The sequence below is a fragment of the Phyllostomus hastatus genome, unplaced genomic scaffold (assembly GCF_019186645.2).
Source record: "Phyllostomus hastatus isolate PE091 unplaced genomic scaffold, TTU_PhHast_1.1 phas_scaffold_216, whole genome shotgun sequence".
Lineage (NCBI taxonomy): Eukaryota > Metazoa > Chordata > Mammalia > Chiroptera > Phyllostomidae > Phyllostomus > Phyllostomus hastatus.
Genome location: NW_025334018.1, coordinates 14340473 through 14411140, shown reverse-complemented (window position 1 = coordinate 14411140; position 70668 = coordinate 14340473). Strand labels below are relative to the sequence as shown.

At 54.0% G+C, this 70668-nt stretch overlaps 2 long non-coding RNA genes across 3 annotated transcripts; one reads left to right on the top strand and one right to left on the bottom strand.

Annotated features, from left to right (window-relative positions):
* Positions 1-18316: 18316 nt before the first annotated feature.
* LOC123804369 lies at positions 18317-69845 on the bottom strand. Of its 2 annotated transcripts, XR_006783150.1 has the most exons (4): positions 69792-69845; positions 60266-60413; positions 34492-35537; positions 18317-18417 (listed from the first exon to the last, which is right to left on the bottom strand). It is a non-coding gene; the product is annotated as an uncharacterized LOC123804369 (long non-coding RNA). The 2 variants fall into 2 exon arrangements; XR_006783151.1 differs by lacking the exons at positions 60266-60413; positions 69792-69845 and adding an exon at positions 55315-55418.
* Positions 43852-50425, top strand: LOC123804370. The gene is made up of 3 exons (XR_006783152.1): positions 43852-44112; positions 45426-45469; positions 49700-50425. It is a non-coding gene; the product is annotated as an uncharacterized LOC123804370 (long non-coding RNA).
* Positions 69846-70668: the final 823 nt, after the last annotated feature.

Below are 70668 nucleotides of genomic sequence, written 5' to 3'. Positions count from 1 at the left end.
AGCGCCCAAAAGCTGCTAGGCACCTAGGAAGCTCTCCTCAGCTTAGAAACTGGGTGCAGCAGCAGACAGGCACAAAACACTTTCGGGGTCAGGCAGAGTCCCACGACCACCTTATCCAGGCCTGGTGCATAGCATATCCCAGAAGGGGATGCGTGTGGCTGTGTCTTACGTGCCTCCCACCGGTCATGTTGGAACACGGCCCGCACTCGGCACACTTTCTCTCCGCCCCTTCCCCCCCCACCCCTCCACTCACACTCAAGCCCCTTCTCCTTGGTGCTTGGCCAAGGCTGTCGGATCTGGCCTGGCAGACGAGAAGAGGCTAAAACCCTTCTGCCCCCCGCCTCCCTCTACCCCTCCCCCCACAGGCCACCGAGACCCTCCTGCAAAAGTGAAGGCAGCTAACAAAGTGAGAGAGCACGAATGAATAAACGCTCTCTTCCCCAGTCTCCGTTTCCTCATCTGTAAAGTGACAAGCTTGGACCCGGTCATGGTCACAATCTCTGACAGCTCGGACGTTGGACAGACTCTCAAAGGGACACAGTGCTGTTAGAAGGTGCAGGCTGGCCCCGGACTCCTGGCTGCGGCCGCGCTGAGGGGAGACCAGCGCGGCTGGCCCTCGGGCTAAGAACAACAAGGAAGGCAAGGAGAGAGAGAGAAGGCTGCAGGGAACGGTGTTCAAGGGTCTTTACGGTGTGCGAGCTGATTTCCCCCAGGGCTGCATCAGAAAGCAACTTAAAACAGAAAGTTTGAGCATCTGGGGTGGGGAAACCCATGGGATGGGACCCACCCCGCTGGGGGCCAGGGTGGCCGGGGAGACAGTGGCACGCCATGAGGTCCCAGCAGAGCCCCGCCCTGGGGGGTGCAGAGCCCCCGCCCCACCGAGGCAGCAAAGGGCCACTCAGGGAGCCTGGCGGGCCGGGTCTCTCAAGCCCTGGGTCCAGGTCAAACCGCCGCCATCCAGGCCACTCCGGAGCCCGCAGAGCGGCACGGGGACTGCGGAGGCCCTTGCTCTGCGGTGCCAGGAGACGGAGGTAATGTGCCAGGCTCTAAAAGCACTGAATCCGGGCGACGGCCTCAGGAGGGAGACGGCAGACGTGAGAGGTTTTGCGGAGGGACGGCAATAACCCTCCACCTCCACGGAGCTTTCTAGTTCATAAAGCCCTCTCGGTCCCATTCCCTCCTGCGAGCCCCCTTGCAGCTCTGAGGGGCAGGCAGGCCAGCCGTTGCCTCCTTCCATTGCACGGATAAAGAAGGCACAGTGTCAATAAGTTAAGTGACCTGTTCCAGGTCACACAGGCGGGTCACGACAGAGCAGGACAAGCCCAGCGCCTCTGGAGGGGCACCAGCCAGCCTGGCAGGCAGGCAGGCCCAGGCCAAGCCCCTCCTCTGAGTTCTACTGCTTCTGTGTGCAGAGCTGGGTAGTAACAACTCGGGCGGTTACGGGAGACGATGGGTGTACGGGGCCCAGGCCCAAGCAGACAAATCAACTTATCTCCTCCTTCCTCCTGCTAGTGTTCCAGAATCTCCTTCCATTGGAGCGGACGGTGAGTGAGGCGGGGTCAGCAGACGCAGTTTCAAACCCTGCTCACCACTTCCGGCCATGGGCTCCTGGTGCCAGTTACTGGAGTTTCTGGCACTTTCCTTCTCTAGAAAGGGGGGACCCTAACACCTGACTCATGGGGGCGGTTGAAAGTTAAGTGAGAAAGACTGGAACGCCCCCAGCACCGCGTCTGTCTTGGCAAGCGCGGCTTTTCCTTTTTCCTTTCCGTCCATCACAGCACCAGGCGGCCACCTCCACGGCACCTGCCTCCTCCACCTCCTCCACCTTGAACGTGGCTGGCGTTGTTGTCGTTTTCATTACCAAGGGCTCTCTCTGGCTCAGACCCCGTGTTCAGTGCCTCACCTGCAGCATCGCATTCCATTTTTACAACAGTCCAGAAGTATTAGCCCCATTCTGTGGACAAGATAACTGAGTCACAACGAACTCAAAAACCTGCCCAAGGATTCACAGTTAGTGGCAAAGCTGGACCAGGCTCTAAAGCCAGGGAGCCTCACCGAACTAACCTCGGACTCCCCCACACCTGTGGCCCACAGGCTTAGGGGCAAAAGCCCCCCACTCCTCCTCGGGCCGCAATGCCCACCCCCGTGACCACGGGCTCACTGAGCAAGCGGGGAGGCACCCTGGCCCGATTTAAAAGCCCAGACTCCATCATTTATGCAAATGCCAGGATTCTGTTTGTCAAAGAGCGCGCAGGCTGAGTTTCGTTTCGGAAGCCGGAGAGTGTGCATGATCCTGGAGCACACAAAGAGATTTCATCCCCTGCCCCAAAGCCAGGCAGGCACTGCCGGCATCAAGGAAATTCGCTCTGTGTGCGAACCACCCAATTAGAGCGTCAGCCAGCGGGCTGAGGAGCAGGATGTGTGGGAGGGGTGGCGCCCTCCCTTCAGCAAGACGTCCTCCCCTGGCGACTCGTCGGGCCAGCACAGACTAAGGGTCCCCCGAAGGCCCAGGCGTCCAGGGCCCGGCGCTGAGCACCGTCCCTGGTTAACGCACAAGGAGAGCCGAATGAATGAATAGATGAACGAATGACTCAGTCAACTCTCTTCCCAAGAGACAGCAAAGAATCTGCAATGTTTCCCAACACCTGTAATCCCAAGGAACGGGGAGAACCCCATGCCTTAGGGGAGACCTGAAAGAACTTCCTGATGGTGTAAGATAAGAAGCAAACAATGAAGAACGAGGAAAGGCATGCAACTCCAAGGACCGCAGGGAGGTGGATAGAATCACACCCACCGTCTGCATTCTAAAACGATCAGAGAAATCAAACAAGGGTCGATCCCAGTGGAATAAAGAATGCTGGCACTGGTTTCCAGCATATTTTTCTAGATGGTGAAGTGCTGGGAAAATCAGGATGGCAACCCCCCCTCCTGCTACTGCCCCTGCCCCGGACGCCACCCCAGGTCTCGGGGGCTCCCCCCAGGTGACAGGCATACCCGACCCAGCCTGGGACACAGTGCACACCGGCCTCGCCCGCCCGCAGGACGGTTCTCATGAGGCTCTGCCAGCTCCAGGCCCGTGTTTCTGAAGCCCTTCACTTCTCAGAGCTGATGGTCCTTCTAAGGAAACTAGTAGCCACAATTTAAACAGTGTTTCCCGTGTGCCCGGAGCTGGGAGGCGGGCTCCCAGGAATTACTCCCTGTTACCTTCAGAATAACCCAAGGGACCGGTCTATATGTTTCCCATTGACCCAGGCCACATGTTGAGTAAGTAAAGGATCCAAAATGTAAAGGCCCAAGGCGCTGGAAAGATTATGACGTTCTCCTGAAACATAATGCAAAAGAAAAGCCAAACCAGCCCAAAAAATGGATGTAGAAAAATCCATGTTGTTTTCCTGTGGTTTTTTTAAATACGAATTAAAAAATGATAATACTTGATGAACTATTGAGTAGTCTACCAGAATAGCAAGCCATTCTGTCTACTGCAGGCCTGAATTCTTACCCATAATCCTCCATTAGGAGGTGGACTTGGTTCCTTCCCATCGTCCCGAGCTCTCAGAAACCCCGGAGGCTCCGAGAGGCCCAAACATTTGTTTCTTCTCAGGAGAGATCACCAAGTAGATACTGCCAGGGCTGGGGGTAGTTGAGGTTGTTTGAGCTCAAATCTCAGGAAAGAGATTACAGGCAATCTGCTGGTTCGCTAGCCCTTGGGCTCCTTATCTGAGCCAAAGTAATCACTCCCAGAAGGGCAAACCCGTCCACTGCTGCAGCCAGTGCGGGAAGATGCTTCTCTTTATCTTCCGCCCGGAGCCCAGGAGCGGAAGACCTCTCTGCCTTCGCAATCAGCTTCTGGGAAGGAGCTGCCACTCAGGCTTAGCCAGGCTTCCGAATCTCCTTCCTGCGGGTGGACAGGAAGTGAGGTGAGGTCAGACAGACAGGGCCTGGACCTGAAGGATGCCGCAGGGCGGAGAAGCTAGGTGCGGCTGCGGCTGCCGCCTTCCCCTCACCGCAGGGGCTGAGCTCCGTGCCAGTCCGGGGGGCCAGACTTCATGGGGTGACCTCGCCTGCAGCCGTGTCTGACCTGTGCCTCCCAGGGCACGCATGCACTAATCACAAAAATTCTGTGGCTCACCCAAAACACGTTACATTTTTTTGCCAGTATGACAAAAAAATGGGTATAATTCTGATTCATTCATACCAGACGGCTGCTGTTGTCTTGGCTGTTACCGTTCTTTTCAGGTGACAATCGAAGGGAAAAGAGGCCAGTGCCCCGTGCTGAATGGGCAGGCACGGTGTGTTTTGAATATTCCCGTGGCTCGCCGGTGGAACACCGCCGCCGCCCGGGGTGCACGAGCCCAAGGTGGCTGTACAAGAGAGTCGTTTTGCCCGGCACTGGGGCAGCAGGCCTGGCGGGCGGGCCCCATCCTTTCTGCTGGGCTCCCTGTCGGAGGCACATTTGCTCGTTCAGGTGTGCCTGCCCTGTGGCCACGCCGCCCTTTTCAGAACGGCTGCTGTCACGCTGCAGGGGGCCCTCCCCGCCCTGCCCGCCCGCGCCTGTGTTTGTGGAACCCCTTCCCCAGGACACCCAGCCTCAGCAGGACCGGTAACATTTCTTTTCCATAAACACCACCTGAAGAACCGGAACCCCAGCGGGGGGCACTGGGCCTGTGAGAGGGGACCGAGGCAGGGGCAGGGCGGCCCCATGCGGCAGTGCGCCCAGCGGAGTGGAGGAACCGTGTGTGCCGAGAAAGAGGGAAGCTGGGCGGCCGCACTGGGAACGAGAGGAGACCCCGAGGCCGGGCGGCAGCTGTCCCCAGCCCCAACAACTTCCCGGCCCCGGCCCCACGGTTCTCACAAAGCCCAGATTTGTGTCCTGCCCTTGAGTCCAGGCTCCTCGATGCCCCCTCTTCCGTCAGCTCCTCTGAGTCAGTTTCCATTACTTGCAATCAAAGGAGTCTTGAAAGGGAATTAACATTATCATTCAGATTAAAAGTCTGCTAATGATTATTGAAAACCTATTATGTGCCAGGCGTAGCTCCAGACACGCCGCTGTGATCCATCTCACTCAGCGCCCGCTTCGGCGGCGGCACCGGGAACATCGGCAGCAGACAATGTTTACGAAGGGCCCGCGCGGCTAGACTGGATGACGGTGACACCAGCCGGGTCCACGTCCCCTGACGGTTTTCTAGACGGGCCTCCTGACAGGAAGACAAATGTGCAGGCCACCAAATGAAGACACGGAGAGACAGTGAGATACTGGCCTCGTTATCGGTTTAGGGGGAAGGAGAGGGGGGCGAGAGGCAGCCAGGGCAGATGGGGACGCGGCCGAGGACATCCTGGGTCAGGGGTGGGAGGCGAGGCCCCGGGGTGGGAAAGCCGCGGGCCTGCTCAGTTGGACAAGGAAAGGCACGGGAAGGAGCAGAAAAGAGGCTGAAGGATCATCAGGTCCAGGGCCTGCCTCGCTGATCTGAAGGCGCCGGTTCGGTCTCTGGATTCCAGGGGAAAGGAGGACCGGGGGAGGCTGAGACCCGTAGACGGGTGGAAGGGCCTGGAGAAGAACCAAAAGAAATCTTCCGTGTTCATCCTGATCCACCTGGCTGGTCTTGATAAGCATCCGGGACGCAAGCCACCTGGCAGGGAGGAAGCCAGAAGGGGTCAGCAGTCACAGGGGGGAAGCACTAAGCCGACAGTAGACTCAGCACGGGAGGGAGGGGGACAACAGGCTGCAAAGGGAGAGAAAGCGGCGGAGGGAGAGAAGCTGGACCAGAAGAGAAGGGTTGAGTGGGACCTCGGGCGGGAGGGCCAACAACTGAAAAATGTGAAGAGAAACAAAGGAAGGCCAAAACAGAGGAGGAGGACAGCGAGGCAGAGAGAGCCCGGCAGGGGAAGACAGACAGGAAAAAAGCTTCACAGCTTCAGAGAGGGGGAGGGCGAGGGGAGGGCGAGGGGAGGGGAGGGGGAGGCCGACAGAGCCCCGGAGAGCACGCACTCACCCAGCCGCCTGCCACGGCCCCTGCTCCTCGTCCTTCTGGCTGGAAACCTGAACGGTTTCTCCCTCCCCTTCGTTCTGTGTGCGGACAGCCGGGCACTGCGCTTCGTGGTTCTTTCCTCCAAGCACCTGACATTCCCGACCCTCCCGTCACCTGGACGATGGATGCTGGAGCTGGTCCCTGCTGCCAGACTCTGGCGCAGTCTTCACCCAGGTCCCAGTAACCGCACTCTCTCCCATTTACCCTGTGGCTGCTTCCCGGAGAGCGTGCGGCCTGGCCTCTGACCCTCCCGGGGGCTCTGAGCGAGCGAACACGGTTATACCTACTCAGCACGTCCACTCTTTGTGAAACCGGTATTTCTCGAGAGCTGCTTTCAGTTCCGTGCTCAGTGACAGATTCGGTGCCTGTCCTCCTGCACCCACAGATATCAGACAACTAACTCACCTGTGACGACCGCCCCAAGGGAGCCGTAGTGGGGGGCCCAGAAGATGGGTGACGGACAACCTGCCCTCACCGGAGTATCACAGAAGCAACGTTCCCCGAGCACGGACGCAGTGGACGCAGCAGGGAAGCTGCGTGTGTGAGAGGTTATGAGGCTCATCACAGATCTGCCATCTCCCGACTCTCAGTGCGGGGTGCTGTCCTCCATGCCGCGGTGCCCCTGGGTAGGTCAGACCTGCCCAAGGTATGCAGGTGTGTGCAGCTGGGTAGGTCGCCAACTCTCTCGCCTTCGGGGGAGATGCGCCCGCCCTAGAACTTCAGTGCCTCTGCCCAGGCCTCTGAGGGAGACCCAGCCTCCTCTGCCTGGTGCCCGGCCTCCAAGACCCAGCCGCGCCCCCTGCCCCCTCACTGTCATGCAGAGCACACCCTGTGTTAGCGAAGCCTTCCTCTAGCCCGGGGATTGTGGTAATGCATTTCCATTTAGCCATGGCCAACGCCTCACCGCTCCTCTCTCTGTCCCGGGACACGGAGCACTCTTGAATTCATTTGTATGTTTATTCATTCATCCAAACTCTTCATCCTCCGCTCTGTGCCAAGCATACAACCTGCTCATGGATTTCTCCTCCTGGAATTTTCGTTCCCTTTCCTTTGCACTAATGTAAATCCTGCTTGCCTGGAAGCGTGTCTCCCACCCACCCGCCCCGCCCCTTTAAATCCCAGGTACAGTGCAACGAGAGGCGCAGAGAACCCAAAGTAAGAACACTGGTGTTCAAGTCAACTGACCGCAACTGTTTCCCAGCCTCGGCTGTCCCATCTTTAAAATGGTGATAATGGTATCCCACAACAGAGATGTTGGTGTAACCTGAGTATCAGAACACCAGAATAGGGTGAGTTTTCCTACGAAGGCACTTTGTAGGTTGACAGATTGCCTCGCAGCTCACCTGGTGCTCTCTCCCCTCCATCTCCCGCTGTGCACACTCAACATCCAGCCCTGGCTTCCCTCCACTCCAGCAGTGTTGGCCTTCTCCCCTCACCTGGAGTGCAGCCGTCTGAGGGGCGGAGACACATCGTACTTCCGCCCACCCCCCACGGTGCCCAGGGAATTGCCGGGCACTGGGTCCCACTATCCTTGTTTGCTGACAAAGCACTCCTGCAGTGTGAGCACAGGGCCAGGGAGTGCTGGCCCAGCCTCCCAGGGAGCATCTACCTACTATCTCTCAGATAAATGGAAGTGCAGAGAGGGTAAGTCCAAGGTCACCTAGCTGCTAAGTGGTAACTGGACTGTGCATGACCACTGGATTACAGAAGACAGGGGCCACCCATAGTCCGTGCCCACCTGTGGCACTTCTAAGCTGCAGGACTTGAGGTCACTCAGCAAGTTAGTTAACCTCTCTGAGCGCATTTGCAAAGTGGGTAGAATACTGACCACATCACGCGACTGCTGTGAAGGTCAGTTCGATCTCGCCCAGCAGAGCCCAGCCACTCACCATCCGCACTGGGTGACACACCCACACCGGCTTCCCGTGAGAGCCCCGTGGGGGGACCCACACTCACGTGAAACCAGAGAGGAACACTGCCTCCTCCCCCTCACTGTGAGACCCGCCTCGTGGAGCTGCTGTGGGAACAGCCGGGCTTTGGGCTCAAACGCACCTAGAAGGGAGCTTGGCACAAAGCGTGTGCTTAGCAAACGTCAGCTATTATCGCGGTCATTGTCACCGTAGCATCGCCCTTACAACTGGGTGTAGAAATTCAGTAAGTACACCTGGACTTCAGAATACTGGGCTGGCGTGCTGAAGAGACCTGCACGGGGAGGGGGCCGAGGGGGAGTGCAGGCTGGGCCGCGAAGGGGCGCTGAGAAGAGACCGGACTGCCAGCTCCCAGGAGCCAGCCTCCCAAGGGGTAGCAGCCTTGATGAGTACACAGTGCTTCCCCTCGAACTGTGGGCGGTGGAACAGGGAGCGTCCTCCTCGGTGGCCCGGGCTCGGGACCAGCAGCCCCGGGAGATGTCTGGCTCTCCCGAGAAGTGATTATATCAGCTGAGAATTAAGAAAGCTGCTTTCCCTCCCTCTCCCCTGAGCCCCAGCCAAGCCGGCCACGGCTGCTGGTTGGATGTGGGATTTGTGTGCTGTTTACAGAGCTGCCTTATTATTCCTGAACCTGAAAGCTTCACCGGGTATTAAATTCCAGCATCGGGCCGCTGTCTGTGCTCCCAAGTGGAGGAAGGAGAGAGAGAGCTTGATAATGTTCCGCAGAACGTGGGGCCTGAATCATTTATGAGCGGGCATCACAGGAAGCCCAGAGCCAGTGCCTGGACCAGGGCTGCTTCCAGAGGGAAAATGCCTTTTGTGGAAGGTCTGGCTGTGCCCTCACCCCAGCAATCACAGGATCCCATGAACTGTGCCCTTTACCGACAAAGGGCATGGTGGAGGTGGCCGCTCACTGCATTAGAACAGAGCCAGGACAGGTGATTATCGCTCTGTGCACACAGCGAAGTGCTGTCCTGCCTGCCAAGGCTTATTTAGCCTCAGCTTTGCTCTCACTGGAATGTTTTCACAACTACCTGTGGCTGTCCCGGGGCTGGCTGACCGGGCCTTGGGGGAGGCCTGCTGGCAGGTGGGCTGCTCCAGCAGAACAAACCCAAGTGCATTCAGGATTCCAGCCACTTTCTCCAGCCCCGCCTTCAGCTGGGGAATGTGTGGATGGAGAGCTAAACAGCTCCGCTGATTTTTTTATTTCTTGGAGGCACCAGCTCAACCCCTTCACCAGCAGGGCTAGAATCAGACGGCAGACGTGTCGTCTTAGAGTCATGGGATCGCAGTGCTCGGAGGAGAAGAGAACAAGGCTGAGCATCGTGTGCACCTGGGGGCTGGTCGTCCCCCCGTCCAACCCACCCCCTTCCGGTCTTTGTCCCCACGCAGCTTCAGAGGTGTGCAAAATACAATGCCACTTCCGGTCCTGTTGGGGACCAAGAGGACTTGGTGATACCCAGGCACCTGGACTAACCGCCACTTCTGGTGCATGCCCTTGAGGTAGCTGAGACTCTGAAGCACAGGAAGGGACAGAGCCACCCCCCTTGCTGGTCTGGACGGGGGGTTGTCTGCCCCGTCCCGCAGCCCCCCTCCAAGCAACACTGCCACCCCAGTAGGACCAAGGGGTCTGGTGTCAGGGCTCTGGACAGGGCTCGTCCCACAGCTGGGAAAACAGGGGGTCTCCCTGTCCTCTGACCTCACAGAGCTGTCAGGGAGCTCATGGAGCTGATGTCGGTGACGACTCCTGACATCCTGGAAAGCAGGAGCAGCCACGCATGCTCTGGCGATGTCACCGACAAACCGAGGGACTCGGAGCCATCTCATTGCACACCTAGCAGTCCCCTCATCCCGGACATGAGGAGTTGCACCTCCCGAGAACTCCCCAGTGCTGTGATTCTGGGCCGGCCCCAGCCCTGTGCCCTAAGACTCCTGGGCCCGGCTGGCCTTCGGAGGGATAGGAAGGGGTGCAGAGCGGGGGAGCATCAGGGGCATCCGTCCAGCCTGCCCCAAGGGAGACGTCCCCACCCTCAGTAGGAGCCTGGTACCAGCAGCCGGGCCCGAGGACAGTTCGGGCCCAGGCAGTCTCTGCAGCTGGGACCGGGATGCCCCAGCAGGAAGAATGTCCGCGGCTTTCCCTCGGGCTCAGGGGTCAGGCTCAAGGGACACTCAGGCAGACCAGAGTGCCGTCCTCACCTAGTAGCCGGTTTTCCCCCAGAGGAGAAAACCCTCCCCTTCTCCCCGCCTGTGCAGACTCAGAGGACCCTCCTGAAAACATCAACTGAAGGCCGCATCCACATGCATCCAGAGTCCTGGCGAAGCTGAGTGGTGTCTAGGGCAGGCACGGTGCATGGAGGGAGAGGGGCGCGTGTCCCCGGGGTGGGGAGGGGCAGGAGCACAGAGCCCTCGGTCCAAGGCAGGTCCTGGAGGCTGTGCCCGGGACGCCCGAGAAGGAGGCTGCGAGGCCTCTTGGCTAGCACGCGAAGCTGCTGCACAGGCGGGAAAATGAGGCTTCGACCAGATGGTTCTTTTACCACAAAGCTAAGGGATGCTCGACAAACTCTGTCCCAGGAGCTGGAGACAAATGGCCACCAGCCAGCTGTCCCCACCCGGGGACCTCAGCTTGTCATCGGAGTGGAGCACAGCAAGGCAGGGGACTGACCCCTCGGGATGCCTGGCCCCAGGCAGCAGTCCACATGCTTCGGGACCACAGAGCCCGGGTTCTTGGCAACTGGAGGGAGGGGTGGGGAAGAGAGGGGGAAGCTGTTCCTTTGAAGCTTTGGGGAAAACATCGACTAACTTCCCCGTTCTGGGCCTGAGTGTCCTCCCCTGTGAAGTAGGGGATGGAACTCGGTGGTTCTTGCAGCCTCTCGCAGCTCGGACATCGTGCAATTTTACAGTTACCCTGCAGCTGAGCTTTGTAGAGTGGAATAGTAGCTGTGGAGCTGGTGCCCTTTGTTGTGCTAAGAAGAATTCATGAGTCAAGGCCTAGAACTTCTCTCCGGCTCCTCAGCCCAGTGAGGGAGGCCCGGGTCAGCTGGAGCCCTTTGCCTGAAACTCAGAGATTGCTCTGAAGCGGGCCCTGCCCGGGAGAGCGAGACTCCAGGAACAGAGGACCCTCCGCCTCCGATGGCGCTGTCCACGCAGGGGAAGGCTGCGAGGGAGGCTCCCGGGCCCGCGGCCGCAGCTGGAGCCTGCTGCTCACGGCTAAGTGGGGCAGGGCCAACCAGGCGGGAGGATTAATGACAGTGATTGAATATTTCATAAGTGTAATATTGTGTATTTTCCAAAACCAAATGGAATGTCATTTTTTTTTCCAAGAGAGATGGGGGACGTCACTGTCTTCGTTTCCCATTCAAACCACACACTCTCTGGCGAGCGAGATTAATGGGCCTGGGAGCTTCCCGGGGAGAGGAAGGGAGAAACAAGATCCTTCCTCACTTTCTCCTCTCCCTGGCAGCCTGGCCCCCCTCCGCTGCCTCCCCCATCGCCCAGTGCTCGAACCCGCTGTCCCCTGGTCTGCGCCCCCTTCCCTCACCCCTGCGTGTACCCATAGATCCAATCGCAGAGCCACCTAACCCACCCCACTGCTGCCAAGGAACCCAGAGCACCGGCTGTGAAAACTTCTCCCAGATCTTCCTTCCTGTTCTTAGTCCAAGCTCTTACTTTCTTTAGGAATGCCCTCCTTTGGTCTAACTGAAGTCCATCCTGTTGTAGATGAAGGTCATGCCCTCTAACTGTTGGCTTTTGTGGAGAGTAAACTATGTACCACTGGTCTCCCTCCTTAGGGCAGAAGCTCTGCCTGGTTTTGACATGAAAGCCTTTGGGACTGAAGCGCTTCCGAAACGGTGGACCTAGCATGGCCTCCTAACGCGCCCTCCCCACGCCTTACCGGCCGGCGCAAAGGGAACTGTTTGGCGCTAGAATGGAGAGAGGCGCCTTCCTTTCTCAATCCCCCAGTCCATGCTCCAAGGCCACCCACTGTTCCGCTCCTCTGCACCAGCCCTGCAATCCTTCATGCCAGTTGACTTTTCATCTCCAAATCCCTGTTCAAATTAAATACAAACCCACACACTCTGTCCCATTTTCCTTTGAAATAAATCATAAGCCCATGCCAGAAAAGACTCAGGGTGTTCTCTGGAATTTGTAAACAGCATTAAAGTCTTGTGGGAAATGTCACAGAGCGTTGGTCTGAATTTATTAAGTAATTTCTCAGCTTAAAATATATCTTCCCAGCCCGCTGTCGGACAGCATTTACCTCTAATGGAATCTCAGCCACTCTGGACCGCTCGGTGCACTCCCATCCCAGAGTGTCCGTCCGCGAGCGCGCCCTGTTCGCTTCTCCCACGGGTGGGTTTCGGACACGCCAGCCATGCCCTTGGAAGAGAAGCTCCAGGAATCTGGGGTCCAGGGCCGCCTGACGGGTCTGCATTTCTGAGGGCGGGAGCTCACCAATGCGCTGCGCGCAGGGGAGGTAGCTGACCTTGCAAACACATTAGTGACAGCCACGTCCGGCTCACACCGGCGGCAGACCACAGACTGGCTCGAGGAAGGCACTTTATCCGCCCAGACTTCCCTCTGCCCCGAGCGAACGTACCCCTGACAGTAAAACCAGGACCGACGGTACAAAACAGCTTCAAGGCAAGCCCCTAGCCTGCCGCCGCCTCCTCTTCCACCAGGTCTTTCTCAAGCACCTCCTTTACAGACATGCTGACACTGTCCTCAGGACTTTGGGCCAGAAGTCCTGAAACCAGAGGTTTCAACCCGACTACACATCTGTAAAGACCAGCTGTTCCGTACCAAGGAAATGAAGAGGCTCTTAGCCTGGGTCCTTCCTAGACCTGTCCCAGGCACTGCGGTCCTCCACCTGCAGCCTCGGGCCGGCTGGGTTCCAGGACCCATCCCGCCCGGGGCCAGGACCGTTTCAGCAGCACCAGCCCAGCCGCGATTGGGCGAGGTGGTCTGAGCCCGCTGTCCAGGGTGGTCAGTCCCCAGGCCTGTTACAGCTCTGAATGCCAGCTCTTCTCTATGGCATACTACACAGGGGCCAGTATGACATACTGGCCAACGATCCGGACCCTGGAATCAGGCGGGGTTGGAATCCCAGTTCTGCTGCTCACGAGCTGTGTGATCTTACACACCTTGTTAACCTCTCTGTGCTTCAGTCTCCCTATCTGTATAATGGTGATAGCAACAGTGCCCATATACCAGGAGTGCCCCAAGAATTTAGATAATGTGTATGAAGTACCTAAAGCAAGGCGCGGCTATTGCTCTTCCGTGACGAATTATTTATGATAATTAATAATTATTTACTTTATTTTTTTTAAATACTATTATTTTATTACCTGCCCAGCAGTGTCTGCTTTGCTCCCCTTTTTCTAATTAGGCACACAGGCCCCTCAGTCTCCACTGTCTGGTGATGGGGACAGAAGCAGCAGGTGGCTGTCCCTGCCCAGGTGTGGCCAACACCTGCCTCCAAATGGGCTCTCCTCCCTGTATCCCCTGCTTTGAGGACACAAGGGCACATTCGGCCCTCAAGAGGCTTGCATTTCTGGAACTGAAGGGAAAAGTGCCCGCCCTGCCTTCCCCACAGGCCCGGGAGCCCCTCCTCCACGGGCTCAGCCGCCAGCTCCCACGTGGGGAGGGAGGAGCCGAGCAAAGGGAGCCCAAGGCCTTTGGAGATACTGGAGCTGTGTTTCCAGGGCACAAGCGCTGATGAGGGACAATGAACAAGTGGTAATATGTGTCAAGTGTACAACGGGATGGTTGGCTATGTGCACACGTTGTAAAAGGATTCCCACATCAGGTTAATTAACACACTGGTCACTTCACCTCGTTACCTCTTTCTCCTTCTTTCTTTTTTGCTGAGAATGCTGAAGACCTACTCTTAGCAAACTGCAGGCACACACTCCAGTACCATCAGCCGAGGTCACCACGTTGTATGTTAGGTCCTCGAGACTTACTGGCCTTACACCTAGCCGTCTGCACCCTGTGACCAGCACCTCCCCCCCGGGTCCTCCTGTCCCCCGCAGCCCCCGTTCTTCTCTCCGGTTCTTTCTTCTAAGTCGAAGCTAATTGTCAAGGCCAATCACAGGATAGAAGTTAAAGCAAGAGTTCATCAGGATAATTGCAAAAGTGTAGCAACACCGCTAAAACAGGAAATCTGAGACAAAATAGAAATGAATTAAAACCTACGGGGCCAGGTAAAGAAGCCAAAGATAGAATCTGAAGTTCTCTATTAGAAATTTCATCCTGTTCTGGGACATGCGTTCTGTTTGAGCGCATCCCGTCTCCATTCTAAGAACGTACCTAAAAAGGAGACGGAACCGCAGGTGTGTGTGCTGACGACGGTTTTGTCTGGGGCCCCGTTTTAGCTGGGCTCCAACAGTTCCCGACCTTGTCTGCCAGCATTCCCTTGAACTCGTTACAGTTAATTACGTGACTTTTCTTCACATCGCATTTTAACTCGGGAAGACGTGGGGGACGTCCGGGTCTCTCGAGGAGGTTTGCGAACTGGCCCACCCTCCCTAGAAATAGACCGACAAACTCCCGCGGGCCAGTCGTGCATACCCTACCCTCCTTTTTGAGCTTCAGAGGATGGCGTTCTCATCCCTTCTTCAACATCCAAAGGATATTTGGAGTCAATAGAGAGATGGAATAAGCCACACATTGACTTGTATTTATCCTTTGGGTTTTTAAATAAGTGTAAGGAGTCGTGTGACTGTTTAAGATGTTTAATTCTGCCTTTCAAGCCCTGATGAAAACCACCGAGTGAGAGGACAGTCCTGTGTGTGGAGACGAGGGCTGGGGTGGCGGGCGGAAGGCAGGGCAAGTCCTGAACAGGCCGAGTGAGGACGCCTGGGCGGGCAGCCCCAAGGTCCCCCACCCCGCGGCCATGAAGTCCCACCGGAAACGAACAAGACCACAGACACACGGGACAGCTGGAGGGCAGGTAGGAAGCGCAAATGCAAACAGGCCAGAGCTGAAAACAAACCTAGGATTAATTACAAATGAATTAAACCTACCAGCTCAAATTAAACACCCAATTTTGCGTTTGGCATTTACAATTCGTTACCGTTCTTATTTGTGTTGTGTGTTTGCGTCTGTGTTTTCAGAACATACTTCATTTGTATTTTCTCAATATTGACTAGGAAACTTCTTTTTTAAAAAGAAGTCCACGTGATAGTTTCTATCTGTAGAACTGGTCTGGCAAGCCACGCTCCCCGAGAGTCGCTCTCCAGTCTTGGTCGCCAGCGGCACACCCGGGAGAGTCGGAGGCAGCATGGCTGGGCACCAGCACCTTCTCGGGCAGCTCGGCGAGTCTGAGGGCCAGGGAAGCTGGAGAAGCATCACCCCAGAGAACGGCCCCCTCCACGCCATGCAAGTGACGTAGGTGTAACTGATGCTTGGTGCAACAACCCTCTTACCTATCTCCTTCATTCATAATCGGGGACCCAGTGATACATAAGGAAAGTCACGTGACTAATGAGAACTCCTTGGGAAGCTTTCCTGCCCTCGAGTCACTTATCTGGGGAACCTGGTGGGAAGACAGAGCATGCCCACAGAGAGCTCATCACTAACACCAGGCAACCCGGGCTGGGGAAGGCTGGGGGAGGTCCCACCTGGCACAGAACTACGAGGTCAGACAATTAAGAGCCAGGGCTGCAATGACCAGGGCCGGCTTTTCAATAAAAATGAGCCTGGAAGGAAACTCTAAGACACAAGCAGGACAGGCCCAGACGTGTGCTTGGAGGCGAGTTACAGGAGACAGAGGCTGTGATTGGAGGTTGCCAGGCAATGGCCGGGGTTCCTCCCTCTGCAGTAGCAAGATGCTAATTAAAAGTTGCCTCAGGCACCATCTAGTTAAAGCTCAAAGAACAGAAAAGTTTTTTTAAGAGTCCATAAAATTTAGGACCAACTTAATTTTTATTCACTGTGAATCACTGCAGGAACCAGAATAGACCTAACACATTGTTGCTGGGAGTGTTTCGGACTCACGACACACTCTTAGCTGGAACCAGAAAGGTGATAAAACTAAGGAAGGTCTCAGGCCTCCAGCCCCACTTGTGGTTGCAGCTCCGCCCCCCCAGCTCACGACAGGAACACCTCCAGGAACAGGAAGTCAGCAAGACCCTGAGGACTGGGTGTAGCGTAAGTCAAATGCGTGGGGTCTGTCGTGGGAATAGGCAGTCCCACCCCTGAACCTGGGCAACCAGGGCCTCTGCCTCGGTTCCACAGTTTAGAGACTCTTACTGCCTCCTCCTCCCCATGGTTACGCCCCACCCCACAAGGTGAGGAGTCCACAGAGGTAGAGACGTGCCCCCCCGCCCCGGAGTCTGTGACCTCCCTTCCAGATAGCGCTCTGGGTCTCTGAGACACTGGAATTTCCTGCCCTTCACAGGCCTCCTCCCCGTGGTCCTATTCCCAAAGGTGCACGGTGCCACAAAAGGGGACACACTGACCCAAGGGGTGGCCAAGGGGATACTGTTGGGAGAGAGTGTGGGCAGAGCTTGGACATTTGGGCAAAAAGCACGAGGCTCCTATAGTGAGAGAAGGAGGGGAAGAGAAAGAAGGTACTTTAGAAGGACCTCGATTTCTACTCTTGCCTGAACCTTGAAAACATTAGGGGAAGACACCAAAGATTCCCAGCATCTTGGGACTGTGACATTCCACCACAACCACCTTCTTCATGTCCCCCCTCACTCCCTGTCCAACAACCAAAGGTTGGGCGACACCTCACATTTCCATGAAGAGAAAGGCATTTCACTTTATCCCTGGGGAGGGAACCCCAAAACTCTCTCCGTTCCCTCTCTGCGCCCTCCTGGTTCTCCAGAAAGACTTGGCTCATGGACAATCTTGGAGAACCATCTATGAAGGCCGAGTTCAGGCCTGTCTGGGCTTTCTTAGAGACCCTACCAGCCTGCGACCATCACCCTGTCTCTACCCTGGCAGGTCTGTAGACTCAGTGTGGGGCGGAAGGAGAGGAGAGCCGGCATGCGGCCACAGACCTGGCTGCGCTCTCCACCCCAGCAGCGATCACAGACCTCTCTGGCGGCCATCGCAAGGTCATCTTCACACGTGGTGACGCGTAGCCAACTCCAGCAGTGCCGGCTCTGCACTGGACCGCTGACGGGTAACAGGCAACAGGAAGTGAAAAGGGAGAAGGAAAGAGGAAGCGGTTCCAGAGAGAAGATAACTGGAACAGGGGATAACGAACAAACTGCAGTGGGCAACCAGGAAGATAGCAGCCGAAGGAAATCGCTCTGAAGAGAGTAGAGGAAAGGAAGATTGAAAAGGGAGCTGGGTACAGCGGGACTCGGTGTAGGCCGCAAACGGGAGGGAGAAGTGTTGGCACCCAAAAGGACTGCAGGGGGGCAGATATAACCCACCCAGGAACCAGGAACGGGAACCCGAAAGAAGGGCCGCTTGCTTCCAAAGGCCAAGGCTGCCACGGGGTGTAGAAGTCTATCCTGTAAAGCGTGGTCGAGCCGCACGCCGTGGCCCAGCTGCACGCCCGTCGTCCACCTACTACCCGTGTACGCCTTGAAACCTGGCCCTCCCCGCAGTGTGAGCAGAGGAACTTTAGTGTGAGGGACGGCTGGCCCGACGGGGCTGTGCGTGTGAGCCGGGAAGGGACCACAGTGCAGAGCTGGGCCACAGTGCAGAGCTGGGCCGCAGGCCCAGAGTTAGCACCTGAGTACAAGGACAACTCTCCCGGGGCCTGTAGGGGGAGGCGAGGACAGCGGCCCGAGGGGACCGCCCATTCCTGCCAGACGCCCGGGCGTGTACGCTCATCTGCGGTACACGATGGTTTGGGAAAGGAGGGTCGGTCCACGTGGTGTCAGAACTCCCTGCTCCCACCTTGGAAGACACCTCGGATATGATAAAACTAACACTGGAGTTCGTGAAACCACACATCCAGGATGGCGAGTACCCAAAGCGGGAGGGAGGGATTCGTGCACAAAGGCATGGAAGAAGCGAAAAATGAGGAACAGAGAGAAAGAGTTCGAGAGTGTCCTTGGAGAGAAGACGGCTTCAATGGAAAAAAGAGAGAAAAAACAGAAGCAGGGAGATTGCCTTCAACGAAAGGACAGAAAGGGCAGAAGGGCAGAAGGACGGAGGGAAGGAAGGGAGGGAGGGGGGAAGGAGGGAAATGATTAGGGAGGTAAATAGGGAAGCCAGGAAAAGGGGAAATAAATGTTCTTAAGTGAAACTGTCCTCAGCCATGCAGAAACGAGGGTGTCCTCTGCATTTCATTCAGCCCCTCTGTTGGTTGTTTTGTTCTAAAGAGCAGCAGGGAATGTCAAACAGCTGTTTTTACAGGCTCGGTCACCGTGTCCGGGCGGCCCGTGCGGTCTGCGTGCTTGCTCGGCAGACGGCGGCGCGGGTGGCCGGGCCCCCCGAGAGGATGGGCCAGGTGTGCAGGCCGCCGGGCGGGAGCTGGGGCCTGGCCCCCTGGGACACTGCGAGAGACAGAGAGAGAGAGAAGCAGACACTTGAGGCAACATTTTTCTTTTTTGATTTGAAATATGAAAGAAAAAATCCAGTTCCTGACTGGGTCAGGGCGGGGTGGGGGGAAGCACCTAGGGATAACCTTCCCTCAGCGGCAACAGCACAAAAACACAAAACTGGAAGTCGGGTGGCGTGACTTAGGCCCCAAGTCCCCCACTTCTGAGCTATGCAAACTTGGGCTGGTTGTCCCACCTCTGCAAGCCTCAGTTTGCCCGTTTGTGAAATGGGGATAATTTGCCGCAGGGGTCTCATGAGGATTAAATGAGGTAATAATATGGCACACCGCCTAGAACATAGTAGGCACTCAGTGAATATGTTAAAACCCCATGTTTGGTTAAAACAAAAGAAAAGGAAGGAAAGGAGGGTGGGAAGGAGGGAGGAAGGAAGGGGAGAAAGAAAGAAGAGAAAAAGAGAGAGGTGATAGATAGAGAGAGACCCAGAGAGATACCGAGATAAAGATCAGACCCAGGAAAGTCCTTCAGGTGGCCCGCGGCTTGTGATGCCCGCAAGGAGGGACCTGCACGCTCCCTCCTCTCCTCCCGCTCCTGGCCAGTAGAGAGGCCATGGGGTGGTCACGAAGGTGGGCCCTCCTTTCTGTCTCCCCTCCCAAGCCCGAGTCCAGCAGAGGGCTTCATCCCAGCAGCGGCCTGAGGAAGGCCCTTTTCCATAGTCACTGTACCACTTCGCGTGTGTCTGCGGGCGGGGGTGAGGGTGGCGGGGAGCGTGAGGACATGCGGGGGAGGACACTAGGAAGGGGAAGGGACGGAAGTGCCAGGTTGTAAAGGGAGACGGCAGCCGGTCGAAGGTGTGGTCAAGGTCGTGGTCAAAGGTCAGGGATTAGGGCCCTTTCCTCACAAGACCAGGGGCTCCCGCCATCTCATCAGCGCCTGGTTTTCATCATGCTTACCCCAGGAGACAAATGCGCGTTTCCCTGGGGCTTGGACCGTCACCCAGATGTGTCCCGCGGCCGAGCCTGAGCTTGGCCGGCCCGGCCTGCGTGGGGCAGCCTTGGAGCCTGCTCTCGAGACCACCTTCACTTGGGCCCCCCCAGAACACTTCCAGGGCCAAGAGCAAGCAAGTTCAAGGTTATAAATCAAGCTAACAAACTGTGAGCTAAAATATACTCTCTCCTTGACAAATGTATCTTCAGAGCCTGGAACGTGTAAACTTGGAAATCTCAGGCTCCTTGGAGCCCTGCTCTGGCCGGGGGAGAGGGGGGCGGGGGGCAGGGGGAGGCGGCCTGGGGAGAGAAGACTTCCAGCCTGGCCTGCCCCCCACGTCTTCTCACCCTCTAGGGACCACACACACACACGAGCACACACACGTGGACATTGAGCCCACGTGGCCAAGCTCTGTCCACGCCCCCCGTGACAGTCTATGTACTGTTAAAGGATGTGCCGGGGTAGGAGCTTACACAGACACAGGAAGCCAGTTTGGAGCCATCTGGGCACAAAATTGCCGGTTCCTGGGTAGCAGAAGCGTGATGTAAAGAGGGGGTCATGGGCCTTGGATGGGCCTATCCTCTCGGCCCCATGGGGAGGGGTACGGCTGGAAGAGGGCCGGGATGGGACCCTCTGAAGAGCAGGTCCAGAGCTGGGTCCCTCGTGCCCAGCAGGGCCCCTTCCTTCCCGCAGAGCCGCACCAGCATCACGCCCCCAGCGAACAGCACGCCGCTCCCCCGAAGGCAGCGCAGAGGGCATTTCCCTTCGATTTGCTCCTACCCTCCCCTTCCAGACACAATCTTAGCAGCTCCAGCCAGAAACCCAGAGTCACTCGGGCCCCGAGCCACTTTGGGAAGGGCTGTGGGGGCCAGGAGAGGGACAGCCAGGCTGGAGACTGAGGCAGGGCTGGGCACAGCCAGGACTGCTGAGCCAGGTCCCATTGTTAAGCAGCAACCCCCCCCCCGGCCCCCTGGATTTAATGGAGCGTTTCTGCTGTGCTTTTCAGTGTTGTGACTCTTAATAGGCTCCCCTGGCGGGCCACTAAGGGCCCACGCTGCCTCTGAGCAGCTGCCGTGCTGAGCGAGGGAGTGAGGGAGCCAGCCGCTCGTTGGCAGGCCACGTGCCTGTCGCCTTCTCGGGAAGCCATCAAGGCACATCCTGGAACAGGCTCCCAAGGAGGCATCACAGTTTAGTCTAATTCATCACCTTCACAGCTGCTGCTTGGGAGGGAGGGGGCCGGAGGGAGGCCAGCGCCAGAGAGTGAGCCCCGACAGGAGTGGGCGGGCTCGGGCGTGCCTCTGGCGTCGCCTCCAGCCTGTCAAAGGCCTGGCCAGCTGGCCCGCCACTTGGCCAGACCTCTGCTGGCCCTGAGGGTGCTGGGAGACTGGAAACTAGGGGAGAGCGCTGGGTCTCTGGGGCCAGGCAGATGGGATTCACACCCCCTGCGCCATCCACGGGGCATGTGATCTACAGCAGGGTCCTTCCACTCTCCAAGCCTCTATGCGCCCACCTGTAAAGTGGAGGCAAAAGTAATTCTTACTCCTAGGCCTGACGTTCACCTAGGACTGGGCCAGTTTTGAAGATATTGAAATAGCTGGTAAAAAACAGTGGTTCTCATGGCGTGGTTTACAGACCAGCCACAGCGTCACCTGGGAACTTGTCAGAAATGCACATTCCGGGCTCAGCCCCAGACCCAGTCTAGGCATAGGGCCCAGGCACCCATGGTTTTCAACAAGCCTTCCAGGCGATTCTAAAGCAAGCTAGCATTTAAGAGTCCCTGGTCAAAGCTCCCACCCCGCCATCCCCACCCCAGTGGGTCCCCAACCTGTCTTCCAAAGCAGCTGAACCATTTTGCATTCCCACCAGCGATGGCGCTGGCTCGGCAGTGCTCTGAACGTTGGCCACTCGAACAGGTGTGTAGTGGCGTCTTACAATTTGCATTTCCTTGATAACATGCGATGCGGGGCATCTTCTCCTCTGCTTAGTTGCCGCCTATGTCTTCTTTGGTGCGGTGTCCACTCAGGACTTCCACCCATTTTTTAAAATCAGGTGATTTTCGCCCTGGCCAGTGTAGCTCGGTTGGTTGGAATGTCATCCCTCCCAAAAACCTGTAGACCGAAAGGTTGCAGGTTCAGTTCCCAGTCAGGGCACCTACCCGGGTTGCGGGTTCAATCCCTCGTCAGGGGACGTACAAGAAGACAACAGTTCATGGTTCTCTCACATTGACATCTCTCCCCCCATCCCCTTTCTCTCTCTCTCAAAGCAATGAAATGAAAAAATGTTCTCAGGTGAACATAAAAAAACAAACAAACCCTAAAATCATGTGATTTTCGATTTGTTAACTTTTTAGAGTCTTTGAATATTCTCAAAGAGCACTCCTTTTTCAGATGTGTCTTTGCAAACACTTCTCTCCCTGTCTGTGGCTGGTCTTCCTGTTCTCTTGAGGTTGGTTGATTTTTGTTGAGTCTTGAGTTGTCTTGGTAATAGAGAGAAAAGGGGTAAAACAGTGACTCCTTCGGGAAAGGCGGGTATCACCAGCACCCTCCCGTGTCCCGCAGTGGAAACTCCCCGGAGGCCTGGGCGCGGGCGCCGGCTCCAACCGGCCCCCCGGCTCCCACCCCTCTCTCCCACCCCCTCCGAAGACAAAGCTCTGTCCTAGATAAGGAACTTTCCAGCCAAACATCCCTAGAACAATCTTCTGCTTCAATACTCAAAAAAAAAATCAGTTTATTAACCCTTCTCTCTGAGAAGCTGAACAGGAGACTGCCCCTACACACACAAGCACACACTTTGCACGCCCACTCCGGGGCCCACCCACTCCGAGGCCCGTACGATGTTCGCTGACCCCACAGAAAAGGGCTCCGCTGGAGAGGGAGGGGGGGGAAAGACCTGAGATGCTATCGAGGCACCAGGGAGCAAAGCACCTTTTTCAGAGTAAAACCCAAACTCACAGTTCCTACCCTCAGAGCTCCCTGGGCCCTCCCCTGGCCGGTGTCTTGTTTTGCTGAAATTGTGGGAGGACATGAATAAGTACCAGCGGCCAGCGCTTGGAGAGGTCACCAGCCCTGGTCACACTGACTTCACAAGACCCAGAACCAAAGTGAATGAACTGTCCACCCCACCGCCACCCCAGGTGGGGTGGTCCCCCAGCTGAAGCAGGTCCCGCCCCTCGGTGGTGCCCCCCTCCGCCCCACCAGGCCCGCTGGCTGCCCGGCTGGTGGTCTCGACGCAGAGAGCCGCTGCAGCCCGCAGAGCGAGCTGGGCCGGGGGCGAGGCAAGAGAGGCGCCGGAGGTGTGCAATTTTAGGGCATACTCGCCCTTGGGACTGTGAGAGACGCCCATTCGGCCAGGAGCCTTCCCCGGACATGCAAACAGCTGGCTATGGAAGCAGGAGAATGGAAAGCTTCGGCCTAGCTCCCGGGCTTTCGCCAGCTGCAAACCCACCTTTAAGAGAGAGGAAGGGCCAGCTCCCACCAGGAAATGAGAACAGGGCCCCCATTCACACAGAGAGCAGCTTGGAGGTGCTGGGGAAGCTCTCTCAGGGCCCCGTCCCGGGCGAGCACGCAGTCAGCCTGCAGGCACAGGAGGAGGGAGCGCTCCTAGTGAGATCTCAGGGTGGGGGCGCTTGGGTGGCCTCCTCACGCAGGGGGCAGGGGCCTCCTCTCAGGGGAGTCGCTCCCAGTGCCCCCCACAGGCAGCCTCCGGGAGCCCCTGCATGTCCTCCCCAGCGCCCCTGAGCATTCACACACCTTTCCCCGGGAGAAGAGAGTCCACTGCTCTGCACTCTTGTCGTTACCCCCCACAAACCCCGCCCCCAGCCTTGAGCTGCCTGAAGCCTGGGCAAGGCCAGCACACAGGGGCGGGGGGCGGGGATGGGGGCCACCCGCCTCACCCTGTGCCCTCTGGCTGCGGCGGCTGAGGACAGGGCGGGAGTGTGGAGCAGACAGTGACTGAGAATGGCGAGGAGAAGGGAGCGCCAGCAGCTACTCAGGTGCAAAGCTGGCGAGCCCCAAGAGCTAAGTAGGGTGAGAAAGGCCTCCTAAGCCACTTTTCGGAAGTGGGAATTCTCACGGCTGGGTCCCCTAGTCGGGGAATCTGGGAGGCAACAGAGGTGAGACAGCAAGTCCTCAACTGGGGCAGGGAGGGGGGTCCCCGTCCTCCGCCACGCACCTCGCCTCACCATCACCCCACTACCAGACCTCACCCCACTCCCCTGCCACTGCCACCAAGTCAGACCTGGGGAAGGACAGTGCAGGGGCCCCTGAAGGAGGTAGGGGACACGCGTGTGCACACACACAGAGGACATTCTAGAAGACTGTCCTAACTGCCACCCCTTAGGGAAGATGGGTTCCAGGGCTGGGAGAATGAAGGCAGTGAACCACTTGAAGAGTTGTCCTATAGAGAATGATGAGATTGTAAATCATTTAAACAACGTGAAGTCTTTATAACAAAAACTTGGCATGCCACCGAAGGCTTCCGGAAGACAGGACAGGAACCTGGAAGTCAGCCATGTGGACTGACTTCGGGCACAGCATCCCTCACCTCGCTCTGACACCACACAGATGGTCTTGCTCCCTGGGCCTCGGGTGCGTGACGTACAAAATTTTTGAGCTTCTTGGCTGTGCCAGGCCCTCTGTTTAGTATTACGGATCACGCCGATAACGGCTAACATTGATTACCTGCTGCTGACGCGTGGGCACCGTTCTAAGAACTCGGCATCTCCTACAGATGCCGTGTAGATGAGGACACTGAGGCACCCGGAAACCGAGCGAGCTGCTCGTGGCCACATAGCTAGGAGGTGCTGGAGCAGCGTTTGAACCCAGACTGTCTGATCCCGGACCATACTCTTTTTTTTTAAAGATTTTATTTATTTATTTTTAGAGAGGAGGGAAGGAAGAGAGTAAGAAACATCAATCTGCTGCCTCTCATACACACCCCTGACTGGGAACTAAACCCGCAACCCAGGCATGTGCCCTGACCAGGAATCGAACCGGAGACCTTTCACTTTGCAGGAGGACGCCCAGCCAACCAGGTGAGCCCCACCAGTCGGGGCCCAGACCATACTCTCAACCACGACTGTGCGCTCCCTCTCAAGACGAGCACAGGTACGCTCCCTGCTTCCTGAACCTCACCGTCTAACGCACAACACGGCCCGTGGGCCCAGTCCGGCCCGCTGGCTGGTTCTACCAACGAAGTTCTACTGGGAGCCAACCACATGCATTTGTTTGCCTAGTGTGTCCACTCTAACGCGACAGCGGCAGGACCGAGTGGTGTGACAGGCCACGGCCCTCAAAACTTACCATATTTGTGCTGGGGGGTGGGCTGGGCTGGGGGTGAAGGGCAGAAAACTGTACTTGAACAACAATTTAAAATAAATAAAATAAAATAAAATAAAGTAAAATAAAAACTTATCATACTTGTTGAAGGCCTCCAGAGAGAAAGCTGGCCAACGCCTGGTCTTCAGAACGCTCTGCCCTCCCCGGGGCCATTAGGAGACACGTGAGGTCGCCGCAGGGACAGTACTCTGAGCTCTCTGCTCTGAGATGTGACCAGCATACCACAGCCAGAGCACGTCCAGGCCGCCCCCCAACGACTGCTCCGTCGCCAGGACGAGCGGCGGGGTGACACGGGAGCAGCCCACTCCTGAGGGTCCTACTGTCACCCAATGTCCCAGGCCCAGGGAGTGGGAGGGGGGCACTGACTAGCAAGAGTCGCAGCTCGTTAGAGGCAGGGGACCCATGTAAAAAGGAGGAACAGACACGTTCGCTGGGGCGCAGACACTGCTTGGGTGGTGGGGAGGGCTGCCTCCCCTCAGGGCTGCTGTTCCCTGACCCATCTAACGCCCAGTATTTATCAAGCACCCCTGGGTGCCAGGCCCCAGGATGGGTGCAGTTCTCCTCGGGAGTCCTGTGATGGGTGCGGTTCAGACAAAACCACACAGTGGACAAGCATGAGACCAAAATCACCGCAGCTCTAACCTGCTGGGCCTCCGTGCTCTCCGGGCTCTGTGCCCTGGCAGAGGGGAAGGCCCCGCACCCCGGTCTCAGGCAGCAAGCATGCCAGCCAGGGTCAGGTTCAAGGAAAGCTGCCCGACTACTTGCTTTCCCACAGCCCTCCCCAGTGCTGCCCACGAGGCTGCAGAGCACAGCAGCCTGCTCAGCAAGCAGCACTCGATATGGAAATATAAATGTATAAAACAAGCCCCAGGTTCTTTCATTCAGCCTTGACTAAATGGCACCTGATGAAAAAAAACGTTAAGTAAAGAAGCTGTTGACACAAGTGCTTTGCGGATGCAGAGCCCTGGGTTCGCTTGAGCCTCGGCAGAGGCCGATGAGAAAGGTTAGAAAATATTTACATATCAGATACAAAATGTAGGTGAAACCCATACTTTTCCTGGATCTTATCATCATGAAGTTGAGTTTCCGTCTCAGTCTAGTCGTGATAAGAGGGCAGAGTTGAAGAGTTTAAGGACAGCCGACTTGTCATCATGGGACCATTAAAGTTTGCTGCAGGAAACGGTGAAACGTTTGCTGCGGAAAAGTGTTCACTCCACGCAGCTAAGCTGTGTGTATCAGAGGGTGTTGCATTTTCTCACCCGCCCTGCTATAATTAATACACCGACTATGACCTCACTGGTCTCGTTATAATTCAACCAGTGAGAAAAGCTCAGCAGAGCCTCTTAAAATTAGGAACATGACTAAAGGCATCCCTTCCCTCAGAAAGAAAGAAAGAAAAGAAAAATAAACAAGTTGTTCCAATAGATTAACTTCAAAACACCACGCAGAATCTCAGTTTTGCACAACAGGAGGATTCTCGAGTGAGGAGGGTCCATGAGACTCTGCCTGGAGATTTTGGTCCCTGCCTTTCTCGTGCCAGCCCTTGGGTCCAGCATCAGGTCACTAGGGGTCCCTTCCCAGGGGCTCAGCCACTGCTCATTTCTCCCGCCTCACTCCAAGTCTGCAGGAAACATAAAAGGCCTCTTCTCCGCAAGCCACTTCCTTGCCCCGAGCTCAGCCCCAGAGCAAGGCTCTGGGAAAGCTGGCGGGGAGGCCGTGGGGTCCGGGAGCCGCCGGGGGACTCAGCTGGTCCCCAGCCCAGCCCAGAGCCAGCCTCCCTGAGCCACGGCCGCCGCCGCTGGAAAAGCAATTTGCTTCTTAATGCACATTCTCCTCCCACTCAGGATCAGGGAAGTGGCGCTGGCTGCTGTTGAAAGCTTTTTGGGCTAGACACAAATATTAATAGAATGACAATTGGAAAATAACAAATATAGTGTCATTATGCCCGGCGTCTCTCAGGGGAGCTGGCCAGCTGGCCCCCATGGAGCTGCCAGGAACCCGGCGGTGGTGTCCGTCCCGGCCTCCCGGGCCAGGCACGTCTGACCGGGAGGGCTGCTTTGCCCCCGACCCCCGACCCTTCCTGCACACACCCCAAGAAGCAGGTCCGTGCCAGAGGGATGGCTTGTGTGGCTCCGGGAGACTCAGAGCAGGGCTGCGTGTTGAAAGGTCAATCGCTCAATCGAAAATAGTTGAAACTGTCCTCAGTTTCGAGGCTCAGCTGAGCTGAGAGCCGGCCAGATACCAAAGAGGCATGGAATCCTCACAGACCCTCGGGTGCTGGAGGCCACCCAGACACCCGAGGCCGCCTGCCACCCTCCCTCCCCACTCCCCAGCTCCAGATAAAGGCTCCAGAGAGGCAACTTCTACCTCCCTCCTCCTTCCTTCTGCTTGGCCTTCTCAGCTTCTTCTTTCCCCGCTTCTCCTTCCTCTCCTCTCCTCTCCCTCCCCCCCTTGCATCTCCCAGCACCCACCCTGCCCACCTCCCTTCCTGGCCACCTCTACCTGCTGTCCTGAGCCTTCAAACGCTCACCGGAAGTGTCTCTCCCAGTCTCCGGAGACACACCTGCTGGGGAGAGGAGCCAACGCCGCGAGGAGGGCCAGGACAGAGCCAGGGGTCACTTTCCTCGGCCTCCCCGGGGGACGGGACTGTACCTCTCCCCTGCTGGGAAGGCTGCAAGACACAGAGTGGAAGACGCAGGCCCAAGTCACAGCCCCGGCTCCCGCGGTTCCTGGTCGTGTGACCCTGAGCAAGTCCCTCTACCTCGCTGGGCCGCGGTCTCTTCGTCCGGAAGAATGGGGTTAGGAACGCCTGTCTCAGAGTTGCTGTAAAGATCCAGAGAGTGCCTGGCCCCTGCCCGGCGGTCGGTACAGTGAGTCCATCCCCTCTCCTCCCCTCTCCTTTCCGTAAGTCAGGAGTGGGGCTCCCTGATGGTTCGTGGCTTCCTCGGAGAAACGGCCCTGACCACTGGTGTCAGGATCCACCCGTGCGACGCCTCACTCCCTGCCCAGATCTCAGAACCAGTCAACTTGCAAAGGGGCTTCTGTGTCTGCTCTCAGGCAGGCCTCTGCTGGGCAGGCCAGGCTAGAAGACCGTGGTGAAGAGTCACGTGGGATCAGACTCTGGGAGCAGCCGCGGGTCAAAGGAACAGAATTCTGGGTGGCTCCCAGGGTCTCCCAGAACCTGATAACAATTGGTTCAATTTCACCTCCCTTTTTTAGCCCCAGAGCACTCCACCCTCAAGCAGCTGATGCGCAGACGGCTGGCCCCAGGCCCCCGTGTTCCCCCTGTGCTGGATGCTGCCACCAGGAGTCTACCCTGCGACAGGGCTGCTCCTCCAAGCAGGAGAGCCAATCAGGCTCCGCTTCCTGGAAGGATTCACACCTGGGCACCCAGGCGTGCACACCTCTAAGCAGTCAGACCTCAGGATATTTTCCAAGGGGCACCCCTGGCCACCCCCCATCCTTGAGAAAATGCAGGGACTATATAGAGCCTGGAAAGTAGCTTTTGAAAATTTTTTTTAATGTGCATTCAAAAGGTTTTCTGGAATAAAAGCCCCGATAATGATCAGTAACATTAACATAACACTTTGAAGTTTCTGCAAAACTTTTATCCATTTAAACCCTGTCAAAGTAAGTTAACTACCATAAATGCCCCCGAAATTTCAGGGCCTTAACACGATGAAAGAATTTCTTGTTCTCATTGCATTTCAGTGCAGATGGGCAAAGACGATGGGCAAAAACTCTATCCCATGAGGACCCAGGGGACCCGGGCTCTTTTCTTCCTGTGGCACTGCCACCCCCGAGAACCTGCAAGCCCCTCCCTTCCAGAGCCCAGCAGGGCCCAGGGGAGCGCGGAAGGTCCTGTGGAAGGTTCCTGTGGGCCAGGCCGGAAAGAGAGGACCATCAGCTGCACCCACGCTCACTGGCCAGCACTCAGTCACATGGCCCACCTGATTCCCAGGGAGGCTGGGTGCGCAGGCGGAGAGGAGACAGGGATTGGTGAACAGCACGGTCTGTGCCACAAAACCTTGAGACAAGTGGTTGTTTTCCCCAGAGCAGAAAACAAAGGCTCAAAATGACTGGCAGGCCCAGTGCCACTGTCAGTCAATGGGCAGGTGCAGGGCTTGAACCCGGGTCTTCCAGCTTCAGCCCACTCTTTCTCCAGGGCGAATCTCTGCCCCCTACGGGTACATGTCTCCCAGCACATTAGTGAGTCTGAAGGATGACTCAGGTTTTCCCATTGGTGTTTGTTTGTTTGTTTGTTTGTTTGGCAAATACCAAGAGCTCTCTGTTCCTGCCCACTATTTATCTTTGGGTCCCCTGCATCCACCGCAGCGCCTCATAGGAAACCACGAAATGCTTGTCAAGCGACTTATCGGTGAGGTGGGAGACTGGCAGCTGTGCCCACCGGAAAACCAGCGTCTCTGAATTTATTGTGGACAGTGTGTTCTGAATGTTTTCTTGGCTCCTGAACTTCAAAGCAAAATTTCTTCTCTAAAGAGCCTCATCTCTCTCGGCGGAACAACAGCGAGAGGGTTTGTCCACGCCTCATGCAGGGGTGGCAGCGAAAGCGAGATGAAGGTCCACGGAAAGGAGAGAGGAAGACTCTGCACGAAGAAAAGTGTTGAGACTCGTGCGAAAACTCTTTACCAGAACCGAATTACGAGTCTGCAACCAAGCCTCAGGCCGCGGAAACTCCCCAGGCCGCCATCCACACGGAGGCACCGAGGCAGCGCCTGAGAGTGCAGGTCGGCCAGAGAGCAGACGGCTCCCATTCTGGCTGGTGCCCTATGGGACACTCTTCACACGTTTGTCCCTGCTAACCCCGGAGAGAGAGACCATGGGCTTCGAGAGCTTGATGCCCGTCAGCACAGGAGCGCTCTCTGACAAACAAGGGCACGCCCTGGCCCCCTGGGGTTATTTAACACCGTGCTGTTGCTGTTCGTTTGCAGGAATAAACAGACTTCCCCCACCAGGGAACCCACCAGCACGTTCATCAAGCACTTTCCATGCAGCAGACACAGCGGCTACAGCCGCACGCTCACGAACTAGGCTGCGGTGTGGCGACAGAGCCCCGGTGTTCGGTGACTGGAAACACAAGACACTGAGCTCCACCGCTGTTGGGTCTTGTCATCACCTGCAGCAGCGGGCAAAGGGAAAAAGGAGGCACGGAGGAGGCGGTCCCCTCTCCGGCCCTGCAGTGGCCTGTCCCGACAGCAAGGAGACGGCCTCTCCTGCCCGCCAGAGAGGCCCAGAGAAGCCGGGAGCCCAGAAGCCCTTTCCAGGCTTCCTCGCCAGCCATCAGCGCTGCTGACAAAGGTCGAGTAGCCACCGCGCTTTGGGGACGAGGTGCAGGCCAGCTTCCTGGGAGAAACCCTCTCCACGCTGGTTCCTGGGCTCAGCCCACCCCCTCACTGCAGGTCCCAGTGCTCCTGCAAAGCTGGGGTTCATCGCCCACCCCCAAACCTCTCCCTCACTCATGCACTCAGCACAGAGTTACTGATTTCACAGTCTGTGCCAAGCATGGGGCTGGGTGCTAGGGACCCGGCCATGTCCCAGCCACATGTGGCCAGCAGCTCCCTGGAACTCACATTCCTGTGCACGGGAAACAAAGGTCAACCGGTGATTAAACACACGATCTCCTAACGCGGTAAGGATTTTAAAGGAAGCAAAACAGAGTCTGGCGAAGGAAAGGTCAAGGGTCAGAGGGCTACTTTGGACTTCGAGGTCAGAGAAGCCCTCCCTGAGAGCTAAGAGAAGAGAAGGGGCAGCCACTCGAACAGTGGGGGGGGGGGGCTTGCACCAGACAGCAGGCCCTGTGGGATGGGGTCAGAGAGGTCGACAGAGTCGGGAGCAGCAAAAGGTCATGCGCTCGGTCAGCAAATGTTCACTGGGCACCAGCCGTGATCCCCAGAGCCTGAGGACACCGCAGCGAAGACATAAATCCCCGCCCTTGTTTGTGCCCGGGGCGGGGGACACACAGCCAACAAATAAATGAGTAAACGACCGCACATCAGGACGTGGTGGGCGCTCTGAAGGAGATGTGGGTCGTAGACGGGACAGAGAGGCAAGGCCCGACGGACAAGCCGTGTGGGAACCCAAGGAGCGGAGCGCAGGGAGCCTTCAGGGCTGTCGGATCCAGTGCAGGACACCGGGTCACATCTGAAATTCAGATAAACAGACACTGCATGGGCATACTTATACTGAAAATGCTTTTTTATCTGAAGTTCAGTGTTAGCGTGGCGCCCTGCGTTTTTATTCGCCCAGTCTGGCAACCACGGGGGAGAGAGAACGGAAGGTCCGAACGTGCTTGGCGAGCGTGGAGGTGACAGGAGGGCGTGTGGTGGGAGGGGAGGCCGAGAGGGCAGAGGCCGGGCGGGCAGGCCACGCGAGCCCCGTGAGCACGCTGGGCTCTGATCTAAGGGAATGGGAGACCCTGGAGGATTCTGAGCAGCTATGGGAAGGGCAGAAAGAGGAGGCACAACGTTGCTACCCTAAGCATCCCCTCCCCAGAGGGGTCAAATGGAGGAGATCAAAGATCAAACTTATCCCAGGGCCTGCTACACTAACCTGCCAGCGTGTGGCCATAGAGAGGGGAACTAGGGAGTTAGGGGACCACGACTCGGATGGGACCATCTCTCCACAGGCGGGGATCAGACTGGTGCTGACTCCCCCTTCTCTCGTTCTCCCCAGGGCTCTCTCCAATCGGTGGGGGTCCACGGGTTAGTCCAAGTGTCCAGAGCTCAGGCTGTCACTGTGTCCTGATCCTCCAGGGAGAGGTTTGCATTAGACAGCTCCCCCTCCTCTTCTCTTGACCCGACTGCTCTTCTGTCATGACTTTGACAGTGGGAAAGAAGGCGCTGGGATTATCTGGGGTCCAGCCTCTATGATCAACTCTTTCTTCATCGTCAGCAGGGCTGTGCCTACAGTCTGGACCCCTGGTGCTCCAGCTGTCGGCTTTTACCAACAGCAAGAGTAAACACAGGCAGATGCTGGCTGTTCCCAGGATGCTTTGTAAAGCTTCTCACACCCGGCTTGAAAAGCAACACTTTCTGGGATTGATTTAGGACGTGATTCAGGAAGAATCCTGATTCCAGCCAAGAAGGGACAAGGAAGAAGCTGGGACAAGGGGCCTGTCCCTTAAAGACATGAGAGAAGGAAGTTTCTTTATGACCTCACAAGAGGCTCGGGACCTGTTTCCAGTAGAGGTATTCGATTCCAGTTTCATGGATGAAGGATCTTCACAGAGCATCGATTCAGGAGTTGATGGGAGAGGCATAGATCTATCCAGAAGGCATTCTCCGGTGATTTGTCTGCCTTTGGCTTTGTCCTATAAAGCTTCTACTTCAACGGCTTGACCGAAAGCATGCCACTGAGGTTTGCAGATGACCACAAACGAAGGGGTGGCATGATGTGTGACTGCGGGGAGAGAATGCAGAGCCAGCTGGGCAACCGTGGGCAACTAGCTTAACCACTCTGAGCTGCGGTTTCTGCATCTGTGCAATAGGTAACAAATCCTGCCTCTTTAGACTGTTCTGGAGATTTACTGAAGCACCTATCCCAACGTCCGGCACAAAGGACACCCTCGATAGGGAATAGTTCCCTTCCCTCTATTTTGTCATCTGTAAAGTGGGGACAATAAACGTATACACATATAAACCTGAAGCCCAATGGACTGGATAACTAATAGGCCAGAATCAAGAAAGTACACATTAATGACTCACAGTGGCCAAGACACAGGAACGACCAGCGCCCTGCGACAGGTGACTGGATAAAGACGGCAAGGTGCAGTGGGACACTGCTTAGCCCTGAGCTGAAAGACTGCCCTGTGTGCGACAACATGGAAGGCTCTTGAGAATATCATGCTTGGCAAAATAAGTCGAGAACCATATGACTTCACTCATACGTGGGATATAAAACTGAAAGCAACAAACCAACAAGACAAACAAACAAGCAAAACTCATAGATGCAGCAGGACAGTGGTGACCAGAGGAAAGGGGGCTGGAGGCAGGCAGGGAAGGGTGAGGGGGTCAAATCTATGGTGACAGACGGAGACTTGACCTTGGTGGTGAACACATGATGTAACAACACATGTCACCCCAATACATTAAATAAATGTTTAAAAGGAAACTGCACATTAATAAGCCATTCAATTAAAAATTAATGACAGCACAGAGAATGCAAGCTTAATACCAATTCCAGTGAAAAAGACCCAAGAGTTTTAATTAGCCACAAGCTCAGCTTGAAACAAGAGTGGGGCTCATTTACCACGAGCAGCTTATGCAATCACAGATTACATAATAATAATAATTAACATATATTGAGTGTTTACTATGTCCCAAGTGATAGTCTACGTAGCACCCTTTACCCATTTAATGCCCCCAACGACCCTATAGGTTGCTGCTTTTACCGCTGGCTTACTGTCGATGAAAGAAACAGGGAGGCTAAGTGAACTGATGGTGGTCACAGCTTGCTAACAGCAGAGCCGTGCACACTCAGGCCGTATCTGACACTCCCGGGTCAGTCCTGAGCACCGTGTCAGCCACAGCCACGCCATCCCCATGCTGACGGCACCCCAGCCTTCATCCGTCTGTGCCCACAGGAGGGAAGGTGAAGGCTGGTGTGGCTTAGAACTAAGCCACCCACTCAGGCCCAGGCTCTGAAGGCCCAGCCACGACACCCAGACACCCACACTGCCCTTCAGGGCATCTCTGAGTGCCGGCTGGGCAGAGACTCTGTGCCCCGTGGGAGGGCCTTGGTTGCCCTGTTGTCCTTGAATTGTCACATCTCTTCCCTCTTTCCTCTCCCACGGCCCATTCAACCGATCCCCCCCTAAGTTAATGCCACCCGCCATTTAAAATGACGGTACAGAAGAATGCGGCACGCTGGGTGTTTCTTTGAAGTCTCTTATCTTCTCTGAAAAATTCATGCAAATTTTGCACTTTCCTCCAGACACTATCTGGGTGCGTTTTAATATAAAAATAATATTTTAAGGGACTTACCACTGAGTCAAATTGATACTCTAGAGTGATCAACCATGGGCTTCCTGCCGCTCCACAGGGCTCTCGGCACACAGCTCCCCGTCCCCAGGCTGAGAGCCGGGCCTGCAGATGCATATTTCATGATATGCAAACATGGCCGGAGCCCATCAGCAGGTGATAAAAGCAGATTACCGAGCAGCATGCACAATAGGATTCTATTTTTAGATATCGTCTGGAAGGTTCCGTGTGCACCAAAACGTTAACAGAGGTTATCCCTGGCCTGTAGGAAAGTTTTCTTTTGCTCTTTTTGCTTCTTCTACATCACACAATATGCCTACAATGAGCACGTATGTCATCTGTGGGGTGGAGCGTGGGGGTGGAGTAAGGGGTTTTGTTATGGTAGGGGTTTTTTTGTAGGGGGGGTAGATTGGCTTTGCAAGATTTACGTGTTCACAGATGCCTGAGTTTTCCGGACCCTTGCTGCAGCGGCTGGACCTTTCGGACCCTGGAGCAGGGGAGCCAAGCCCGAGGAGCACACCACGCACACAACGTCCGCCAGCACCAGCCCGGTGCCCCGCCTCGCTGCTTGGTTAACTCTGCCGGTTGTGACCTCCAACATCCGCTGCTCCCGCACACCCATCTCGCCTGGAGGCTTGCTGTGGGCCAGTCCCCTGCTCTGCTTCCTCTTAAGGTGAAAGGTTTCTGTATGCTGCCCCCCCCACCACCAGAAACCGACCCCCAATGTGACCCAGGTCCTCCCGCCTCACCTCCAGTCTTCACGCCGCCGGCTCACGCACAGCACGCAGCCAAGTAAAGGCCTCCCCACCCGGCCTGTCCCCCTCACACCGCTGCTGCCGGAATCCTGTCACAGCTCCTCACCGCACATCTGGAACCTCGGCTCCCCTCTCGGGCTCTTGCGAGGAGGTCGCCCCACGGCACGTTCAGCTGCCCAATTGTCTGTCTCTTCCCAGTTCTAAGGTTTCAGTCCAGGCCTCTTCCAGCCCACTCACGACGTCATTGATCTTAATTATTACACTTGTTGCACAGCTATCACCGGTGCCCACACCAAGCACACGCTAAGAACTCTATTTCCACTGTCTTTTAATTCTCATGATAATCCTCTAAGGTAGATTTCGCAGATAAAGAAGCTGAGGCGAGGGAGGCTGAGTGAAGTTTAAGGTCACCGGTCCAATTACTGCTGTGTAGGAATCACCCCAAACTTCGGGCCTTAAAACAAGTCTTATTCTGGGGGTTGACTGGGCTCGGCTGGCTGATTCTTGTTGAGGTCACTCAGGAGGTCGCGCTGAGAGGGCAGCTAGGGATGGAGTCAACTCAGAAATGCCTCACCCTGTCCGCGTGGGTGGTGGATGCTGGCCACGGGCCAAAACACCCATGGGTGGCCTCTCCACAGGGTCTCGTCCCTGGGGTCGGTTTGAGCTTCTTCACAAGGTATAACCGCATCCCGAAGAGGGTGAGGTGGAAAAAGGCGTGGCATCTTTATGGTGTCGCCCCCAAAGGCACACGGCGTCACTTGTGCCATCTGTTACTGCTCATGGCAGTCACGGAGACCTGCCCAGGTTCAAGGGGGAGGAGAACAGGCCCCAGTGCTGGATGGGAAGAGTGTGGTCACGCTGCAAGAAGAGCACGTGGGACGGGCTGCAGTGCGGCGGCCATCGTGGGAAACGGCAGTCGACCACAATCACACAGTGAGGAGACTGGGCAGAGACCATCCTTGAACCCGGGTCAGTGTAGCTGCAAAGCCTGCGCTCTGAGACCAGTACGCTGCCACGGGAGACTGGCCACGCCTCCAGCTCTGCGTCAGAAAAGCAGAATTCAACACATCACGAGATGCTGATCAACATGCATGTCCAGAAGGGGGAAGCCAAGAAGCTAAGACGCCCAGAAACACTATCACAGGGCTCAGCAAACAGTGGAGGATGTGCGGCCCGGGGAAGACAAAACTGAAAAGTGGCACCACAGCTTCCTCAGTGCATTGCAGGCGAACACGTGGAACAGGGGCAGCAGGGTGTGCGTCCCTCCGCCCGCGATAGCTCCGCCCCCCACGGCTGCGAGCAGGCGGGGTTTGCCCCTGGCTGCACCCCTTCACAAATGGGTTATCCTCCCCAGACCCCTCCTCTGCACCTGTAAAGTGGAGGTGATGCAACAATCTCCCAGGGTCGCTGTAAAACCTGGGGATGACGTGCGGACAGCAGCCCGGCGTGCAGGGAGCGCTCGGCAAGGGACAGCTGCTCTCGCCGGTGTCATCGTCGCTGCTGTTCGGTGGAGCTACTTAGCACTGAGACGACTGCCTTGAGGAAATGAGAGGTCCCCAGAAAGGGCCTGCCCTTGGCAGTGAGGAGGATCTGGATGGAATGTGGAACCAAAAGCCAGGGAGCTCTGGGCCCCTGCCCACCTTAGGCCCACCAGAAATGAAGGCCAGCCCAACGAGACCCCATGCCCCTCAGGTGGACCTGGCCTTGGGGCCTGCTGGGACACTGGCCTCCCTGGGTACGAGAGGCCACAGGGCAAGCAGAAGCCATGGGGCCGAGAGGGCGGCCCCAGACCCCTGAGAGGGGGGTGGATGGACGGAGCAGAGGCAGTGATCAGCATCATAAAGATGGCAGTGGGTTCTGGAATCATTCATCTAGATGGGCTCCATCTAGGTAGGGTTCCTGGGGGCAGTCTCCCCTCCCCCAGGGGAGTGAGACTGAGTTAGGGTCTAGGGCCCCGGATAAGATCGGCGACCTCAAGAAACACTGGTTACAAATCAGGACATCGAGACCGAAAATGGCTTTTATACAGCCCAGCAAACAGCACAGGGGCAAGCGGGAAGGAAGGGAGGGAGGGAGGGAGGAAGGAAGGGAAGGAAAGGAAAAGGAAGGAAGGGAAGGAGGGAGGGAGGGAGGGAGGGAGGGAGGGAGGGAAGGGGGAAGGGGAAATGATAAAAATAAACAAAAACCAGTCTGTATAGCATTCAGTACATGCCAGGAGCGGCTTTAAACCTTGTAAGAATGTTAAGTCATTTAGTCGTCACAATGGTTCCATAAAGTACGTATCACTGCTGTCCCCATCTTCCACCGGGACACCGCGGCTCAGAGGGCTGCGCGGCCTGCCCGAGTTCCCACAGCTGCACAGCTGCCGGAGCCGCAATGGAACCCAGGAAACGTGGCTGCAGAGGTGTGATCTCTACCACTTCCCTCTTCTGCCTCTCTCGGTGGCAAGAAGAGGGCTAGCCAGGTGCGCACACCGTTTAATTTCATTTAATGTTTAGAAGTGGGTATTCTTGCCCTAATTCCAGAGGAGGGAGACAGAGCAGAGTGGCGGCCCCAACATCAGACAGCCGGTGGGGGAACTGAGGCAGGGCAGTGACCCAGGGCCGTCAGCCCTTCCAGCTGCACCAGGCCCCGTGTCTAATAGGCACGAGGACTTAGGATGCACCCGAGGATGCTGGGCACCGAGGATGCAGAGCAGCAGAACCAGCCGACTCCGTCTGCTCTCTCCAGAGGCTGTGAGCCAAAGGTACCCTGGCCTGCCTTGGGCTGAGTGGGCCAAAGAGATGGATGTGTGGTCAGATCTCGGGGTCACCGCAGGGTCTCAGTGCTCTGACAGACACAATGTGCCCAAGACAGCCGTTCCCTCCCCCCACCGGCCACTTCTCCCCCACAAATGCAGCCATGCCTGGGCCTGGTGGCATGATGACAAATTCCTGTCTGATGGCAAAACTCTCAGGCCCCATCCCCGCCTGCCTATTAAGCTGCAAGACCTTTCCCTGGCTCGCCAGGGAAAATCTCAGAGCAAAAGGAAAAAGGCTGGGTTTCCAGAACATTAAACTTCCATTGCCGCTACTGCCTGCCAATCTCCCTACTAATCACCTGAAGGAAAGAAAGCCAACAGCCCTCGAGGGAGCGCGGGTGGGGGCTGGGAACTGCCGCCCTGCCCGCTGACCGTCCCTGCCTTTTCCGCAGGAAGGCACCTCAGAGGATCAATTCACCCCTTGTCCGGCCCTGGCCCAGGCCCACTTCACGCAGAGGCAGAAACCTGGCCCAGCCAAAGGGACACTCTCCCTCCGTGTTTGGTGACTAAAATATCAACTGGAGTTGATTCGAGAGCCAGCAAATATTTAGTGAGCGCGTTCCATGTGCCAGACACTCCAGCCCTCTGTCTCCAAAGTTTATAATCAGGGGTTTGAGCAACAAGGACCAAGGTGGGGGGGGTGCTCAGATTTGAGGATGGAAATGCCGAAATCCTTTCTCCCCGACGATGCCGACGCCATTGCCTCCACCGGCACCCCGCAGAGCATGCATCCTTTCTGCCTCCGTTTCTGGCTGGACCGGCCTGGGAAAGCCGGACCCGCGTGCGGCAGCAGGCTGACCCGACGACACAGGGCTCGGCGGAATTCATCCAGCGGTGGGCAGCAGCGAGCTCACCGAGCTGACCGTGCCCTTAGGAGAGAGACTCGGTCACAGTGTGAACTTGGACACATCCCTCGGCCTCAGTGATTCTCAGTGTCATTATCTGTGAAATGAGATGAACAATACCACCTGGCCCTGGCAGGTGTGGCTCGGTGGGTTGGCCGTCACCCCACAGACCGAAAGGGCTCCAGCTGGATATCCCGTCAGGGCCCAGGCCTGGGTCGCAGGCCGGGTCCCCGGTGGGGGGCGTGCAGGAGGCAACCGACTGATGTTTCTCCCACACACTGATGTTTCTCCCCCTCGCTACCTCCCTCCCTCCCTCTCTCTCTAAAACAGTAAATAAATAAAATATTTTACAAAAACAATGATACCACCTACTTCCTGAGGTGCTCATGCCACTCCAGCCTCTGCACAGCAGCAGTCACCACGCTGCCCTGTGAGAGTGTACTGTGGAAAGGGCGCCCCAAAGGGAGTGGCCCTGGGGCACAGGGAAATGCACCCTCTCACGTACCTGCTGGTAGCTGTGTAAGTTGTTACACCCTTTGGGGAGGTGGAGGGAGGTCGGCAGTAAGTGTCAAAGAAAACTCATTGTATTCACCCTTTTCCTCAAAATCTTCTTTCCAGAAATTCACCTTAGGTGTGGGAAAAGACACGTGTTGTGACACTGGTCATTGCAATGTCACTCCCAGTCATTCCATTTTTACTATACCACACACAAAGTGTGTATAATACATGTTTGCATTTTCAAATTGCCGTAATAAAAACTAACCCGCTAAATATGCAACATCTATCTTGGATATTCAGAATAGTCACAAACACCTTCAAAGCCCTCTACATGCCCTAACCCATTTCACCCGCACCTCTCCCCCTCCCCAGGAACCCACTACCCCCAATTTTGTGCTAAACATTCCCTTTTTTCCTTTATACTTTAAAAATTTATTTATTTATTTATTTATTTAGAGAGACGAGGAGGGAAGGAAACATCTGTGTGCCAGAGAAACATCAATCAGTGGCCTCTTGTATACACCCAACCAAAGGCCTGGCCCACAACCTAGACATGTGCCCTGACTGGGAATCGAACCGGCAACCTTTCAGTTTGTGGGACCATGCCCAACCAACTGAACCACACCAGTCAGGGCTCCGTTATTGTTTTAACCCATACTATGTACCTTTTTCAAAAGAAAATTTTCATTTATTCTATTTTTGCTATCTAAATATGCTCGACGTGTGTACTTTTGCCCACAATTTTAGTTCTAACTTGATTTTAACCCCACAAGTTAATTATTATTACCTTATACAATCCACATTTATTTATAGAGTTACCATTTTCTTTCTTCACCATTCATTCTTACACTTCTGGGATCATTTTTCTTCTTCCTGGGATATAGCTGAATAAGTTCCTTCAGAAAGTGTCTCTTATAATCAATTCATCAGTTTTGTTTTTTTAAAAGACATTTTAAAATTGTCTCTATTTTGCCTTCATGTTTTAGAGATCATTTTAGTGGGAGTAGAATTCTAGCATAATATTTTCACTCAGGGCTCCAAAGCTGCCCTTCCGTAGCTGACTGGCTCCCAAGCTGCTGTTGAGAATTAAGTCACAGGTGGCGTTACCATCGCTTCGTAGGTAATGTATCTTTTCACTCTGGCTACTTCGAGGGTCTTCTCTTTGTCTTTAGTGTTCTTCTGTTTTCTACAAAATACAAGTTTCTTTTCCTTTATCCTGGTTTGGACTCACTGGGCTTGTTAAAGTTAAGGACTGGTATCTTTCATGACAACTGGAAGGTTTTTAGTCATCGCTACTAAAACTTCTCTCCCATGCTGTCATCCTCGGACACTCCAGTTCCAGGTGCGTTCTGTCTCCTCACTCTGTCCTTCACATCACCCACCTCTGTCGTAGCTTGCTTCCTACTGTATCCCAGGTCACTCTTCAGAAAACCTTCCAGATCACCAATCCTCTCTTCATCTGCGTCTAATTTATTATCACATCCATGGAGTCATTAATTTCCATGAGTATACCTTTTATTTTCTAAAAGTTGTGTTTCTTTCCTTTATATTTTACTAGGTTATTTGAGAGTCTTTTGTTCCATCATTATATATCCAATATTCTCTCTTAGTGTATAAACAAATTAAATACATTTATTTTCTAGTCTATTTGGATAAGTAAAGGTCATTAGTCTTTGAGGAATTTGTTGTTTCTATGGAATCTCATTAAGGGTAATTTATTTCCACATGTGTTTGTTGAAGTTTGAGTGAAGTCCACAACCCTTGAACTTTGTGATAATTCTCTGAGGCCAAGGTTTGACATTTTTTTTTCATGGAGGATTTGCTTTTGTTTTCAAGCACTAGGGGTTCTCACCAATCTAGGACATTTTACATTTTCAGGATGTAGTTTTGGGTCAGTTCAGACTTAAGTTTAGGAATTCTCTAACAAAACCATTTTCTTCATGTTTTTTCTTTTATTCCATCACAAGTCAAGGATGACTAGCAAGTATCTTCACCAACTTTCCTTTATATGGAGTGTGTGTTTTCTCCTTCCCCTACCAGGAGGTTCCCCCTTCAGGGACCCCAGCCTTGTGTGAGAACTCAGCCTGCTGGAGCCCTGGGCTATGCCGGCCATCTGCCGTGTGTACAGCTGTACCACCTATTCAACCCCATTTAGGCTCCAAGACAAACACTAGCTCTACAGCTCACTTATTCTTTCAAAGTCATATTTCCTTGTTTTGTTTTGCTTTCTTGTCTGTAACAAATTCCCTCTCTGTCGTGCCAACTCGACCGTGCACTCGTGCATTGTATGGAAAGGGCGGGAACACACACACAGTCCGCCATTTAGCAGCGGACTGTCCCTAGAGGAGTTTCATGGAACATCCAGCTCACTGCACTCGATGAAATGATAGGGGGAGGTAGTCATTGGCAAGGGAAAATGTCAACATAAGGAGTGAGTATAAACAATTAAGTTATGTAACAGTGCTCTCTCTGGATCATGGGTTGTGGGATGATGCTCGCTTTGCCTTTTGTGCTTTTGCCATATTGTTTTCATTGACTTGCAACAGGAATTTATGATTTTAGCAAAAACAGTTGTCTCGATTCTACTCACACTATTAAGCAGGTATGGGAAACATTTGTGGCTTCTTTGTTTCTTGATAACACGCTTAGCAGTGATTCTGGAGACTCCATGCCGGCAGGAAGTGCAGGACTGGGGAAGAGGAGCCTAGAGGGGTCGGCGCGGCATGTGGGTCCCCCCAGGCTTGCATGCCTCCCCCCTCTGCCCCATGCTTCCACCGCTGCCCCACCTCCTGATCGTTGCTACGCAGCTCCGCCTTCTCCAAAGCCCGAGCTCCAGTCCCTTCATTGTCCCTGCCATGGCAGGAGCTACAGCAGCTGTGGTGTCCAGGCCGGACTCAGCAGGCAGGACCCACGAAGGTTCTGGTTCCTCTACCACCTCCAGGCTCAGATAAGGGTGTATTTTTACTCACTGCTCAATAACAAATCATTTCACCAACTGGGGCTTAAAGCAATAAACATTAGAGACAAATGTTGAGCATTGAGAGACAGGAACGAGTCGCAAACAGCAAACAAACTCAAACCATCCACAGGCTACTGGGAGGTGTGGTGGTTTCCCAGGACGCATCTGGAAGGAGTCTCCTGCATCCGAACTGCCGAATGGGTTTGCTCGTGAGGCGGTGGCCAGCTCAGCAACGCCCTCTCCCCCTCCTTGCCTCCCTTTTCTTTCTTCCCTCGTTCTCGCTGCATTAGGACTGCGCTATTCGGTGAAGCTTTAGCATGTACGTTTTGTTTGAAGTTCTGTGTTCCTAAAACTCGGGTCAAGACAAGGAGTTAATCTTGGAAATCAGTTATATTGACAGAAACATCTCTTGGGATGGCAGGGTCTCCTCAGGATAAATGTTCAGACTTCCCAAACCCCTCTGCAACACTCCGCTACCACCCAGCTCTTCTTCCTGAACGGTAGCTACAGCAAAGGCGGAGGTTACTGGGTCTTGTAATAATGGGGCGAGAGAACTAACCGCTGGTCAAAGCTGACCCCTGCCACTGGGTTTTTCATCCAGTCTGACTCCCAGACTTGTCCGCAGCTGATTCCAGCTGACTCGTCAGGATGACACACTAACCCCACAACTGAAGACCGTCATTCTGGTCCTTTCTCTCCACGTGCAAAGCCCCCTCCTCTGGGAACTCTTTGTCCCAACCTCAGCCCTCTGCTCCACCACAGGTCCTCTCGGCACCTCAGCCCGGGCAAGGAAGAACGTCTCAGTTCTCCTGTGCGACGCGCCCAGGCCACGGAGACAGAAGCACCGCCCCAGTCTCATCCACTCACCCACCGCCTTCGCTTAAACTCCTGTGGCCCACGGAGGGGACTGTAAGGCGGGAGGGGTTAAACCCCATGTTCTCGGGTTCCTCCATGTCATCTGGATGCTTTTACAATGTCCAGTAATTTGGCCCATGGGAGTGGAAAACAGGGAAACTGGATTCCGACTCCATTGTCCTTCTTCCACCTTTCCGCTCTTCCTCCACAGCCCTCAGGTGAGAAGGGGTGAGCCTCCCAGGCCACACCCATCACCCCACAGTCTGAATTATCTCTGCCCTACAGTTCATAAGGAAATTCTATGATCATATTATGGAGAAGGTAAGAAACTCAGAAAACTTTTCTCTTGCTTTGGAATACCTTACTCTAAGGGCTGTTTGGTCCTAATGGACTCAAAAACAGGAGGTCGCCTTTGACATTTAAAGCTCAGCAATGACCTCTCTGTTCCAGGTGGTTCCTGCCCTTCCTGAAGCACCGAAACTCACTGCTGTCATGGGTGGGGACCTCCAATAAAACAAAATGTACAGGATATGGAAATACATTCAAAATACATTTTAAATATGTTATCTATCTCCTTTAGGCAATTAAAGTATTTCCTCAAAAACAGCATCATTGGGGGAGGGAGGAGGAACTCTTGGTGAAAGAGGGGAAGGGATTGAGACGCACTGATGGGTAGTTAGTCACCACATAGTCACGGGATGTAAAGTACAAATTAGGGGAGCACACTGAATAATATTACAGTAACTGCGGCTGGTGCCAGGTGGGGACTGGAAATATCAGGGGGGTCACTTTGTAAAGTGTGTGACTGTCTAACCACCATGCTGTACACCTGAAACTAGTGTCAAATGATATTGAATGCAAACTGTAAGAGAAAAAACAGTTGTTAATCCAAAACAATGCCCCCACCGCCACTGAGCCACCGCCAGCCCGCCGCCAGCCTGCCGATGAAGGATGCCGCCCTTTCTTCCCCCGGGTCTCAGTCCCAGACCCTCACTCTCCCTTGTTTGCGGACTGCTCGGTTTAAGCCCGTTTTTCTGGTTTCGAACTCAGCAGTCCCTCCCGGGTGTGAGTTCCTGTACTCCCCCCTTGACGGAGGGGGAGAGGGGCGCCGTCCAGCCACGCTCCCTCGCCCCAGGGTCGGCACGGAGCCGTCGAACTCGGGGTGTTGTCAGACATGAAAAGATGTCTGTGAAGTCGCTTCGGAAGCTGTGCGGCACCGCACAGATGTCAGGCATTATCTCACGGAAACAGCCTTCTCGAACGGCTGGGAAGGGCACTTCTTAACGCCGCCTCTCTGGGCACGCGCCCGAGGGGCCGGGGAGGATCCAGTCCGCGTCAGGGGGTAGGCTTCAGGCTTCTCCAAGTCGCCGAAGAACAAGGATGGAGCGAGAGGGCCACCTCAGCCGAGCCATTCTCAGAAGCGTCTGGTCTGCCTAGACAGCCGCCGGCTTCAGGCCTCTGCCGTAGGGCAGAGTCAGAGAGCCTGGCTCAGGCCATGCTTCCAGGAAAGTCAGCGTCGCCACGTGGAGATGGTGGCGAACCAGAACCCCAGAGCGTTTAAGGAGCACGCCGCTGCGGCCGCGGGCAGAGATCCACCCAGGCCGCTGTCCAAGTTCACTCTGCTGGGTAGAAGAGGAGTTGATTTATGTCTCCAGCAGGTATGCCAGAGAAAATTCAAATTGATCAAAAATTAAATATTCATAGGACATTATTCATTAAGATTCATCTCACCGAGTGGATGAAATGAGGCAAGGGAAGAAATTAGCTTGCTTGAGAGTGTCAAAGTGATTATGTGATTAAATTGCAATTTATAATTTCTCCTTCAAAAAAAGCTGTACTTCTTGATTTCTCCTCCTCACTGGGCCCCCTTGTTGTCCACGCCTGAGCCGAGAGCAGTTGGGGTGCATCGGAGACGGGGAGGCTCCAAGCAGTGCCTGGTCTCCCTCTCTCCCTCCTGCCCCCCCCATCACCCACCACTGACCCCGAGAGAGGCCCTTATACCAGCCGCTGGGCTCTGCTCTCAAGGCTGAAAACAAGGCTGCCAGAAGCAACTGGCACCCCCCTTCAAAGGAAGCCAGTCAAATCCCCACAGTGGCAATCCAGGATGGTTTCTAGCCCCAGGCCACTGCCTCACCGCCCCCTGGAGAAAAAAAAAAAAAAGCAGAGGAAGCACAATGTCCCTACAGGACGTTCCTGGAGGGTCTCTCGGGAAGTCCCCTCTGGCCACCATTTAATCTTCCAGAGAAGAGAGGGGTCCTGCTCATACCCTTGGTCCCCTTCCTGAACTTGATGTGCGCTGTGCCAAGCAAAGTCTGGGTCAGCTGAGGATTCACAGAGGCCACCCACTGAGACGCCGTCAGTGAAGGTCAGCCAGCCCGGCCTCCTGTTCCTTCCAGCAAAGGGCCCGGGAAGGGTGAGCATCAGGGTTCCAGAGCCCAGCAGGTTCTGGGGGGAGAGAGGAGGTGTCCCCTTAGGTAGCCCACCTCTTCTCCAAGCATGTGGGGCCTCTCTAGCACCCTACCCTTTGGGGACTCCCCGGATAGGGAAAAACCTGAATGCAGTCCTGAAACCAGGGACCCTCCCAAGCCCTGCCGCACAGAGGCCAGGCGGCCCTGGCTTTCCCAGGTGCTTCCCCAAGCCCCGGGGACCCTGAGGACACAGGGGGCTCTGCGGGGAGAAGGGGCAGCCCGCCAGGGGCAGCACTCTGCTGCTTTCATCTGTCTTGCACACGGCGCTTCTGCTTGTGATTTCATATCAGGAAGGCGTTTTTTGCTGCTAAAAATAATCTCAAAACCACTGAATTAGATAGATGACCTCTTACAAGCCCCTTTCAGTCCAGAAGCGTCTGACTCTGTGACTTCAGTGGTACAGAAAAAAAATGTGCTCTGAGCTAGACAGGCTCTATTTTCTCCTCTTACCACTATACAAAGAAACGTGGTCTGTCTGTCTGTCTTTCTGTCTGTCCTTCCAGGACCCAGAGTCTAGCTGAGATGACACACGTGTGTGTGGAGACAGGTGGGTAACTGTATTTGTCCTGCTCTGCGTGCCTCCGTCCACCCCGGCCTCTCGCTGCCCCTGTGACCCTCTGAGCGTCTCTCGTGCGCTGCCGCCCAGTGAAGACCGAGAGGCCGGCTGAGCGGCTGAGAGGGGCGGCATTAATCCAAGCTCGTTTCCCAGCGCCGCGGAGGCCTGCCCAGGTTAATTAGTTGTGCAGGCCTGTCTTCCAGGCAGCGAGCCGGCAGGGTTTGTTACCGCTCCGTCGCCGCAGCTATTTGTTTTCTGTTCTGTTTGGAAATGCATCTGTCTGACTATAAATAGCATCCACTGTGACCAGGGCCAAGACAGGCAGTGAACAGCCCCTCCAGGGGGTTGGGGTCAGAAAGCTTCGAGGCCCCGTCCCCCTGCCCCCCTACCCCGAGAGGCACTTCGGGCCTTGGGAGAGGCAGGGAGGATGTGGGAGAGGCCGGGGGCCCGAGGAAGAGACAGGGCCGAGGCGCGTGGGCTCGGCTGAAAGTGGAGAAAGGCAACAGCCACTAGTGTGCAGAGCCCACAGCAAGGGGGCAGCAGGAGCCCGAGGGTGTCGGGGGAAGGGCACTGAGGAGGAGCCTGCAGCATGATGGAGAGGAGGCAGAAATCTGGTTCTGGGCCCCAGTCCCAGCAAGTGCACCTAAGCCACGTGACCTCAGGCACCTCTCTAACCTCGGCGCCCAGAGCCCTCACCCGTTAGCTGAGAACCATAACGTCTCTCCACTCACTCCACTCGGGCTGGCTACAGGAGACATCTATGGAAGGCCCGGCACTACACAAAGGACAGAATTCTCGTTTTGCAGATGAAAACGATTGCTCAGGCGCACTACTCTGGAGTGCGTGGCCAGGACTCCAGGACTCTGGGGGGAAGAGGAACCTAAACATGTTAGAGGAGGGTGTGATGAGGGATCTTCAGCCTTCTGTCCAAAGGGTCTGTGCCCATGACCTCCACACGGTCACAGAGTCGGGCCCCAGGACCACTTGCTGACCACAGGCTCACTGTGGCTAGTTCAGCTCCTGCACAAGCCCCAGCTGGGTAGATTCTGTTAGTGCCAACAAAAATTACTGTGGAGAGTAATTCACACTCATCTACAAGCACTTACTTAGGGCATAAGGGGTGACCGGGCCGGGGGTGGGGGGCACCGATGAGGGGCAGAGGGACAGCTGTGTAAATCCGAGGAGGAAGAACGGGATATTGGTAGAGGGTGCACCTTTGGGATTCAGACGGCCTGTTTCCATCACTTTCTGGTTATAAGCCTTGGAAAAGCTATTTAGCAATTTTATCTCCATTTAGTTTCACATCTGTTAAGTGCACACAGTAGTGACGGCACAGAGGTCCCCGGACTGCGGTGTGAGGACTGAGTGAGACCAAGTACGTTGCGTATTTAGATGTCAGTAGGCGGCACGTGGCTAGAGCTCCACAGACACCAGCGATGCTGACGGCACATAAAAACCAGTCAGGACACATTTAAAAACACTCACACGCCCCTGAACTCACTGCCAACTGAGAGCCTGCGTGCCGAGGGGGTGCACGGCCATACGGAATTCGGTCTGACGGGATTTAAATCAAGGAATCCTTCCAGAAGGAAGAGCAACTGCAACACAGTTTAGGAGACAGGACGTTCTTGTCTACTGCTGGGCAAATCCTCACGTGTTTTCCCATTACAACGGAGCTCTAGCCGAGGTCTCGAGAGCAGGACAGGAGGAGCCAAGTGACCCCAGAGAGCACATCACCGGCAGATGGGGCCAGCGCCCCCACGCAGGGCCAGTGGGGCACCAGGATCCTTCACGAAACCAGCACCCTCCCCACCTTAGTCAGGATGGGCAAAAAACAGAGAAGAGGAGAGTCACAGGCTTGTGAGGAGAGTCGGCAGGCCTGTGGGGAGAGGCCAGGCCCTCCTCTCCTCCGTGGAGAAGAGATGGAGCTTTCCTGCCCCATGCAAAGAGGAAGAGGGTGCCCAGGCCCCACCAGAGAGCATTGTCAAAGAGCCCTTCGATCCGGGAACCTAGGGCTGCAGCCCTAGCTCTTTCTATTCCGCTCCCCACAGTGGGAAGGAAAAGCAGAGTGCTTGCTACCCCTGCCCTGAGGTCCAGGCTTACCCTGGAATGTAGCAGGAGCTCACCCAGCAGGGCCTGAAGGGACCTGGCGCAGCATGAGAAGACGGGGGCGGGGGGGGCGGGGGGGCAGCTCTCCCACCCCAGGTCTGTGTGGCCCTTGAAGGCCACGGTCACCCCAGCAGGCTCTGTGGAAATGCACAGGAGTCAGCTCAAGGGCAGGGACCAAAGGTTTGCTCAGGCTGCTGCTGATCGAGGAGACAGATGCCTAAGCCAGAGACTGGAGTCACTGGGAGCCCTTGGCACCGGTGCCGCCCCAGGGAGGTGCAGCTGGGGGTGGGACCAGGAGGGGAAAGGGCAATGGAGGAGCCTGGGGTAGAATGTCTATCATCTGAGAGACCCAGGAAGGGGTCAAGGACACAGGCAGCCCCTCTGCTCTCGTAAGTCTTTTACAAAGGCCTCTCCCTTCCCCCGCCCCCAGCCTCAAACAGAGATGCTGAGGCCTTGAAGAGGGGGCCAAGGGGCCACCAAGCCACCCGCCATGGCCCCGAATGGCCGAGGCCGAGCAAGCTCTAGCTTGTGCTGGAGGGAAGGGAGAAAAGCTCTGGATCACGCTTGCAATGGAAGTTTTAAAAAAGTCAAAGACGGAGTCCTAATTACTGGAATGAGGAGACTGTTCTAGTAACTGAAAGTGGCTGGAGAGTTGTGGAAGCAGACCAAGACGTCATTAAGGGAGCTGCTCCCCGGCAGGAAGGAGATCTGGCAGGACACAGCTGGGCCAGGCCGTTACTGGAAGAGATAAAACCGGCTGGTGTTTGTGCTCCGAGTGGAGACTCCCCAGTAAATGGGGCCCACTTACATGCACGCGGGAAGGAACTGGCCCTTGGAGACCCGCGTCCCTCGGGCCAGGGCGCCCAGATGAAAGACAATGCCTCCCTCCCGTTCGGATGCTGCCTCACCTCCAAGGATAGAGATGGACCCTACCCTTCGTGGAGGAGGGGAACCTGTCCTCAGGCTTTTAAGGAGGCACTTAGGAAGGAACACGGGTGTCTTCTTACAGGAATCAGCACGGGAACGCACTGGCAGGCCACTGACAGAGATGGTGCAAGCTGCTTCCTTCTGGTCTATTCTAGGAAGCACTCCCCCACCTCTTCCTAACACCAGCCAGTGGTCCCCGCTGGGAGGGCCCGCAGCCACGGAGGGCTGTGAGTCTGCCCCCCAGGAAAGGCGGGAGAGGCGCAAGTCAGGGACAGCCCAGGCCAGGACATGGAGGCAGCATGTCCTGGGGGCCAGGAAACTGCCACAGGGGCTGGGTCCCCTAGAGCAGCAATTTCCTACCGGCATGCCACGGGAATTTTTAAAGCACTCAAAACCTGACTGCTTAGTCAGGGGCACTGACCTCTTTTCCCTGAGACTGTCAAGTTTTAAAAAATGACAACAGCCAACACAATAGCTGTCCAGTGTGAATGAATCAAAATTATACCTATTTTTTTTTGTCAGAGCAGCAAAAAATACAGTTTTTGGTGTGCCGCAGCATTCTAATGTTTAGTTTCTGTGTCCCGGAGGACGGGAGAGGCTGAAACCACTGCCCCGGCGGAAAGCGAGGGGAAACAAAGTTTACAAAGAGCGGGGCGTGAGCCGCTTCTTGGAACAGGATGTTCCCTTGGCTGGCGTCCAGCTGGGGGAAAGGGAGGGACACGTCCAGCGCCTGTGCTGCATCAGACACCGAGTTCACCCTCGTCTTATTTAATCCTCCCACAAGCGTGCAGGAGAGGCCTTCCTCCATTTCACAGAGGCGAAGGCAGGTCAGGGTCACTGGCCGCAGGTCCCACGCTGTTGGGATTGGAACCTCAGGTCTGTCTGGAGAGTGTCCCTGGAGATCTGCTGTTTATCCTGCCCCTTCAACAAAGGCTGTGCTGCCTGCCTACCTACCCAGCAGTTAGCTCCTTCCGGGACCCACCATTGGCTTCTGAGCCACAGCCACGCTTTTCTCCGAGCAGCCTCCAGGCAATGGCTGAGCGGGATGGTGCCTTCCCCTCTCCTACCCGCGCTGACTGCTTTAACTAGCGATTTCGCCCTAGGGTGCCCCCTGCAGGGACAGGTCTGCATCCAGGCTGGGACCTCCCCCAGGCCAGGCCCACTCCCTCCCTCTTCCCTTCACAGGTGCTGCTCCCACTGTGTGCTCCCAGCTCCCTCTCGGGGTCTGGTTCCCGGAGAACCCACCGAGGGCCCCCACAGTCTGCCGCCCAAGCTTCTGCTCCTTCTGACAGGTTAGCCTCGCTCTCGTTCACCCCCGAGTAGTGCTTCTGCAGCCCAGAGAGTGACTTCCCACTGGCAGCTGCGGCTCACCCCTTCCAGGGAAGAGCTACTAAAGGCTGGAGGGCTGGAGCTTCCTGGAACAACCCAGCATCCTTGACTACCAGGTGCTCAGTGCCCAAAGGCAGTGGCTCACGTTCAACCACACTGTGAAGTTTAAACCCAAGTAACCGGTCACCCTCACTGTCTGTCTCCTGTTCCCGGTGCCAATTCCAGCCCTTCCGCTGCCATCACACAGGACGGAGATACTGAGTGTGATTACGTATATATTGTGCCTAGTGGGCACACTTTTTGGTTCCTATGTTCAACTCAAAAAGCAGACGAGCACACGCAAAAAGAGAAATATGGGCAATGTATATATGTAAGTATGTAAATCAAAATATGAATTCATCCTATGAGATGAGCATCACCCCAATACCCAGACTAGACAACAATATTATAGAAAGAAACTGCAGAATAGTATCTCTCGCAAACATAGATGGAAAAATCCTCAACAGAATATTAGCAAATTGAATCCAACAATATGTAAAAAGAATTATACACCATGACAAACTGGGATTTATCCCAGGGATGCAAAGTTGGCTCAGCACTTGAAAATCAATGTGCTGCTGCATCACATCAGCAGGCTGAAAAAACAAAATCACATGGCCATATCGATGGAGGCTGCAGAAATGTTCACCATCGTTAGTCGTTAGGAAAATGCAAACCAAAACCACAATGACGTACTACGTCACACCCGCCAGGATGGCTGTAAATATTTTTTAAAGATTTTATTTATTTATTTTTAGAGAGGGAAGGGAGGGAGAAAGAGAGAGAGAGAGAGAGACATCAATGTGCGGTTGCTGGGGGCCGTGGCCTGCAACCCAGGCATGTGCCCTGACTGGGAATCGAACCTGCGACACTTTTGGTTCGCAGCCTGCACTCAATCCACTGAGCTACACCAGCCAGGGTTGCTATAAATATTTTAAAAAGGACCACAGCAAGTGCTGGAGAGGATGAGAAATTGAAACTCTCACACACTGCCGGTGGGGATATAACATAGCGCAGGCCCTTCAGAAACCAGTTTGGCGAGATCCCCATATGAGCCAGCATTTCCACGCCTGGGTACATACCCAAGAGAACTGAACACATGTGTCTATACAAAATCTCATACACAAATGTTCACAATAGCCAAAAATGGACATAACCCAAACGCCCACCAATTTATGAATGGATAAGCCAGATGCAGTACATCCGTACAACGGAATATTACTCAGCCATAAAAACGGCTGGAGTACTGACGTGTGGATGAACTTGAAAACATGATGCTGAGTGGGGGAGTCAGAGACAGAGGCCACGCACTGTGTAATAGTGTTTATGTTCAATGTCCGCAACAGGCCAATCCAGGGACAGAAAGTAGATTAGTGGCTGCCAGGGTTAGGAGGGGGCAGAAATGCGGAGTGACAGCTTAATGGGTATAGGGTTTCTTTCTGAAGTGAGGAAAATGTTCTGGAATGAGTGGTGAGGGTTGCATAACTGCGTGACTATATTTAAAAACAACGGAAAGGGGTACTTTTAAGAATAAGTTTTATGGTGTGTGCATTATGTCTCAGTGAAAAACAACTGAAACTATAAAACCTCTAGAAGAGAACTTTTGTGAACTTGGTTAGGCAAAGACTTCTTAGATAAGGCATCAAAAACACAATCCATAAAAAATTGATAAATTGGACATCAACATTAAAGTTTTTGCTCTGTGAAAAATACTGCTAGGAGAATGAAATAAAAAGCCATATGCTAGGAGAAATTCTTTGTAGAACACATATCTGATGAAAGATTTGTGTCCAAGGGACTTATCTAAGAAAAAGAAGGAGATCAAAACTTTGAACAGTAAAATGATCAAAACTCACAACTATCAACAACTGAACCTTAAAAAATAACAAAAAATCTAACAACTAGAACAAGAACAGACTCACAGAAGCAGAAATCACATGGAGGGTTAGCAGCAGGGACGGGAAGCGGGAAGAATGAGGGATATGTATTCCCTGTATTTCCTGTACAGGGAATGAGAAGCATGAAAGGTAGGTAGAAAATAGACAGGGGGAGGTTAAAAATAGTAGAGGAAATGGAGAAGCCAAAGAACTTGTATGAATGACCCTGGACACGAACTAAGGGATGGGGGAAATGCTGGTGGGGGCGGTGCAGAATGGAGGGGAATAAAGGGGAGAAAAAAACAGGATGACTGTAATAGCATAATCAATAAAATGTACTTTAAAAAAAAGATTTGTGTCCAGACTATAAAACAAACTCTAAAATCTCAATAATAAAAAAGCAAACAATCATTTGTTTAAATGGGCTAAAGATCTGAACACTTCAAAAAAGATAATAGAGAAATAAAAAATAAGTACATGAAGAGATACTCAACATAATTAGTCATTGGGGAAATGCAAATTTAAACTCATAATGAAGTGCTACTATATATTGGTGCGGCTGAAATTAAAAAGATTGCCAAGGGTGTGGAACAACAAAAACTTTCACGGTTCAACCATTTTGGAAATATCTGGCAGTCCTTTTTGCAAAAAATTAAAGGCCTGGCTGGTGAGGCTCAGTGGATTGAGTGCCAGCCTGCAAACCAAAGTGTTGCCGGTTCGATTCCCAGTCAGGTCACATGCCTGGGTTGTAGGCCAGGTCCCCAGTAGGGGCAAGTGAGAGGTAACTACACATGGATGTTTCTCTCCCCCTCTTTCTCCTTCCCTTCCCTTCTCTCTAAAAATAAATAAATGAAATCTTTTTAAAAATTAAATATATTCCTACCATACTTTAGCATATTCATCCAAAAGACAGCACGAATCCATAAAAGACTTGTATAAGAATGTTCATAGCAACTTTATTTGTAATAGCCAAAAGATGGAACAATTCACATGTCCATTATCAGCAGAATGGGAAAACAAATGTGGTATATCCATTCAGTGGAGCATTACTCAGCAATAAAAGGAATGAACTATGGCCCTGACTGGTGTGACTCAGTTGGTTGGGCATCATACTGCAAAGCGAAAGGTCACTGGTTCAATTCCAGGTGAGGGCACATGCCCGGGTTTCGGGTTCAGTCCCAGTCGGGGTGCATACCAGAGGCAACTGATCGATGTTTCTCTCCCTCTCTTTCTCCCTCCCTTCTCCTCTCTCTAAAAATAAATAAACAAAATCCTTTCAAAAAGGGAATGAACTATTGATACACACAGCAACGTGGGTGAATCTCAAAGTAAACGTGCTGGGTGAGAGAAGCCAGACGAAAAGGAGCACATACTGTGTAACTGCATTTCCACAAAAGTCTAGAAAGTGCAAACTAACCTACAGTGACAGAAAGAAAGATCGGGGGCTGCCCAGGGCCAGGAGAGGAGCAACAGGAGAGGGAGGGACGGAGGGAACCCCCAGGGGCCAGGGGAACGTCTGTGGGGGGTGGAGATGTTCACTGTCTTGATTGTGGTGGTGTCGTGGGTACGTCTAAAACTCACAAAAAGTGTAAACTTTAAATCTGTGCAGTTGATTGCAAGTCAGTTACACCTCAGTAAAGCTGGAGAGAGAGAGAACAGTTGTGAGTAAAGATGTAACGTATTACAATATCCTACAAAGCAGAGAAAGTCCACTTTGATTCCGCGCCAAGATTGTTCGCCTTTTAGGATGGAATGATCCCAGAAGACCCAGAAGGCTTCCCCAGATCCTTGACACAAACTTTCCCTTTACCAGAACACCTTTCCCTCGCCTCTGAACCTGGTGACTGTCACCACGTCTCTCGAGCCCAGCTCGAATCTCATGTTCCCCTTGAGGCTTTCCCTGTCTTCTCCGGGCAGCGTTAGCGGCCTCAGTCCCAGCTGTCCAGGCACCTGGGAATCCAACGTCTAACCCCCGGGAGTTCTGGGGTGTCAGATGTGTGGCTTCTCCTGTTCCCGGAAGACCCTAAAGGCCCACGACTTGCACTGATTTGCCACTTTCCTGAGTCACAGACGTGAGTCTTGCAAAGAAGGAGACACGAGACAACGAGGCAGCCGAGCCCCCACCCACCTCCGGGCCTTCACAGCCCATCCCAGCCCATTGCCTCTACTTGATATGAAAACTGGTTTGTTTGGGGTTTTGCCCTTATGAAGAATGGACGGCCTAAAAAGGAGCTGTCAGCTTGTGATGGAAATGATGAGTGGGGGAAGCCGTCCAAGAAAGGGATGGTTCTTAGCCAGAAAATAGCTTTGTAAATTACTTTAATCTTTTATTAAGGATCTGGAAGAATCGCTTAAAAATCTTAGTTGTACTTTATAGCATTTTATTGGGACAAGTTATATACTTGGGTGACATGAACAGGGTTGCAAACGTGGAAAGGCTCTGGGCCTTGCCCCTCAAGGAATGTCAAAAACTCCCAGGAGCTCCGGTGAGGACTCGTCTTGTTGCTTTATCGTGTGTTTAGCTGCCTCCCCTCTAGTCTGAGGAGCACGGTAGCCTGGGCTCTGAAGCTGGATTGTCTGAGCGCAAATCTCAAGTCCCTTCAATGCTGTGTGACCTTGAACAGGTGACTTAACCTCTGTGCTCCTCGACTTCCTCATCTTTAAAATGGCGAGTAAAATAGTACCTGCCTAATAGCATTAATTTAAGTGATTGAATATGGCAATACATAAAAAGCACTTAAATCAGTGTCTAACCCATCAGAAGTGCTTGATAAATGTTAGTAATTAGTTTGAGAGTTTCCTCTAGGGCAGAGTGTAGGTATGAGGGGCTTTATTAAAACTTCCTAGTTCTCGTGGCTCAGGCGCCGCTTGGCCCCCTGGATGTACTCAACAAGAGTTAAGAGAACGAGTAAGTCGGTGAGGAATGAGTTATGGCCCTGCCACTTCGCTCCTAAAGTCAAAACTGCTTTACCTCTGGTGGAACGAGGGCACCCTGGGTGGGCTGATCTGGCATCTAGACGCCCCTGATGCGGCCAGCACCCCTACCCCTGGGGCACCCACCACCGCCATCAACTTCACAGCCACTGATAACCACGGAGCTGCGACTGGGAGGGAGCAGGAGACGCGGCGAGGGCAATGGAGGACATGAGCCTGGCCTGGGTCCCCCATCTGTCCATCACAGTAGAGACATGAGGGCCAAAATCAGACGAACTATTCAAGAGACATGGAGACCCGCCTTGGGATCCAGCTAGCACCCTTGCCCCTCCAGAGTTCATTCTCGACCCAGCACCCGGGGGCATCCTCTTAGAACCTTAAGTTAATCACATCCCCACCCTGTACAAAGCCTTCCAGTGGCATCGCCCCTCACTAGAAGCAAACCCCAAATTCTCACCGTGGCCCACTCGGCCCTGCGTGCCCCGGCTTGTACCTCCTCCCCCATCTCCTCTCCTGCCTCGCTCCCACCTGCACACGCCACCCCAGCCTTCTCACCCATCACCTGTGTCTTGCAGCTCCTCAAGCACAGCCGAGAGCCCTGCCTAGAGCGTTCGCACTCACCGGTCCCTCTGGGCGGTACGCTTTCCCCCGGCAACCCCCGGTTCACTCCACCGCTTTCCTGAGGTCTCCGCTCAGACGCCACGTCATCGGAGAGGTCCTGTCAGTCCACCGAACTAGAGTTCCCGGACAGCAGAGACTTCGTCTGCTCTATACAAGGCTCCATCCCCAACACCTCGCCCAGCATCTCAGTGGTTACTTATTGACTGAGGCAGTGACTAACACCCCAAGAATGCACCTGTTCTCTGCTCCTGTTTCTGTTTCCCTCCCAGGGCCGGATCCTCCCCAAGTGGAGGCTTCTTCCGAGTCGTGAACTGTCTCTATCCAAACACAGTTCCTGCACCCCCGCAGAGTAAGGGGGATAACCGTGTGCCCCTTTGCGGACAACAGGGAGCTGCTAATTGTACAGAACTGTGTTGGCAAAACTCAGGGGTCCCTGGCTTCACAACATGAATTTGCATTTGCCGGTGTTTTGCAGACCAGGTCCAAGGTATGATGTGTTTAGGAGACCGAGTACTGATTACTGCCGCCCCATGAACTGAAGCAACAGAGGGGAACGTAGAAGGAAGAGGAAGGAAAACCCTGACGACGTTCTCCCTGGGGCAGGGCTAAGGAGATGCATTTCAACAACTTCCCTGGGTGATTCTTAAATAGCCAGCTTAAGACGGCTCCTTAGAAAGGCTTTTGGAGGTTTAATAAAGTATTGTACAAGGCCACACATTACAGTGAGAAAGGCGGGGGCCATTACAGCCAAATGGGCCTGGGTTCAAACCTGACCATCACTAGTTATTGCCTGTGCAACCCTCTGCTGCCACTGGGCCTCTCGGATTCGAAGGTCCCATTTCTAGGTACAGTAGGTAATTACACCTAACCTATTGGGCTGCTGTGGTGATTACAGTGACATGTGTAGCACTCCTGGAACATTGCAGATGCTTAATAGATGGTAGTCTGTTACTGTTATTTTTGTGGCCTCTGTTTTCTGAGTGCTTGCAACCCCCCCACGACGTTCTGTGACAAACTGGCATGCTTACCTTTCTCGTCTATGACCTCGCAGAGGCGAACACAGTCCAGAGGGCCAGTCTGTGAATAAGAAAATCTTCAGCCCGTCCCTTCCCTAGAGTTCCCCCTCCCTCCTCTGGAATAGATCAAGGAACACATTTTTGCTCTTAACTAGCCATTAATCATTAATAATAAGTCCTTACACTTTCAGCATCTGTACTCGACCAGAGCTTTGAGGTGTATTTCAGGGCGAAGGCGTGAGAACAGGGAGGTCAAGCACGCCCCATTACCGCTCGCTGGGAGAGGTCCGGCAGTGGCCGGCGCGCGGCCGCAGCGTGGGTGCGCTGCACTTTGGAGCCCACAAACCCTGTGCGCCTCCATCAGGCCACACTCCCCATCAGGCAGGACTCAGGCTCAGCGCTTGAGGGCCAAGAGGGAACGGAGGCCGTGCGGATCCGTTTCCTCTTGCCTCCTGCCCCTCCTACCAGGCGGCAGGGGTCTGGAGGGATGGATGGAGAAGGAGGGCGCAGGCGACCCCCAACTCGGCTGCACCACTCCAAGGACGATCTCATCCCTGGGAAGAGCCTCTCCCATCCAAGTCGAAGGTGGCAGGGGCACAGCGGCTCTGCTTCCAGTCCAACCGGCTGCCAGCCTTCTGCGACTCCACACCGCCCCCTGCTGGAGGCCGGCTTGCACAGAGCCCGACTGGCCACCGCTCGCACGGGATCACTTTCTGTGAGTCCCCCGCGCCGCCCCTCTGGGGCTGCTTCCGGAGCCACAGAACGGGCTGGAATGGAGAGTGACACCCCAATTTCTTTCTCGGTCTTACGGTAAATCTTAATCTGTCATACTGGGTGATCTCCTTGCTCTCTCTGAACTTCAGTTTTTCCCGGGTTGTAACTAGAAGATGCAGCCCTGACTTTGCCTGCCCTCCTACGGAGAAATGAGACAGAATAACAGTACGGCCCACTCTGCCAAGTGGAAAGAACTGGGGCTTTTCAGAGGAAACCGCTATACACTTCAGAACTAGATGGGCAGAAGCAGCAGCATTCCCAGTAAACAAGTGGAGAAACTAAGGCCCAGAGAATCAAAGCCAGCAGCTGCAGGGAACAGACATTATGTATTTATGTTACCAAGTGCTCACATATATTATTTAAGCTCCTACTATGTGCCTGGCACTGTGATACCTGGATGAAACTCAGGTGCTGTACTTCAAGTCCCTTCGCTGGGCCACTTGGCGATCTTTCTCCTCTCCACCTTGCTCCCACTGTTTTCCTTCTGAACGTGTTCCCCTGTGCCCTTGGTAACCCTCCCTCCACTAAAAACAAATTCTACGCCCACACCAGCCTCTGGGAACTTTCACTACAGCCTCCCCCTCACTGACGCTAAAACCTGGCCCAGCCCAAGGACGCTGGCTGCCCGGCAGCCTCTGCGTAGAGGAGGCTCTTCCTCCCACTCGAGTCCCCCTTCCAGCCAGCCAGCCAAGGTGCCCTCCGGGTCAGCAGCCCCCAGCTTCCTCCGCCACTTCCACACCATGACTTTTCCAGCCTCGCCTATAGGCCTCCTCACACTAAACGGCTCATTGCCCTCTACCTCTTAGTGCTGTCATTGACCTTGGCCCACACCAGCTGACAATTCGTCCCCGCTTCCCCATTAACCCCCCCACCCACCGCCCTGAGGCATAACTGCGCAGGCCAACCCATCTGAAACCCCGGCCTGTCTCTGACTCTGTCCTCACTCCTTCAAGCAACCTTCCACTCTGCCTTCAGCTACGCTTCCCAAGGCCGCACCTGGACCATCACTAGCACGGCTCTGCCTCTCCAAAACTAAATGTCAGTGTCCCACAGGGACCCCAACTTTTCCAGCTCTGTTCTCGTCCTCCTGCTTCCCCACTCCTTGACCTCACTGAGTTCCAGCATTTAACCCTCTAATTGCCTCAGAGTGTATCCTCCCTTCCCCCTCAACCCCGGGCCTTTGAGATGCCAGCTAGATCTCTGGCCAACAGCTTGGGTAATTTCTCACCAGCCTCCACCAATATCTCTGCCTTTCCTTCACAAGTCCTGAGACGCCCAGGCCCACAGTCGGCTCTACAACTGCCTGTCCTGCCCTTGAGCCTGAACTTCTGAGTCTTAATATAGAAAACTGCGCACTCCGGCACAGACTGGTCCTTTGTGAGGTTCACCGAGGCTATCACACGTCTGCCTCACTCTCCCCAAGCCCTCGGCAGGTCGCCTGTCCTCCTGCCCCAGGAGAAAATCAAAGCCCAGAGCTCCCTCAGCTTCTCAGCCTCCTTCCCTCGCAGCTATATTCGGATTACCCACCACATAGCTTTCCTAACGGTCTCCAGGCTCAAAGGATGTTCCTCTCCCTGTAAAGAACCTGCCTTTCCACCTGGGCCGAAATTCTTGTCTTCAATGTCCTCTGAAATGTCTCTTCCCTTCTTGTACACGCGCGCCAGTAAGCATCAACTCGGGACACAGAAACCACGCCCTAATTTAAACAGGGAAATCTCCGTATAAAGAATGATTAACTAGGACAGGGACTGCTTTCGAAAGGGAGAGAAAGAACTCAGTGAAACACACAAACGCTCGACAGAAGGAGCAGCCTCTGCCTCTGGGGCCGAGACAGAGCACCCAAGGAGGAAGGAAGCCTGCGAGAGACCCTACTACTCACTCCCTAAGCAGAATGAGAGGAGACATGCAAAACGAAACACAAAAGGAAACGACCACAGCATTAGTCAGCTGTGAGACAACTTGGACACTGAAGGGAAAAAGAGAGAGGGGAGGTTAAAACAATTTTTTGAAGAAATAATGACCAAAATTTTTCCAAATTTTAGGAAAATCATAAGTCTGCAGAATGAACCCTAGCACATGAAATATGAATAATCAAGGCACATTATAAATTTGCGTCAAAACAGAAAGTGCTTAGGAATAAAATTGACAAAATTTGTGCAAAACTCATACATGGAAAAGTAGAAAACACTGCTGAGAGGAATTAAAGAACACCTAAATAAGTGGGCGGGAAGACACAATATTGTGAAGATGTCAACTATTCCCAAGATGATTGATAGATTCAACATGATTCCAATAAAAACCCCAGCAGGGCTTTATTTTTGCAGAAATTGACAAGTCGATTTTAAAATTTATGTGGAAGTTCAAAGGACTTAGACTAGCCAAACAGTTCTGAAAAAAGAATTATGAAGTTAGAGGACTTATATAACTTGACTTGAAGATTTATTAGAAGTATAATAATCAATGCAAGGTATTGATAATATATGCCGGAGGACAAGCATATATTCTAATGAAACAGACCCACAGAATGGTCTATAAGACATGACAAGATATGCAATCAGTCATCAGATAACTGCAAATTAAATCCACAATTAGGTCCTCCTACACACGTACTAGAATGACTGAAAATTAAAAATAATAAAATACCAAGTAAGGTGAGAACAGAGCATCAGAAATCTCATGAATTATTGATGAAAGTCTAAAATGGCATAACCACTTTGGGAAGAAGTTAGGCGATTGCTCTTAAACATGCACTTGCATTTGACCAAGCAATTCCACTGCTAGGTTTTTAACAATAAACATGAAAAAAATATACATACACAAAATGACTTGTGCACAAATTTTTGTAGCTGCTTCATCCATAATGGCCCCAAACTAGAAATAACTCGTGTCCATCAACAAGTAAGTGGATAAACAGCTGTGGGATATTCATACAGTGAAATTTTACCCCAAAATATGCAGGAACATGTTACTGACCCACGCAATAACATGATGAAGCAATATGCAAGATATATACCGGGCGGTTCCATTGAGAGGAATTCCAGACTACGCGAAACCAATCCATGGTAACTGGAATCAGATCACGGGCTTCCAGAGCGGGCAGGGCGGGAGAGTACCCCCGGGGAGGGCATGGGGGAACCTCCAGCATGATGGGAACGCCCTACCTCTGGACCGGCGTGGAGGCTGCGTGGACGCACACCTGCCTCAGCACTGCACCAGGACGGCCGCCGGCTGCCGAGACGGCCGCATCTTCCTGGGAACCAGACGCTCTAGACGGCGGCGTTGGTTGCTCGTGAGTTGCGCCTCAATAGGCTGATCATTTAAAAGGAAATAGAAAAAATGTCACTCAGTTGGTCCCTGCCTCCTGACTCCCTGCCTACCTCTCTTGACAATCTTTAATCTTCTTCATGAACTCTCCCCTTTGTCTGCCCCCGGAACCACGGGGAAAGCCTGACCTTCCGGCCTCAGTGCTCTTCTTCCTCACACGACCCTCACGGCCTCACTCGCCGCCAGCGGTGTGGCCACCACCGACTGGAAGACCGGTCTCCAATCTCCATTTCTTGCACAGACGCTCCCCCAGAGCTCCAGGCAGGTGTGTACATCCAAATGCCCAATGAAAACCCTGTATCTCAGGCTCAGCATGTCTAAAACTGAGATCAGTTACTGTGTGTAACTTCAAGCCCATCTTTTCTACTGTGTTCTTCATATAAATTGATACACCATGCCTGACACTTAGACCCGCAGTATATATACACACACACTATATATGTGAAATGTATATATATATATGCACAACATATGTAATATATGCACGTATATATTAATTAAGCACATGACCAACATGTTTTGTCTAGCCCAGCCAATCCCTCCCAAAGGGAGGCTAGAAAGATATAACTTCCTTCTAGGCTGCCCATGTGACACTGAGCAAATTCTCACCCTCTCAGGGCCTCAGAGAAATAATACAAAAGGCATGGGGTTGGAATCAGTTAGAAGCAGGTTTCAATTCCTGCCAACCATAGATATATCTTTGGCGTGTGGTTTTTACTTTTTGGACTCCACTTTCCCTACCTGTGAAGTAGAAAGACTAATATCTATATTCGAAGGTTGTGCTGAGTGGTAAATGAAATGTGAGCCCTGGCTGGTAGGCTCAGTGGACTGAGCACCGGCCTGTGAACCAAAAGTTTGCGGGTTCGAGTCCCAGTCGGGGCATGTGCCTGGATTGCGGGCCAGGTCCCCAATAGGGGGCGTGTAAGAAACAACCACGTCTCTCTCCTATATTGAAGTTTCTCTCCCTCTCTCCCTCTCTGCCCCCTCTCTAAAAAAGTAAATAAATAAAATCTTTTTTTTTAAAGCAATGTGACACTGGCACATAAGAGGTGTCACTAAATGCTAGTTCATTCTCCCACCCTTCCCCTCCCTCTCCCCCCTCCAGTCACTCCCTGGAAGGACAGGGAGTTGGGACGGGCTGGCACACGTACATCTCACAATGGCACCTTCTCCACCACAGGCCTCAGTGTTTCGAGATAAGGGAAGATGTTCTCCCCTCCCCCCGAGCACACGGTCACCGCCAGAACTGCCCGCAATTGGTATTCCGGGCAGGCGCAGCCAGGGCCCGTCGCTGTTATCTGATGGGGCGTGTGTCTGGGAAACGGGGGACAGGAAGACTGTTGAGAAAGCACATTTGCCCTCCCCAGGTAAGCAGGAGAAATAACGGAACTCAAATTGGAATGACCAGGAGATAAAACTCCTGCCCACCAGGTGTTTATCCCTGTTCATAAAAACAACTATTTCGAGGTAATGAAAAAACACTCCCCGTTGGGGAAGCAAATGGAGCCGCACATTTCTGAAACAATGCGGGAGAGAGCAGCCAACTCGGCGAGCAGAGGGCAGGCGCTTGCAGGGCAGGACCAGCGCCAGCGGCTCCAGACGCTCCCCACCGGGCAAGGCCGACCCCTTGAGACAAGCTGCCCACCCCCAGACCGCCCGGGCCTCTCGCTGGCCAGCCCTTGGCTTCGGGGGTGCAGGAGGGCTCCGCCTTTTCCCTACACCCACAGCCCAAAAATTCAACTCTGCTTCTGATTCCTTCATGCTGCCCTACGAACTCCGCTCCTGAGGACACTGTCGCCCCAGGTCTTCCTTCCTCTGTGGTTCCAGAAGTGAAGCAGCACACGGGCGTTCGTGGTTGAAAGAGTTTACTCTGATCACGAGGGGAATGGATAGGGAGCAACAGAAACAACAAAAATGAAGGCGTTATTTCCCCAATGAGCCCTTATGTGCAGGGTGACCCAACGCCCCTCTCTGCCCAGGACAGTCCTGGGTTATACCTGCTGTCCCGATCTAACTGTTTTTTAAATTTGTTTAATTAAAAAAAATTTTAATTGTATTCTTCCACTACCATTTATCCCTCTTATACCCTTATACCCCTTACCCCCCCACCCCCCACAATCACCCCACTGTTGTCCATGCCCATGAGTCCTTTTTCCTTTTTGTTCAATCCCTCCACCCCAACCCCCCACCTTAGCTGTCAGCCTGCGCTCCGTCTCTGAGTCTGCCTTGGTTTTGCTTGTTAGTTCAGCCTGTTCATTAGATTCCACATATGAGTGAATCCTATGGTATTTGTATTTCTTCCACTGGCTTATTTCACTTAGCATAATGTTCTCCAGGTCCATCCATACTGTCGCAAAGGGTAAGATTCTCTTCTTTTTTACAGCCGAATAGTATTCCATGGTGTAACTGTCCCATGGTTGCTCCATCCACTCATCTGCTGCCGCCACACCACCCTGGACACGCCCAGCCTCGCCTGATCTGACTATTGATAGCATCCCTCTCACTCTCAAAAGTACCCACGTTTGGTCATAGAGTTTCTCTATTTATATGGCACTTACTTACTTTACACCAAGCACGCGGACATTAATTTATTTAACCCTCAAAGTCATCTTATCAAGTAAGAAACATTTTAAAAACATGAGCCCAAGGCAGAGAGGCTAAGCAGCCAGGGCTCTTCACGCCCATGGTCAGCTAGCTATGAAAAAGCTGTAGGAAGTCACTCCTGCCATGTAATAAATGTGCATGCCTACTATGTGCCAGGCACTGCTACCAACTGTGAAGACATTTACGAACCAGGCAGAGTCCCTGCACCAAGGAACTTCAAGTCTGGGGGAGAAGATACAAGTGCAGGGGACACAGAGGACAAACAGGATAGGGGAGGGGCAGTAACCTGGCCTGAAGAGATCACGGGAAGCTTCCTGGAGGAAGTGGCATGGAGGAGAGTCCTGAATAAAGAGTAGTTAGCCAGACCGGAAGAACCCAGAAAAGGCGAAACAGCACACCCAAAGGTCCCCACGACAGCAAAGACAGCGCAGTGAAGTCGGAATTCAGCAGGTCAGGAGCACCCAGTGCTGCCTGGGGCCGGGGAAGTAGCAAAAGTTGGAGTTGAAAACATAAGCAGAGGCCAGATCAACAAGGGATGTCGCTGACAAGCTCACGTTTGCACTTGATCCTGAAGTTAACGGGAAGCTCATGACTTTCTAGGAAGCCCAGGACTTTGTAGAAACGTAAGCAGGGAGGCAACCAGATCAAAATTTCACTGTGTCACTGTGGTTGTCATGCAGAAACGGATCGAAACAGGAAGAGCTGGGCAGACACAGAAAGCCCAGCGGGACGGCTGCTGCCAGGGCCCACGGGAAGGAGGAAGGTGAGGGACTGGGTGGACAGAGGAGGCAGAGCAGGCAGGACGGGGTGGCTGGGTGGGGGGAAAGGAGGGTCATGGATGCCTGGAGAGGTCCTTTCGGAGTCTAGAGCTCAGGGCACAGGCCTTGGCAAGAGACATGGATTTACTTGGAAGCCATCTGAGTGCAGGTGGTGACTGAGCCACCAGATTAGGTGGCTCACCTGTGACTGTGTGTTAAGTGGGGAGAGAAAGAAATGGCCACAAAGAAGAATGGGAAGGGGAGGCAGGAGCCCAACCAAGGGAGCCTGGCATCACTGCCCCACCAGGAGGAGGAGGAGGAGGAGGAGGAAGAGGAGAGCCATGTCTGAGGCTGCAGGGAGCACGGGGTACAGCCAGACATGCACGCGGTTTATCCACAAGACGGTCATGAGAAATCTTAGGGGAGCAGGCGCACAGGGCAGGCAGCAGGGCGACTACAAGGGGATTGAGAGGATGAGGTGGGGGGTGGGGAGCATGGGGAGCAGTCTCTCGGAGCTCAGCACTGAGGGCAGAGAGAGAGTGGGGGCGGCGCAAGTGGGGTCAGAGCCTGGCCCAGACACCCAGCTCCCTATTTTCTTACTGTGTCCCCTCCCTCCCTGCCTCTCCCCTCCTGTTCTACCAATACAAACTACAGGAAAACGGGTAGCCACAGCAGAAACAGTTAAGGCATCTCACTAAGCTCATGTTGCCATTTCCCTGTTTTACAGAACTAGGCACCTAATGGACTTGGTTTCCAACGGGGCGTCTTCTGCGAAGCAGCAGCCATTGGGGTGGAAGGGGCACCTGTCTCTGTTAGCACCCATGCAGGAGACCGTCTGTGTCAAGGAGACCATCTGTGTTCCCGGGAGCCACCCGAATGGGCCACTGGGTCCCTTGTGGACATCTCCTCAATTCCAGGATCATTTATTTGAACAGGCCCAGAACTGTTGTGGGCACTCAGGGTTAAAAGGTGAGTAACTCATGGTCCTGGGGCATAGTTATAAGGAACTTTTTCAGGTGGGCCCCCTAAACTCTGAGCTTCCCAGGCACCTCCAAGGGTATGACCCTAGGTTTTCCCCAGAAGGGTTTGCAGTAGGTTGAAATAAGCCAAAGAAGGTTCTGTCTCCCACAAAAGTGTCTGGGATTGTCACCACAGCTGGAGACTAGGAGAAATGATTAGTAGAGCACTGTCTGTCAGTCACTCATTCAATCAACAAACAGTTATAGAACACCTACTCTGTGCCAGTCACCGTGTGGGATACCAGAGGTAAGAACAATGAGTAAGATAGACATGATCTGCCTGCCCGTGGAGCTTTCAAATGAGTTACGTAAGCCACATTAATCAAGATAATTGTACAAATATCTAATTACAAATCATGTCACAGGCTACAGAGATAATACTGGAACCTACTCGCTCTGCTGGGGTAAGGAAACTTTTCTGAGAAAGTGACACTGAGATGTGTAGGCTTTAAGTACAGGGGAGGAGGAGCAGCTCAGAAAAACTATGGAATAATACTAGCAAAGACTCAGGAACAGAAAAGCAGCCAGCATGACAGAAAGAAAGGTGTTCGTTCTCACACCTGTTCCAACAGGAAGGCAGACTTTACTTGGGACTGGGCAGCAGGGTGTCAAGACTATGGCAACAGGGGAGACATACCGGGTTAACTCCAAATCCAAGTGGACAAATGGGGACGAGAAAGTGCTAAGAGGAGACACTGAGGGTAGGGGGGGTTCTTGCAGAAGGCCGGCCACGGGCTTAGGCGGCAAAGGTGGGGGCTGAGGAACTGGGTCGGACATCCCGGGTGGGGAGACTCTCTAAACTGACTCAGCAGGATTCTCGCTAGGACTGGGCGATGCGCAGGCCCAGCAAGGCCGGGCAGGGGTGGGAGCAGACGACGCTGAGACCCAGCCAAGCAAAGGGCTTGGAGGAGGCTGACGGAGGTCTGGTCAGGACAGAGACTTCATCACCAGGTATGTAGGCGGAGGGGCACTAGGTGATCCTGGGGGGCTGAGCAGGAACCAAATGATGAGCACTTTGTGAATCAGGTTATCCTCAGAGCACTAGAAAGTTTTAATTCACAGGAAGGGGGTATTGCATCATTAGATTGTGTTTTCTTAAAGTCTACTCAGCTTGCTGCGTGGAGAATAAAGTGGGAGGGGCTAGAGCGAACTCTAGAAGACCCATGGGAGAGCTACCGCTGCTGTCCTGGAGAGAGACGGGATAAGGGACAGACCAAAGACATCTGAGGCAGTCAGGAGGTAAAACAGACAGCACTCGGTGACAGATCGGCGGTAGGCAGAACAGGGCATCCGCGAGTCTCCTGGCTTCTCTCCTCGCCTTTACTACCACCCTGTGGATCACAGGATTATTCTTCTCAACCACAGGGTAAGGGGTTTGAAGTGCAAGCAGTTAAGCGGCACACCACGGTCATACAGCCAGTCGGTCTGGCTCTGACGTGACTCCCTCCACGAGGCTACAGAAGAGTCAAGCAGCTCTTCCTGGAAGAAGATTCTGCTTCCTCTTTTCTTGCCCCTAAAAGCTATGCCTCGTCAATACCTCTTGCAGTGTACTTGACCCACAACATTCCCTGTCTGCCTATGCAATAGGAAAATAAATGAAAAACATTACCCCGGCAGACTGGCTGCAGTCTGAGTGAGCTGGCCTCTGCAGGTTGTACAAATCAGGTCCTTTGTTGAAGAAAGTGACTCCCTGAGCCTATCTAGCCGCGAGGACTGGAAGCCCTGGGAGAGCTGAGAGGCGAAGGGCTTGGGCGACAGGGAATTACATCGCTCTGCAGGACGGAGTTGGGGGAATTCTGGAGCAGGGACCGTGGCCGCCACTGAAACCACGACATCTAGCACACAGGAGAGACCCATGTTTTTGTGGAAACTCTGGAGATGGGTCCCAGCCGGCAACCTGTGATTTAACGAGCTCTTCAGGCCATTCCAGTACACCCTCCAGTATGAGGTCCTCTCACCTTTAAAACCTTTTTATCACCACCTGTACCACCCCAGGCCCCCAAGTCCTCAGTAAAAAACTGCTCCACGCAAGTCTTTCGTGAGTAGTGCTCTGGGAAACGGAGGACGAAGACCAGCCGCCCCAGAGTTGCTGCCAGTGGCCAGCAGGGAGGAAGGTAAGCGAGCATGCGAGACAAATGCTCAAGTGTGTAATAGACACTATTTGCTTCCCAAACTCCCATCCTCCATCGTTTTTTCTGGTAATTAATTGATTGGTTTCCATCTGAGGTTATAGCTTTTCCCCACGCGTAACCCATAGCTCTAGATAGAGCCCGTGACCTAGACCTAGCCTGCCAGAGCAACAAACGCCCCTGGCCACAGGGCTGGGTGCAGGGATGCGCACAGGGTCCGGGCAGAGCCGAGAAGACAGAGGGATGGCTTTCTCCGGCCTCGGGGACAGAGGGAGGTGCTCGTGGCCATGGACTATGACTGGATGTGAACTTGGAGCCCCCATGCTTCGGCCCACTGAGGAAGGAAGTGTGTCTAGAAACAGAACCCACGCAGCGAGTTACAGAGAGAGAAACCTGGGCCCGGGGAACATTTTTGGGAAGCGGGTCCCGCCTCCTCTTCATCAGCTGCTCCTGGAATTTCTCCTAGCATGAGCCAACAAAAACCCTTTTTGCTTTGGCTGGTTTGGATGGACTCTTCTGCCCCTTCTATCTGGAGGAGTCCCAGTTATGACGTAAGACACGGAGGTGAGTTCTTTTCCTCGGAAGGTGTGCCTACGGAAAGCAGGAGAACCTGGGACCAGAAGCTACGTAAGTCTGCCTCCGCTCAAGACTCAGCACTCCCCGGGGTTGAGCTGTGTCTCATTCCTTGTGGTGATGACAATGAGCACTCGGGGATGATTTTAGGACGAAAAAGAGGACAAGAGGCAAGGTGGCAGAAAGAAAAGGGGATGGGCAATGTATACAGATGCTTCCCTGCATAAGGAAGCAGGGGACCTGGGCCCCCGCAGTCACTGGGTTTAGGACAGACCGGACCCTGCAGGAGCCCAGCAGGGGCTGAGAAGCAGGAAATGAGGGCACAGAAGCTTCCAGCACAGCCTACTCCAAAGGGCCACTTACCAGAAAATTGCCTAGGAATGGAGGCGCGGTCACAGCCAGGTCATTACTTTCCCTACAAATATTTCTCCCTTTTTTGAGCAACAAGGACCCATTCAGCAACTGCTGGTGCCTCAGCTGAAATAACAGACCAGGGGAAACGTGTCATTGGCTCTCCTCAAACTGAAACTGGGCGGCACGGCGAGCCAAGGCTCTGCCTCTGGCCGTAGCACAGAAATTATTTTCTGCCGAATGCCAGGCCGTGTGTGGGGAAGAGGCGGGCTGGAGGGGAACGAGAAAGGGGACCGGCCTTCCGGTCAGCGTAGCCCTGCTGGCAAAGCTCCGGGGCTCAGAGCTGTGTCTGGAAAGCCAGCAGGGACAGAAGAAGGCACCTGCAGAAACAGGAAGAAAGACTGAAAGGGGAAGGGTTGAAAGAGAAGGAAAGAGTTCGCCTTTCATGAAATAAGTCAACTTCCATATAAAAAAAAAAAACAGTAGTTGACTCGTCTCTTTCCCCACCCATCTGCCTGCATCTAACACTTGCATGTAACCAACACAACATCAACCAGTTTATTAACTCATCATCTGGTATAGATTTTTCAGGGATAATTTAATAATTTCAAAGATTAGAAATAAAAGGAACTTGAGACTCAGCCAAAGGAACACAGAACATTCTTCCAGGGACCTATGACTAATCTGTATTTGTGGGGTAAGGGGAAGAGTTAAAAATGACTCAAAGCCTTGAGAACTGGGTGACTTGGAAACCACGGTTTATCTCATCTACTTCCAGGAATTCTCTCTCTTTTTTTTTAATTTATTGATTTGAGAGAGAGCAAGAAAGCAAAAGATCAATTTGCTGTTCCACCTATTTATGCACTCATTGGCTGAGTCTTATATGTGCCCTGACCAGGAATTGAACCCACAACCTTGGCGTATGGGAATGATGCTCTAACCAACTGAACTACCCAGCAGGGCCTTGCAGAAATGTTCTGTCTGGGCCAGACTATAACCCATCTACCCCTCCTTTGAACCCCTTTGTGAGCTTTTTGCTCCCCATCCTGGCCCACCAACTTCAGAAGAGGAAAAGAACCCCACAGAGGAAGAGGGAGACAGGACCTGAGGTCCTCCGGGTGGTCTCGCCAAGGCCTCCACAGCAACGCTCTGGTGCAGCCCCCAAGTGCCACCTGGTTATGTCTCTCCCTGAGCAAACTGTCCCCAAGATCACATGCACTTTGCCCTTTGCTTTGTCTTTGCCATCCTATCTCCAGGATTTTATCTTTGGATCTGGAGATCCAAAAAACCTCAGGGCCCTAGCTTCCCGGTCCTTGGGAGGAGCTGCCAGGCGGCCCCAGTAACGGAAAGGACAGTGAGTCACACGGACCTGGGCTCAGTCCCACCTTCCCTCCAACCCCCGCCCTGGCACCACCCGGCACTGGTGCCATGGAAACAGTGGGACTGGAGGACCCAGCCCTTTGATCTCAGTCCAGGGTCTCGGTTATCCTTTCTTCAACTAAGTCTCAGTGAGCTCACCAGTAAAATGAGGACCGCAGTGACTACTTTAAAGGTTTCCTGTGAGGATTCCAAGAAATAAGGTGCCTAGTGGGAAGTAGGCACTAAGTAATTCGCTGGTGTGTTGTCACTGTTACTGTTACTGTGTGAGCTCTGGGCAAGGCATTCAACCTCCCCGAGCCTGCTTTCTTATCTGAACGACCAGAAGCAATAATAACTACCTCCTAGGATGGTCACAAGGATTACGTATGTAAAGAGGACAAGAATTATGCATGTAATGTCGGTAAAGCACCTGGCACCAGCGCCTGGTGCACAGGAAGCACTGAGTTTTAAATTTCCTAGCCTTTCTTCCCCATACTTCCCCCTACACAATCCATGGTAAGAATTTCCTGGCTCCCCTCATGGCCAAGCTAGCCCCAACAATTAACTTACAAAACAGAAGTATCTGTCCCTGGAAGTGGTTTTTCCGACTGCCGACTGCCGATTGCAGGAGCCAGCTACCTGTTGGGCTCTCAGCCCACACCCATAAAAGGAAAAAGTCTCCAGTGAGAGGCCTCGCCCAGGCGCACTGAGAAGGCCCGGAGGGAAGCAGACAGCTGCAGGACTCACCGCTCAGCACTAGGGGGAGCAATAAGCTCGGGAACACAGTGAGGGCCACGCCCCAAAATCTCTCAACTTCCCTTGCCCTGGTCCCTCGGATTCAGCAGGTCCAGCAGGAAGAGAAGGCTAAAGGGATACTCGGAAAGGCCTCCGTGGAAACAAGTGAAGGGAGAAAATGCAGGGAGCTGTGGCGAGCCCACCTTCAGCCTGGGACCTGCCTGGGAGAGCCCCTGCAGGCTTCTAGCCTGCGACCTCCAGATCCCCTGCTGGAGGAGCCCACGGGGGGGCTCCAGTGAGGAACAGGAGGTGGGGAAGACGGGGCCGGATCCCTTTCCCAGTCACTCCAACTCGTACATCTAGACGCCCAGCATTATCAGTCACCCCAGTGAGTCACGGCTAGGTGTTCAACCCCCGGTGTTTAGCTCAAGGGCTGGGATCCAAGCAGGAGGAGTCTGAGCAAGATCTCCCAGGTAGTTTATAATAATAACTCCTCGTAGAGCTCACCAAATACATTTATGTTGGTCGTCCCATCTGTATATTCTCGAGATTATCATCCCATTTCACAAATGAGGAAACTGAGGTTCAGGTAAGTATCCATAGCTCTCCTCTTCCCTACTAAGATTTTTTTAAAGATTTTATTTATTTATTTTTAGATAGAGGGGAAGGGAGGGGAGAAGGAGGGAGAAAGAAGGAGAGAAACATCATGTGT